This window comes from Onychostruthus taczanowskii, unplaced genomic scaffold (genome assembly GCF_017590055.1).
Source record: "Onychostruthus taczanowskii isolate IOZ18803 unplaced genomic scaffold, ASM1759005v1 scaffold13, whole genome shotgun sequence".
Taxonomy (NCBI): Eukaryota; Metazoa; Chordata; class Aves; order Passeriformes; family Passeridae; genus Onychostruthus; species Onychostruthus taczanowskii.
In genome coordinates, this window is record NW_024498462.1 from 8,323,167 (window position 1) to 8,393,609 (window position 70,443).

The 70,443-nt window shown below is 44.0% G+C and overlaps 3 protein-coding genes across 4 annotated transcripts in view; 1 reads left to right on the forward strand and 2 right to left on the reverse strand.

Annotated features, from left to right (window-relative positions):
* Nucleotides 1–12,722: 12,722 nt before the first annotated feature.
* Nucleotides 12,723–43,300, forward strand: STK26 (serine/threonine kinase 26). Its single transcript, XM_041396388.1, has 12 exons — nt 12,723–12,974; nt 13,080–13,201; nt 27,871–28,101; nt 34,135–34,191; nt 35,827–35,935; nt 36,027–36,184; nt 38,493–38,678; nt 39,316–39,464; nt 40,127–40,220; nt 40,704–40,766; nt 40,855–40,991; nt 41,375–43,300. Exons 2-12 carry the CDS (start codon nt 13,160–13,162, stop codon nt 41,397–41,399), a joined length of 1,251 nt encoding a protein of 416 aa, XP_041252322.1. The 5' UTR covers nt 12,723–12,974; nt 13,080–13,159; the 3' UTR covers nt 41,400–43,300.
* A 3,328-nt stretch (nt 43,301–46,628) lies between these two features.
* FRMD7 (FERM domain containing 7) lies at nt 46,629–57,559 on the reverse strand. 2 transcript variants are annotated; one of them, XM_041396607.1, is made up of 12 exons: nt 57,503–57,559; nt 53,429–53,533; nt 53,059–53,101; nt 51,740–51,773; nt 50,982–51,079; nt 50,744–50,858; nt 50,414–50,561; nt 49,240–49,335; nt 48,812–48,975; nt 48,518–48,586; nt 48,347–48,422; nt 46,629–48,223 (listed from the first exon to the last, which is right to left on the reverse strand). In XM_041396607.1, exons 1-12 carry the CDS (start codon nt 57,557–57,559, stop codon nt 47,189–47,191), a joined length of 2,040 nt encoding a protein of 679 aa, XP_041252541.1. In that variant the 3' UTR covers nt 46,629–47,188. The 2 variants fall into 2 exon arrangements, with proteins under 2 accessions (XP_041252541.1, XP_041252540.1); XM_041396606.1 differs by having other exon boundaries at nt 51,740–51,818.
* A 9,542-nt stretch (nt 57,560–67,101) lies between these two features.
* Nucleotides 67,102–70,443, reverse strand: part of RAP2C (RAP2C, member of RAS oncogene family) — a 9,822-nt gene continuing 6,480 nt past the window's right edge. Inside the window, exon 3 of the mRNA XM_041396423.1 lies at nt 67,102–69,582. The gene's annotated coding sequence lies outside the window, so the exon portion shown is untranslated. The remainder of the gene's footprint in view (nt 69,583–70,443) is intronic.

Here is a 70,443-nt window from a genome sequence, read left to right on the forward strand (position 1 = left end):
AGACCAGCAAATGCATGAAAGTCAGCTAATCTGCTGCTTTTATCACTCCTCCTCCGCCCCCAAATCCCCATCCACTTCAGGCATCAGAGGGAAGCTAATTGACTTGAGCTTCCTTTTTGTGCTCAAACACCTTGGCTGCCTTGGTTATTTTCTCTCATTTTTGTTTCATACAAACAGATCGGGTTCAAAGGCGGTGCTGGCACAGGTGTTATGTGATACATATCTACCAAATAACTGGGGAGAGGCCTTGCTTCACCAGGTGCTCTCTGCCTCTAAGTGATCTGGTCACAGTTTTCCTGCCTCTCCCCAGTCACTGGGTGAGAGTCACTGCTGGGAAAGGACATCAGTTGTTGCTCACCTTCCCTCTTTTACTTTATCCCCCAGAGCGGAGGAAAGTGGAGACTTTTGAGCAGCAAGGGCCAATGTAGAGTGGCCTTCCAGGGAATGGGACCTCAGCAGGGACATGGCACCATTCCTCAGAGTGGTTTTTGTAGTGAAAAGGGTAGGTGTTCATGGAGATGGCTTCCTGGATGGGGGCTGACCCAGAGGCTGAGGCTCCCATCTTCACCTTACCTGACCCAGTAAGTTTGACTCTGATCCTCACCCTCCTCCACCCTGCAGATTGCTGGATGGGCATGCTGCCAGGCTGTATTTTCCCTTACCACGCTGGAGACACAGTATAAACTTGGAGGCAGGTGGGAGGTGCTGAGCTCTTGCCTTGGCAGCAACTGGGACAACCCACCTCCTCATCCCTGCCATCTTACTGGTGTGAGAAAATAGGAGCAGGTTGAATAGAGCTCCTCACAAGGGCCTCCACTCTTAAACACCCAGGGAGTTTCAGGGATCCATGCAGGGAAGGAAGCTGTAGCCCTCCCCACTGGCATGTGCCAGGGGCATGCACTGAGTCAAGGACCAGCTGGGCATCACCTCTGTCCCTGGCAGGGAGATGTGTGTCCAGGTCTGCACCAGACAGCCATGGAGGCAGCTCTCAAAAACCAGTCCAGGGCAAAGGGTCACCTGTGTTGGACCCCAGAGAAACCACATGGGGTCTTTCTGTGCTGTGAGCTGCTCTTCAGGTCCCTCCTCTGGAAAACTTCCAGGCTGGGGGAGTAACTGGGACAAAACCAAAAGGCTGAGGAAGCTGTGCTGTAGGACACAGCAGGGTGTTTATCATGGTAATGTAAAGAAGGGTCTGCAGGCCATGCACATGAATATTTGTATGTGAGAGCATCATTGTTTCATTTTGATGTAGAACCACAGCAATGATATCCAGCTGGAATAAATTGCTCCAAAATTCAGGTACTTGCATGCCACAGGAGTACCAGCACAGGCAGGTGGAGAGAGACAAGTTGCTAAACCTGAGAGCAAAAGCATGTGGGTTAAATGAGTTCTATTTATACAGGCACCTCTGGAGCACAGCAAAGAACCTACAGAAACCACCTGCAGAAACCCCTGGGGAAATCCAGGGGAAGCACTGCAGCTGCAGGTGAGGTCCTGCACAGACCCTGCTGCAACGTGCCAGCACGGAATGGTCAGGGCTGTGCAGCCATGCTGGGAACAGGGAGGTGGGTGGGAAGCAGGATGCACTGCCAGGGCCTTACTGCTCACAAAAACGTGCTGTGCCAGATGGGGAGGCGCCAGGAGAGGCTTCAATCTACCCCAGCTATAATTAGCCAAGAGGTGAATGCAGCCATTCAAGCAAGGCTGCAGGAGCTCCGTGTAACCTGGATGTGATGAGGTCCTGGTGACACTGCCTGTGCCAGGAACAGAAGGGGTGGGAGGGATATGGGCACTGGGGCCACTGGGACTTGGCATGAGGGAGTCCAGAGCTCTGGCAAGTGCAAACCCTGCAGTTCCTGCAGGATAATGTCATGGTGGGCACCTCTGCCAGGGGCCACCTACTGCTGCTGGCTGTGTCCCTGCTCCCTCCACAGACACAGCCATACATCAGAGCAAAGCAGGTTCTCACTGCCTTTGCCCATCACATCAGGGAGAAGTGGAAGGAAAGCACTGCAGCTCAAAACATAGCCATGGTGGTTGTCCATCCCTGTGGCAGTATGACTTGCCAAGAGCAGGAAGTTCAACAACTGCTCATTGGGTTGGGACAAGCCAGCCAGCAGCCAGCAATACATCCCTCTGAGCAGCCATAAATCACCAAACTGCATCGCTGGAAGACATGCCAGAGAAGGTATGTAGGATAATAAACTAGTCAGGTGGGACCTACCTAATCCATAGGGGCATGAGGCCAAGTATCTGGTGGCTGGTCCTGTTTCTCAGGGCTTGGTGCTGCCTCTGAGCAGCTCATGCGCTCTGGGAACCAGCTGAAGCACAAACCTCTGCAGACTGGCACCACCTTGGGCCAGCCGGGTGTGTTACTTGCCCTTCTGACCTTACATTTGCAGATTTGCGACCCATCTTGCCTCAGGAGCTGGCAGAGGAGGAAGAGCACTTTGCAGGGTTTTCTCTCCTTGGTGGCTGGATGTGGGGCAGAGGGGACATTTGAGGCTGCTGGCTCACCCTGCCATGCAGCACCCCCTTGTCAGATGCACAGGGGCAGGCAGCACGGGCACACAGCAGTGGCAGAGCTGAGACACCACATGCACCCCATTCCACTCACAGGACCCTCTGGCCCAGGCTAGTACCTCCTGGCACTGCAACATTTTTCCTCTTATTTAGCCTGTTTGTGCAAAATCACTTCACTTTTTTGTTTGCTTTTGCTACACGTGCCTGTATGGCCTAGCCAAACAGTTCATCCTTTTGGCTTGTGCAAGCCCTTTCAGCAGCCTGGCTTATTCCTCTTATCTGTGAGTTGATGTTTAACCAAGCCAAGCATTATTTTGTTACAATCTTTCTACATTGGCACTGTTGCCCTTGAGCCTTCCTTCTCCTCCTGGTGTTTTTGAAAAGTCTGTCAGCATCCTCCTGAACTTTCCCTGCCATGAGCACAGGCATTTTATGGTGATGCTGTGCTTTGTGTCCATCCTGTTTGACTTGCACAAACTTCCAGATCACCTCTGGTCTTTTGTCCATGTTGCAGTATGGTTTGAAAGTGAAAAGTTCTGTTAGAGAACACTCCTGCACATTCTCTACTTTCTACATATGATCCATAAGTTGTCACTGAAGCTGTAGAAACACAAAGTATTGCTTTTCTTTGAGTGCAAAGAGGAGAGGACAGGTGCAGGAGTGAGGAAATGGAAAGGAAGAGATGCCCTGTTGTGCTGCACAGGGGCAATCAGACCAGCATAGTGCAAAACTACAGCATGCCAAATTTGCTCTCTCTGAATTGCAAAAAGAACAGCACTTTTTGCAAGAATACACAGCTTTGCTGCGGTTTTTTTCCTCCCTGGGGTTACAAAATCTGCTCCCGGGCCTCCAGGCAACAGTCTCTGCTGCAAAGGCAAAGCCTTGCTCTGGTGGGATGCTCTCACAGCAGGAGAGCTTTCAGAGTGCTGTAACCTTCCGAAGGAAGGGTGAGCCCACCTTTTCACAGCTTGGTTATGCATTTTATCCTGCCTCCTACAAATATAACTTTAGTCCATAAAATCGGCGTGTGAAATAAGGTTAGTCACAGGACTTCCTGGCAGCCGCTCATAAACAAGCTTTCCTCACTTCCCTCTTATGAAAGGTCATCTCTCCCCTGCTGCACTGAGTTCTTTGTTTCCCTCTTCTCCCATTTATCCCCTGACTCCCATTAGTATCTCAGTCAGTCCAGTAAACATTTTGCCCCGTGGCAGCCTCGTCAAACACAGCAGGAGCACCAGGCTCTGGAGCACACTCTTGGCACATCTCCTGGGGATGGATCCTTTTGCACTTTCTGGTAGGTTATTTCGCTCTCGTTCCTCATTCACACATTGAGCAAGGGGAACCAATGGCCCAAGTATTCAGCAGCTCGTTAGCAGTGACAGGTAATAGGGTCTGTGAAGCTTCCTCTTCCCTTCATCTCCTTCTCACTCATATCCTCCCCCTACTTTTACCTTTGTAGTGGCAGTTTCCTGGGCTGAGTCTGCTGTTCAGCGTCTGGTAGCACAGGGTGGTATTTAACTAGGTCTCACGATTATTTATATTTCTATGAAAAACACCCCCACTTTCCTGGGTGCAAAGGTGGCCAAGCACTAGCACACATGAAGGAGTCACCACTATTGAGTGTTTTATAGATGCAGCCTTCTAGCACACAGGTCACACTGTCACCATCATGGCATTTACAGTCTCACCAGTAGCCTTGCTGGCCTTGATCCACATGTTTACATCTGACTTCCTCATCAGCACAAGGGATAAGTGTGCGTAGCAGTTGGACCAGATAGAGGAGAGTTCCAAAAGCAGCCAGGGGAGATGTGTGCTCATGAGTCATCAGCTCTTTGGTTGCTCTTAGCTGGCAGAAAAGTGACTCTGTTGTGGAAATTTCCCTTCCTTGCTGCAGCCTCTGTCATTGAGCACACTGCACTTAGATCCACACATTCACCATGCTGGTGCCTTGATCTCACCCATTCACCCAGAGAAACCCTGGCCCTTGCCTGGAGTTTTATTTTACCTACCAGGCTCTGCCTGTACCAGTCTGACTGCAGGTCTGGGACTAAGAACTGTCACCTTATCGTCACCCCATTTGCCCCCTGGCTAGTCGCAGCTGTGATGGCACCTGGGTTGGTTTGCAGCATTGCTTGAGGGTTCATTTCCTGGAAACAAGAATTGTGAAGCCAGGAAAATTTTCACATCACCCTATTTACATATTCAAACAGAGATGAAAACCTAGCAGGATTTTCTGCTAGCCCTGTGTTTCCTTTTCCTCTGCCATTCTTTTACCCTATTTTGCTGTAAAACTGACAAAGCTCTCAAGCCCTCATCTCAGCCTCAGATTGCCCCCCTTCTCCTTACTGTCCTTGCTGAAATCTTGAGCTTCTCCTGATTTTTTTTTACCCAAAAGCCACCATCTGTGACATCTAGCAGTTCACACAAAGCTGCGTGCTTGCTGTTCGTGAGTGACATCCCAACTGGGACACAGATGTTGAGTCTCATTTCCCACAATCCGGTGGCTTTTGGACATTTTTCCAAGATACTTGTTCCATTCTCTCCTCGTGTTCAGACTCCCTTTTAACAACCAATTCAACTGAATATGTTTTTTATGCAAACAGCAATTTCCTTTTGAAGCTCTCAGTGAAGGCCATGTTTGTCACTTAGTGTTCTGAGGGGAATTTGGGTAAATTGGGCTGGAGACAAAAATACCTCTGTTCCCTCTCTGAGGAACGTATCAGATTCCTGCATTTCATGTGCATTTCTGCTCTAAGAAGCTCAGTAAAGTGGTATCACTGGACTGTCTCTTCACATCGATTCCTGGCTCAACCACACACAATTCACTCATTAAAAAGACCTCTTGCCATCATTACTAATTTTCAGCTGGAGGTTCAGGTGAGTCTCCATTACCCAAGCTGTGGTCTTTCCCCTGCTAAGACACCATCACTAAAAGCAAAGGAAATACATGACAAATGCAGCACTTGGATGCACTGGCTGTGACTGTCACTGCCTCATTTGGACTCAGCTCAATGTTGTGTCACATTGCTGTCTCTGCAGGGACATGGGAATGGAAAGCAAAAAAGAGAGGATTGCATTTAATGTCCCAGTTTCTCCAGGCAGAACTTGCGGGTAGAGGCAAAGGCAACGGGTCTCTGCTTATTCTGACCACTCCTCAAGGAACTGAATATAAACTGAGAACCAACAAACACATTTCTCCCTGAATGGTTTCCAGGGAAAAATGCTTTTCCACAGCCATATCCCACTGCTTTCTTATTCTGCCTACACTGGGGCAACTGGGAAGAAGCTGTGGGCTGGGGTGATGAGCCTCAGCCTCAGCCACATGGAAGGGACCGTGGTCCCATAGTTTCTTCCTAGCTGCCAGCATCACTGCAGGGGCAGTGGATTTCTGAGCTGTATTCCTCCAAGGGAACCATGAAGTTATTTCTAGCTTTGACCAAAGTTTTCTCCTCTGAGTGTCCCATCTGTGCTCCCCACTGTGCTGTGACCGCTCCATCAGCCTGTTTTCAGCAGGTACTGATGGCTGTGATGTGCCAGGAGCCCTTGGAGGGCTGCCCGTGCATTTTGTGAGCCCTGTTGCCACGGTACTGAACGCAGAGCAGATGTTTATTTCAATAGAGATGGCTTTGATTCCTTTTCAACTTTTCGCTGGAGCTGCCATCGTGTGTGAATACTTCTTCCCAGGAGCCAAGTGTGCTGTCAGGGCCCAACAGGCAGGCCTTGTGGCTGCAGCCAGTGAGGAGGGAACAAGGCTGAGAGGCAAGTGGCAGAGCAGCACAAAGCAAGCTGATGGCCCTGGCCTCTCAGGAAGGATGGCTGAAGCTCTGGGGACAGGGACTGAAGATGTGTGTGTGTCTGCATTCATGTGTTTGCGTGTGTTTCTGTGGCTCTGTTTTGGTGCTGGCAGCCTGGCAAGGCTGGGAAAGAGCAGTCTCCTTCTCACAGCTAGTGCTCCCTAGTACTTCATTCTCCTTTTTCCCCCCTCACAGTTGCCTCCATCAGATCATCGCTGCCTTGCTGCACACATGGACAAGCTTAGCTGGAGGCTGAGGTGAAGAGAACATCTTCTTGAGAACAACAGAAACCAGGCACCAAAAAATATTGAAGATGTGGTAGGAAAGGTAAGGAGATCCCTTCCTTTAGTACAGTAATTCCATGTGAGAATTATCAAGATGAGATAATTACTTCTTTCTGATTTTTTTCCCTTCTCCTTTACCCTTTCCTTTCCTTCCTTTTTTTTTTGTTGGTATATTTTAAAAAAATTACCTCTTTTTTTCCTCTTTCCTCTCTCTTTTTTAACCTATCTTGTTTGTCTTTCTCTCCACCCTTTTCTTTGTGCAGGCAGAGCAACATGCCCTTACAAATACCCTGCCCAGAGTTCTGCCCAGGGCTATAAGCCTCTTTGGAAGGGGTGCTTTGCTAGTGTAGGAATTCCACCAGAACCAGCTTCTTGCTGTTCCCTTATATAGAAATGTTTTTAATTCTATAAATACTGTATGCATTTTACTAAAAAAAAAATTAGGGAAAAAAAAGTTGGACTGGCTATGTAAAGATACTGTGCTGTTGGGGCTGGAGTTTTGTTTGCCCACTGGCAGGGCCTCTCACTTCCTTCACCCTTTCCACTGTTGTGAGCAAACTATTTTTGGTATTCCAAGAGCGCAAGCTTTGCTGAAATTCTGGTTTCCTGCTTTAGAGCAAGGAAGAGTTATTTAAAATTACAAAATATATTTGCAAACAAAGGGAAGAATATATGAGAACAATAATTTGAGAACAATGTTCTGTGATATTAAACTACTGAATTGGATACAATTACCTATAAATACATATATGTGTGTCTCCATGTGTGTATTTAGAGATGTGTGGATTATTTTAGAGATGGAAGTGTAAATAGAGTATATTTGTAATAAAGAGGTCAGAAACAAAACAGTAGCTCCATCTCACTTATCTTGCAATCTTGGAAGCACAGAAAATCATCTTCTTTAAGCCAAATATTGTACTGAAATAAAAGCTAACTGGCTTAAGGATCTTTTGTGTCGAGGGTGGAAATGTTGCCCTTGAACTTGTGAACAGTCCATTCAATTTATCATAATCCTTAGGAACATAGTGACTCACCATTCACCAGACTGGCACAATACACGTGCATTATCAGCTTAGTACCCTCATAAAGACAACTCACTGATTTTTTTTTTCCTGTTATGGAAAATTAAAGACTATGTCAGTGCAAAATTCCTGTGCTACAGACTCATCGAGTACCATGGGCACCGTGTCTACTGATCCTGTTAACAAGTAGCTCTGCCTACCATTGCAGGGCAGTTCCTCCCATCTCAGCCAGTACTTTGGCAAAATTTTAACCCTCCAGGCTGAAATTTCTGCATGGAACAGGTCAATCATGCAAGGACAAAGCCCATTCACCACAGTAGCTCATCTCTGACTGGAGCCAGTGGAAGGGGCTGGGGAAGTGGGTGAGAATGGAGTGAGCAGGGGCAGTGCTTGCACTCGTCTGATGGGATTTGCAGCTCACCTAATTCCTCAATCGGAGGTGCCAGTTTTATAAACAGTATTTCCTAGTGTTAGGGCTTTTTTTTTTCCTTCCATGAAACTGTCCAGTCACTTTTGGCCTGCAGCAAATAGTTCACCAGCTTATATAACTATACCCTGTGTGAAGAACTGCCTTCTTTTGTTTGTTTGGAACTTGGCATCTGCTTGTTTGATTTAATGATCTTCAGCCTTTACATTGAAGGAGATGTCCCTTCCTTCACCCACCTCTTCTATCCTAGGCATTTACCTCAGCATGATTATTTTCCTTAAAAGTACAGGAAGTGCCAATTAAAAAATAGTTCAGGCATTTCTAAGAGGAAGATTGCAAGAAGATGTATCATTTTACTCTGCTAAGAAATATCATTTTGTTCCCTTTGCTTCTGAGGATGTGGAGCATCATTCTTGTGTCAAGCATGTGCCATGGTTGTCTCCTGGAGAAAATGCATGGTTTTGCTATATTACATTAAAATCCCAAGTTTTTAATATTTAGTTGGCACTGGCAGATTTTGGCAGCCAAATTATCTAAATAATCCATTTGTGCTGGAGGAGCTCCATGCACCTGGTGTCCTACGGAACAACTGAGCTGCCTCCTCTGGGGGAACCAAGAGCTGCAGAGGCTACAGGGAAGGTGGGGTGCTGAGAATATCAGAGAATGAGGGGTGACAAGATGTATCCTGGGCATGGGAATGAAGGTGGTGAGCAGAAGTGAATGTACTATGATCCATGTTCTAGTCCAGCTGCCAGGGTCTATAATTTTAAATTATTTATTGGATACAGAGATGTCAAAGTTGGAATATGGGCTTGACAAGGATTACATTTGTCTCCCATGAGTTAGTGAGTATCAGCAGCTTCTAGTGCTGGAAATTCTGAAGGTCCTAAATAAGTTGCCTTGAAGACAATGTGATTTCCCTAATGCCCGTGAATCAGAGACTGATTTATGTCAAATAATTGAAAAATTATGTTCTTACAAAAATATTTTAATTCTTCCTTTGACATCCCTGATGTTCTCATTAATAAAACAAATATGTGGTTCTTTTTTCCCCCAATTCCAGTCAACTTTTAACTTCCACAACATCTTTGGCAAAGTGTTTCAGACTTAAAAACATGAAAGGCCTTTGAAGCTACTGGTTTGACATGCTGAATTCCACTTTGATGGGACAACCCTTTAGCTGTGCTGCTTGTTTTGAGAGAAAGGTGCCAGGCAGGAGAATTGTGGGTGCTTCTAAATGCATTGCATGGGATTGTTACCCCAAGCCCAGGTCAGTGCAACACCAGCCAGCTGAACTTTGCAAAGGCACTGAAGGGTTTGCAACACCCAGATCCATCCTGATACATAGAAACTGGGCATCATATTTTTAGACAGATGTGTGAGTTTGCATCAGCTCTGCCAGAACCAGATCAGACACTTGTTGCCTCCCTCCCCCCAGCACACCACTGTAAGAAGTCCTTGGAGTCTGTAAAATACAGTATTTTTCTGCTTAGCACTCTAATAAATTTAATTTTATTCATTTATGTTTGAAAGTTTAAGAAACATTTCTACCACTTTCTGTGGTAGGTCTAAAGCAACTAACACAGTGCAGGCACTCTCCAAAAGCTCTGTGGTTTTGATAGCTCCCTGCAGTCTTCTGATGTAAAAATAATTATATTTTCACACGAGCAACACAAAAAGAGTAGTTAAAAACATGAAACAGTTGAAGGTCTGACTTGGGTCACATCGCTACTGTGAGGCCCTGGGAGCTGTCCTAAGTGAATTATAGACACATTTTAAGTCTTGGAAAACAGCAGCACCAGGTATTTAAAGGGCAGGCTGGGAGGGAGCAGGGAAGGTCTTTCATAGAGCAATATCAGCAACTGACCACCTGTCTTAATGCATAAACTAGAATTTGCTAATTACAGAGGGGAATATTACAGCCCTTTTCTTAGATGTTATGGTGCCAGTCTACCTCACTTCACAGCCTGGCTCAATGATTCAGTCATTGCATGACCAGCTGATTACCTAAGATTCCCTGACAGGTTTTCCTCCCCGGCTTTGCTCACCGTGTCATTCCCGGGTTTTCTTACCTGCCTTTTCACAGGATGTTTTTCTGTGTGTTTTTGTCACTGTAGTTCCTTTGGTCAACCTTTAGCCATGCACGGGAGACAGCTACAGATATAATTGCTGGGGAGAATACTTTATCACCTGCTTCACAGTTGTCCTGCAAGAGCAGAAGTAGAACTCTCTTAAATATACCTGCTACAGTCCCTTTCATGTTATATTAAGCTGCATGCAAGTCAGAAATGCATAAAAGGCCAAAAGTCTCAGTATATGGTCCCAAAATAGAAAGAATGGATTTGAATTAGCATTCTCTGGTATAAAATAAACAGAGAGAAAATATGTATAACATCAAGACAAGGCTGAGATAAACAGTTAGCAGGAATCTGGAGAGAAAAGGTAATATATGGACAGAAAGAGAAAAGCAAAGCCTCAGAACCAGAAGAGGAGCAGCAGGTCTGCAATGCAGCAGCAGCATGAAATAAAAATCATCCTATTTCATTTGTGAGGATTTTTTCAGGGTTTATGTTCTAAAGATTATTAAAAGGTAGCAGGAGAAGTGATTTAAGAATATTTGAGCAGAATGAATCAGGCAGGATTCAGAAGTACCATGAGTGAATATTCATTCATTTATTTGCTGAACCACTGTACATAATTAAGAAATATTTTTGTCAGTAGAAATCCTAATTTCTTTCCAGAGGTTTATTGATGGAAAACATTTTTGAATTTAAGTATATGGTATCAACTTTCAGAAAATACTTACCTTAAACATTCCATGCATTAAAATGAACTCCAGGTAGGCTCATAAGTATCTTAGATGTATAACTATCACACAGAAGCCTTTTTAAGACATGCTACTTTTTTTAAAAAAGGTGCAGAAGAAAGTAAATATTTTAGTAACAGTAAAGGATTAACAAACTGGCAAGTTGGAAAAAAAAATATTCCACCATGATCCAGAAGCCCGTGTTTAACAAACATTACTGTTTGTTTTTTGGTTCTAACCACAGTGAATTAAGGATGGAAAGACTGCCTAACTTTGAAATTCTTGTCTTCAGCTTGTTTTACCTTAAACAGAGGTATTTTGTGTTCCTTGCCCAATGCAACATTCCTCTGAGTCCTAAGGGAAGGAGACCGACTGCTGTCACATCCTTTCTGAAGGGACCCACCCTCTCAGCAGGATAGCTCTGGTATGGCCAGCAATCCAACACCTCCAGCTTACCTTTCTTTTTCTTGCCTTTTAGACCTAGAAACCTATGAATTTGAGGGAAGCCCTCACATACCCATGACGATATTTGTGATGGATCCATGTGATTTCTATACTCTGGCTCAGAGGGCTGCTGGGGAAGAGCAGTGCCATAAAAGATGTCCGTTTGATCTTTGCTTTAGTAACTGGCAGAACTTACACGTATAGGAACATGAATCACACACACTAATGTGTGACTCATGCATGAATGGGAAAAAAGTCACTTCAAAACACTGTTATTTTCCCCTCTCCAGGCCCTGGTAGAATGTTGAGGCAGCCCACCTCACCAGGAAAGCAGGTGGTGGTGAAGGACAGGGGTATGTGTCCAGACAGCCCTGCAACAGCCGGTGCAGGGTGGGCAGAGCTGGCCCAGGGTGGGCAGAGCTGGCCAAGGAGGGGAGAACCCCCGTGGTGAGCCAAGAAAGAGCCAACCACCCTGAACTGGGAGCTGAACCTCCAAAGACCAACTGGACCTGCCCTCACCACCTCCGCCACAGCTGGCTGTCAGGAGCATCCCTGAGACAAGAAGACATCGCCACTTTTGTCGCAAAAGCAAGTAAACTCCATCAAACATTCCCTCGGTTATTTGTACCCTGTTGTACCCTGTGTCTCCAGGGTGCAGGAGCCAGGGGTACAGGGGTGATGGGGTGTTGGGGACAGTGGCGTCAAGGAGCAGCGCTGTGACTGTGCAGGAGGGACCCCATGGCAGCACCCGAGGGGTCAGCACTGCCGCTGGTGAGGGTGCACCTTGCGTGCTGTGTCCAGTTCTGGGCCCCTCAGCTCAGGAAGGACATGGAGGTGCTGGAACGAGTCCAGAGAAGGACAACAGAAGCACCTGGAGCACTGATGGGAGCCCTCGAGGGAGCTGGGGCTGTTTGCCCGGAGAAAAGGACGCTTAGGGAGGACCTTGCTGCTCTGTACAACTCCCCACAGGAGGCTGTAGCCAGGCGGGGGTCGGGCTCTTCTCCCGGGGAACCGCAACAGGACAAGGGGACAAGATCTTAGCTGTGCCAGGGGAGGTTTAGGTTGGGCATTAGAAAGAATTTCTTCACAGAAAGGGTGATTAGACATTGGAACAGGCAGTCCGGGGAGGTGGTGGAGTCACGGTCCCTGGAGGTGTTTAAGACTGAACGTGGCACTCGGTGCCATGGTCTGGCTGACCAAGTGGTGCTGGGCCATCGGTTGGACTCGATGACCTCAGAGATCTTTACCAACCTATATGTTGGTGACTCTGTGACAGCGCGGGCAGCCGCAGTCCCGACCCCGGGTCGCGCTGACGCTGAGGGGTCCCCGCGGCCCCTCCCCTCCCTCCGCCGTGCCCCGGTCCCGGCCCGCCCGGGGAGGCGGGCGCCGTGACGCCAGGGCCGTGCGGCGGCTCCGCCCCGCGAGGCCGGAGCCGAGACGGAAGCAGCCGCCGCACAGCAGCCGCCGCCTGCAGCCGGAGCCCGACATGGCGCTCTGAGCCAGCCCCGGCCGCGCCGAGAGCCGCCACCCCGGGGGGCCCCGAGCAGCCGCCCCCGCGCCGGGACCGGGGAGCGGGGCATGGGCAGGGCCGCTGCGGGGAGCCCGGCGGGCAGGGGACAGCGGCGCTAGCGACCCCCGCCCGCCCTTCGCGCAGCGCAGCCCCGCGGCCGCGAGGTGAGGAGCCGGCGGCGGGCGGGGGCCGGCGGGCAGGGCGGGGAGGGAAGGAGGGAGCGCGGCCCGCGCTGAAGCCGCCGCCTCCCCGCCGCTTTGTCCTTCCAGGCCCCGCCGCCGCCGCCCAGGAGAAAGAGGCCGAGATCGGGGAGCAGCGGGCGGCGCCCGCCCGGCCGCCGCAGCCCGCCATGGCCCACTCGCCCGTGGCGGTGCAAGTGCCCGGCATGCAGGTGAGCTCCGCACCGGGCCCAAAATGGAGGCGGCGGGCCCGGCCCCGGCTCCGGAAGCGGCGCTTGCGGCCCGCACCGGGCGGAGCCGCCGCCGGGGCGCGGGGGGCCGCGGGTGGGCGAAGCAGAGCGGGGCCGCGGGGAGGCCGCGTTCGGGCCGGGGGGAGGCCGGGCCGGCCGCCTCGCCGGGGGAGCGAGGGAGGGAAGCAGGGCTGCTCCGAGGTAACGGGAGGCTTCGGGGGCCGCGTACCTGCAGCCCGGCGGAGAAGGGATTCCTCTCCCTCCCTGCCTCCCTTTGTTCAGGGGTGGCCGCGCCGCATCCAGGAGCACGTAAGAGCCTCTAAAACTGATTAAAGGCGAAGTGAAGTTAATCGCAGGGTGTGTGGGTGCGCTGTAAATGACAAACCAGGCGCGCTGGCAGGCGGACATGCTGCAGGACTTCCCCACCACCCTGGCTCTGGGCCTGTAGTGCAGCTTCCCGGAGGACCTTGGGATTCATGGAAAGGTGGTATAGCCAGGTCTGGTGGGGACAGAGCACCGGGGAGCACAGTCTGGCAGAAACCTGCACCTCTCCTCGCCTGGGAATGAGGCCTAGTGTCGCTTTTGTATGTTTGTCTTACCTGCTTAGAAAACAAACATGTTGGTACGTTACTGACTTTCATAGGAAAGGTGGAATACCTCTGAATCTTCATTCTTACTCCACTGGACAACCTGATACAAATTTAGCCAGAGATCTTTATCAGTGTAAAGGAGTTGAGAATCCAGCTCGTTTCAGTGCTGATTTTTGTTTGTCAGACACTGGCAGCCCAGTCATTGTTTTGAGCATTCTCTTAACTTCTGGGATAGTCATACCTGTATAACATCAGAGTTTTTTTCACTTCAAATAATACAGAAACATTTATGATGCATCTCTGTGTATGTGAGAGATACAGTAGAGAGTTCAGGAGGCTTCAGAACAAAAACTTAATATAGCTCTTGGTCAGGTAATTTTATGACTTCTAGAAAGTGTAGAATTGATGTATAAACAGTAGTTATATATTTATGCCAGTTACAGTGCTATGGTTTAGTTTACCTTTCTCTTTTCTAATAATTTTTAGGCTTTCTGAAATCTGTTAAATTATGGTCATTCACTGACTTTCTGTTTCTATAAGAGGACACAAGGCACATCTTCTAAGCCTACTTTTTCCATTGTGTCAGAATAACTGTTGCATTAGAACATCCTGAAGAAATTTTGTGATAAAAGATTTAAAGGCTTTAGTCTGAGCTTCTTTAATTACAGCCTCTGGGCTTTCTAGTGTGTTTGTATTTGGGAAACTTCTGTTTCAACATTGTAGTTTGTCAATTTCCTATTTTTATATCTGCTTAATGTATTGCTGTCCTATTTTCTGTAACTGCCAACAGAAAGGGACCTTGAAATTAGTTAAGGTTCTGTTTTTTCATTGTTATACCAATAAACTTTATCCTAATAGCATCCTTATTCCCACTACTATTGTTATTAGTGTAACCCCAAGATATATATCAGTATATTAAAAACATTTTTTAAACTATTGGGTAAATCCAGATGCATAGAATTAAACCACAGTTTTTTCCTTGGTGGTGGTGTTTTTGTTTTTGTTTTGTGGTTTTTTTTTTGTTTGTTTTGGTTTTTTTTTTTTTTTTTTTTTGTTTTTTTGTTTTTTTTTTTTTTTTTTTTTTTTTTTTTTTTTTGTTTGTTTGTTTTTTGTTGGTTTTTTTTTAATGGAGATGATTACACAAGTCGTGAAACCCTCAGAATACAAAAAAAAAACAAATAGAATTTGATATGATGTTAATCTGCTCATCCTTCTTCTAGAAGAGTCATAATACAGAGTGTTTTAATTTAAAAAATAAACTGAAACCAACACAACAAGTGCATGGCAGCCTGAGGTAGAAGAGTTGTTTCCTTTGGGCTTTTTTAACCTCTCTGGACTATGCAGGCAGAATCATCTAAGTGATGGTAAAAGTGTGCCTGCTTCTGCTCAGTGCTAAAGTAAATGTGTGGTGATTGATTGAAGAAGGAATAAACAGGTTCCTCTGTGATGCAAGATGTAATAGTTATGTTAAAACTATCACTGTGGGAAAGTGTAATGTCAAACCTCTCATTTTGTAATCTCTGGAGGAAAGATTTTATTGACTATAACAGTTGGAAACTGAATTTGTCAGAGAATGTCACAAGCTTGAAGTTTTCAGCTTTATTGTCACCTTATGCTTTCCCTTACGTTTGATTATACAAAAAGTATCAAGAAAAATCCAGAAATAAACATGTTATGCAATTCACATACTCCAAAACCAAGGCTTAAGACAGTTTATCACCAAAGTATATCAGAAGCTTTTTTGACTCTTTTAAGATTTTTCATCTTATGAAGAGTCATAAAATCCACCCCTTTAAAAAAAAACCTCAAACATGGAAAACTACAGAAAATCACACAGAGTTATTTTGGTGAACTTGGAGTCTGACTTTAGTCCCCTGGCAGCAATGGCAGACCCAGAGGTGGTATTATCTGTTGCCCTTATGAGTAGTTACAGAGCCATTTGTTTGTGTAGTGGTTACATTCTCTTTAACCTGTCTTGTGTCCCTAACAAAACCAAATTTTATACCTAACAATTCTTGCCTCTGCAACAACTTCCTAAACACATTCAATTTCCTTGCTCCTTTGGAAAGGCTCCACTTGATGCAGTTGTGCAGTGTTAGCTTAGCCAGCTGCCTAACTTGTACTTGGATTCAGTAAGATCCAAGTACTCAGTGTGTGTATAACATGAGTGAAGCTGAACATGATGTGCCAAATCATGGCATTTTACACAGAATCCAAGGTGAGATGGGAAATGGAAGGGGTGGTGAGCACAGTTAAGGTGTCCTGGTTACAGGAAGCACAGTTTCCAGTGAGCTTGATTGTCAGGTTTGAGGTTTTATTCAGTAATGTCACAGTAACTTTGTTCCTTGGGATAAAAATATTCAAACTAGTTCTTAGTCTGGAATGCTTTGAGATCTCACAGTGAGAAACCTGTTCACCAGCACTGTCTTCCAGGAATCCAGTTGAACTCCTACAGAACATTTCTGGATACAAGCTTGCAGGACACACGTTGCCTGTGTCTTTGCCAGCCCAGGTGCTCAGAAGAGCTGGAGTGAAGAAGGTGTTGGAGCCCTTATTGTTAGTCCTGAGTGCTCTTGTATTGCCTGGCAGACAGAGTGCACACTTCAGAGGCTTGTTTGTTTCAAGTGATCGGAACATTTCAAGGATGTCGTTTGAGATTGATGTGTTTCTGATGAACTTATGTTCCTGGCAGCATCTCACACAATGCTCCAAAGCCCTTTACAAATAAAAGAGGTTGAAAACTGTTCACTTGCAAGTGAGTAACAATTAGGCTTTCTAAGGTGGACAGGCAGGCTACTTTTCAATATGTCAGCATTTAAATTTTCTGAAGTAGACTGTAAATTTGCTGGAGCATTACTCAAGTAATAAATGCCTTTTTTAGCTGGTGGAGTTGTAATGTATAAACTTACCCTTTTCCTATTCTAATTTGTCATGCAAAACTGTGTGAAATATTAATTTATTAACTGATGGAAATATTGATTATTCTCACTTATATTTTTTGTTAGTATGTGTGTCTTGGAACCTGGTTTGGGGCTTTATGTCCCGTTATCTCTGCTATCCTACTCATCTGAACACTTTCTGTTTCCTTTCTCATGGCTTTGTTGATATCTCCTGATGCTGTATGACACTAGTTTTGAGCACAGCCAGAAAGGTTGTTTAGAGCTGCTCTCCATCTGTTTTTGCTGGCATTCAGTCTATCTTGCAATAAAGAACCTAACTTCCTCTAAAAGTGTAGCAGCCAGGAGCATGTGACCTGTCAGGCAGTGTACTCTGATTCACAATTAAAGGATTGCTTGATTAAATGAAAGCTTGGATGTCAAGGTGAGCTTTGCTCTCTGTGCTGCTGGTTAACAGAGGGCGGCCTGAGCCTGGCAGCTGGAGAGTCCCTTCCTGCAGGCTGCTCAGGGGCAGATCACTTAATACCTAGCTGGGTGAGTAGAGAAAGATGAGAGGTAGTGTTTAATTTGGTAAGTGGTCTTTTTCATAGCCCTAGAAAAAACCCCACATTTTCTCTTAACTTAGTGCATGTCTAGAAATGTGTGGTACCTAAAGCTAGTCTGGGAGTGTGTCAGATTTCTAGTAAACCTTATGCACTGAACTTAAAAGAGTATGGCTTCTGTTAAGAGTAACCAGTCTGTTGTTGTAAAATACTTAAATGTTTAGAAAGTGCATGTTAGAGAAACTTAAACCTTTGAAGAAAGAGGAATTCAAGGTTCTTTTCATTTATTCCTCTCCTAGGAACTGAGCTGTATCCAGATGCTTCTACAGCAAATTTGAAAAGCCTTTAAACTTTTACTACTGAGAAACATGTCTTACTTAAGGAAAACTGGAAAGTCTAGCACTTGTTGGACCCCAGGAGACTTCCACAGTGCCTAGAAAACTGATGTCTTATGATTAAGTTGATGTGGTCTGTGGTGTTTTTTCCAGTTTCAGGTCCTTGATTGGTACTTTGAGCTGTGGTGCAGGTAGACAATATTTTAAGCCTTATGGAGAGCAAGGCTCTTTTCTGTTTGAAGCAGTTGTTTCTTTCCTGGTTGTGCAGAGCCTGCAAGCTCTATTGTATCTAATAGTAGATTCCTAAATCAGCTCAGGCTGTATTAGCTGAACTTGGTTTTTCCTTCTTTTGCCTCATGATAAGTTACTCTGGTGGCAAGAAAAGTGTGGCTGGCTCAGTCATCCTTGTAATGTCTTACTAGTGTCAAAGGAGGAGAGTAGACAGAGCTCTGAAAAGTGTTCAGTACATGGGAGCTGTGCAGGTAAAATCACCTGGAATTCAGCAGATGCTTTTGTCAGGGTTAAAAGAAAAAGTCCAGTCCTGTAGTAGCATTTTCTGTGCATATTTTACTGTTTTATAGACACATTGAGTGCTTTGACTTGGAATTCAGAGGCAAACCAGCTGAAGCTGCAGAGAGCACATAAACCAGCTCACCTCAATCTCTGTGCTGTTCTGTACCATCATACACTGTCAGTTTTGGGCAGAGAGTAGTATTCCCCCAAAGGTAAAAACATTACATCTGAAAATAGAGTTCTAACTTTTAAAAATATATAATTGTTATTTTCTTCTGATTTTAAGATTGAATATATTTGCAGTGGCTTTTTTTGTACTCCAGTGTCTCAGCTTTGCAAGTCCTTACAAAAGCTTTGTCTTGCTTTTCTCCTTTTTCTCCAAAAGGAGAATGTATAGCAAGCAATAGTTCAGTAATATATTGCAATTTTTTATTTAGATACATATTTTGAGGGGAGGAATGTTTCTTTCTGTACAGAAACTCGGTGGTACACCAGGAGGCATATATATGACTGAGTGTGCCTCTGCAGCAGCATTTGTCCTATGATACCTGTGAAATGTATTGGTGAAGATAGACAAAAGTAGTAGCCCCAGCTTTCAGTCATCTATAAAAGTGAAAGATTGAATTTTAAAACCAGTAGTAAAAGTACCACTTTTCTCTTTAGTGACTGTCTTCAGATTTAGAAGTTGTGAAATTTGGAAAATTATAAGATACTGTTGTTTTGCCTTTCATTTATTCGTAGGGACTGAATTTAATAATTGACAGAAGCGTTCAGAAATGTGTTTTGGGAAGATGAGATTGGAAATGAATGGTATAAAGTTGGTTTTGAAGTGCTTCTGTGATAAATATTTTTTGTCATGCTGTAATGTCTGTTTGTATGGTGTCTTCAAAGCAATAGTTGGTGAGGTATCTATTGCGTCAGGAGTCACTGTTCCAAGTCCTGCTATTTCTCTTTTACAATAATTGGAAAGAAAATTCCTTCCTAATACTGCCTCACCAGCATTTATTTAAAGAACTGTCATTTGTTCTTTAAACTTCTTGCAGTTCTTCTGGAACATGTCTGTTCTGCTGATTAGGTGAGGATCACTGAGCACACTCCTTAGCTCTGAAGGAAAAGTTTAAATCTCCTGGGAAGGATGCCCACCTGGTGATATTCACTGAAATCTCTGCCACAGGATTGCTAACCAAATAGACTTGGCAAAAAGAACTGAATCAGAGAAATTAATACAGGTACTGACAAGGTAGCAGTAGCTTGCTGGTCTCATTCTTCTTCATATTTTGTGCATGTGTTTTTGCAGAGATGGGATATATTGATTCGGTCCATAGCTCAAGAGAGAGCATGGCTCCAACTTAGTTCCTTCTTCATAGGGAAAACTTTGAAGCACTGCACAAAACTGCAGTTTTTGGAAGTGTGTATCCACGTTTGTGTTGCTGAAATCTGGATGGTCTTGATTGAGGCAGCATATCTGAAGAAGTTTTCTGACAGGGTCTGTTATGATTCTGCATAAATTCTCTGCATCAGTGAAGGAAAAAAATGAATGAGAAATGTGCAGAAATCTGCAGGTTTCACACTTGAGCCTTGGAAGGGAGAGTGAGAGCCCAGAGTGGCTTCACTGTTTACATGAGCCAGAATTCAAGAACCATGTGTTCAGTCCTGGAGAATGGAGGTTTTTTTCCTGTTTCCTCCTGCTCCCCAATCTTTTGCAGGCTTTCCTCTCAACAGGATACTGTTATATTTTCTGAATATCTGAATAATGTTGACTGGGGGAGGATCAGAGGGTGTCTGTGCTTTGCTGGATGTTGAGTTGTGTTTCAGTGGAGCCTTCTATGTTGAGAGCTGAATGCAGAATAATTAAAACGTTGTACAACTTGAAGCGACCATGAGTGTTGTAGCATGCCTAAATGTAAAACACTGAGTAAAAAGATTGAATTGATGTAGATCAGTTAAAACCATAGAGAATTATGAGGGGAGCAAAATGTTCTTGCTGTTGATCTCTCACCTAGGAAGGTGTCATCTGGCAGCTGGTCATAGCAAGAACATTTTCACATTCCTGCACAGCTTTATTCTAGCCTAGTTGGCAAGAAGAATCTGATTTTTTTTTTTTTTTTCTCTCCAGGGTGTTTCTTTTCCTCCCCTCCCCCTTCCCCTTGCCTTTTATGTAATGAGATGCTTTGCCATGGTATGAATGAGCTGCAAAGTAATTGAAAAAGGAGTTTCCTGAAACGGGCAGGTTAGTTCTGGCAGCAGAGGTTTCTTTCTTTACAGCTCATTTTGGAGTGGTATTTCTGGTTTTTCCTTGTAGAAAAACCTAGTTTCCTTGTGCTTTTTGTAGCTTCAGGTCCGGTATCATTGATATGATCAAGGGCCAGTGTTCAAGAAGAAAGTACAGCTTTCAATCTTGTGGTCCTCTAGCCTTAGGGGAGAGGACAGAAGCTGTAGGATTCTAGCAGATTGGTGTTTGCCTTCCTTTCTCCAAATGGTCCCTCCCCAAATGAGAGGAACAGTGATAGCCTCTAAGTATGGGGTCCCACTTGGGGTGCATTGCAGGCAGTCACTGTGCCTGGAGCCTTATCTGTGGTAACTCAGCTTGTGGCCTGCTCTTCTTTAACCCACCCACGCTGTGGTTTGGAGCCATCCTTTTTCAACTAGTGTGTTTGTGCCTCACTTTAATTTTGTTTGGCCTGAAAATAAGTAATGACTTCTTCAGTGGAGAGATTTAGCAAAAGTACTAATGTGTGTCATACTTGAGGTCTTTTTGCTACTTTTTAGTTTATGGATTGGCAAGTAAAAAACCTGTATTTTGTTGCTATTTGTGTTCTAGCTGGCTTGTAGTATAATTCTAATCTTATTTACAGGAGGAAGGTCTGTGTATCAAGTCCTTACACAGGAAATGCCAAAATGGCTTCTAGAGTGAGAAGGCTTGTCAAATTTATGTAACAGTTGCCACTTAGCTGTATTTAAATATTAGGAAAATGGTTGAAATGCTGTGGTGACATAGGTTATTGCTGGCAGAGTTCTGACACGTTTACTCCTTTAAATGGGTGTGGCAAAAATAAAAAAATTGTTTGTGTACTGATAAGCAGGCTGGTGCTGAAAGGAAAGGCACACTGCTAAAAGTAGGCTGCAGCCCATAAATGGTTATTTTTCCATATTGCTATTAGATGTGGCCTTTGAAACCTCTCTGCAGAGTACATTTTTCAAATCAGTTCTTTAAATGGAGAAGTTACAAGTGTTCTTAAGCAAGGAGAAATTGCAGTAGTCCTTTATGTTCTGGCTTCTGATTCAGGTTAGTTCGTTGAGGTGGGTTGGTTACTCATTCAGCAGTCACTTGTCCTGCACTGTTCAACAGAGAAAATGAAACTTGTGAAAGATCAGTTTGTTGAACTCTCACTAAATGCAGAACAGAGTTAGTTGATACACTGGGACACCAGAACTTGTTAATATCTTGAGCTGATTTCTGTCTCCATTTCAGGATGTCCATGCTTCTAGCTAGAAAACATTCAACCACTCACATCTTTTTGAAATCATAGTAAAGACTCAATCATGTAATTTGTGTGTCCCCCCCACCTTAATTTCTCTGATTTTTTTTTAATAGGCTGTGCTCCTCAGAGATGTTAACAGACTGGAGATTATGCGGCTGTATGCAGTGGTTTGAGGGCATTTAAAAAATATACTAGATGGTTAAAAGGTATTGATACATAGCATAGCAGCCAAGTGGGACTCTGAACTGTAGGATGTGTAGGATATCAGTTATGGAGAAACTCACGGTCATGGGAAATTTCTCTTTCTTTCCTTTCCTCTGTGCAGAGTGCTCTTTATAAATAATTGGTGTAAATTTTTTAAATTGCCTTGTGTGAAAGAGCTAATCTTTGCAACATATGGTATTAGTCTTTTTTTGTGCTTATTTATGCTTTTTCCTAAGCTGCTTTATGTTGTGTGAAAGAAAAGCTAAGAATAGAGGAAGTGAGTTCAGTGGTTTCCATTTCCAGCATAACGTACAGTTGACAGCTTGCATCTGCCACAGGTCAGAGGTGGTTTGAATATGAAGGTAGTTCTTTCCTTAAAAATCTGACAATAGGTGGATTTAAATGCTGATTCTAGAGTTTTGATAGTCATGGAAATTCTCAAGCAGCTTGCCTTATGGCTGACTTGATTAAAACAAAGCCACACGTTTTTGCTTGCTGTTTTTGCTTTTATATGAAGTTCCCTAGGTTCTCACTAAAAATAGCAATGAGTCTTGGCCTTGTCAGATAAGAGAGATGTTTCATAAAGAGTGTAACAGAGATCAGGTCCCATTTAAGGACAGCAAAACCCAGATCTAGTTTTTATTACCCACTGAGTAGAAAAACTCGTAGATAATGTAAAACTTTGATAAAATCAATTGTTTTGTTGTTAAAGTAATATTCTATGCATATGTATTACACAGTTCCAGTAAATATAATCAAATCCTGATATCTTAGTCTTGAACAGGACTACCAGGGCAACATCAGAGTTTATTTATATGCCAAAATAGCTGAAAAAAAGTGTGTATGGGTTCAAGATGAAGAAAAAGAGATGTCTACAGGTTCTTCCCTTGTCTTGAATGTCAGCAGGTTCATTTTTTCTTACTCTTTTTAAGTAATAATGGATCTGCACCTGTGCCTTCATTAACTTCAAACTATTTAAATTTTTATGTATACACACACACATACATGCCTATGGCACAGTTTCTGTGAGTTACTTCCTTATGCAAGTAAAATATGAAAATATATACAATTTATGTGAATAAATATTGTTGCATGTTTTAATATGCATGGTGTATAATTAGTGTGTCTATATGTGTGTATATATATAAATATATATATATACATATATATATAAAATATCTGAAACTACATGCAGATAGCGTATGACAAGAGATAAAGAAGACTTATCTGTTGATTAATACATTACTCTTAAGAAGTACTGTAGCCTATCAGGTTTGTCAATCTTACTCCCTCTTAATTTTATTTTTGGGGGGGTCTGAACAGAATAAAAATTTAAGAGGTACTTTATTATCTGAGAATTGGTAAATGCCTGAAAATGGAATTGCTTGAAATGACAGTCTTTTAAACACAGGTAATTCTGATGGCTTCCAAAGATACCAGGACCTATTAGCTGCTATAGTAGTGTGTGCTTGAAAAACATGAGTAAACACTCTATGGGCTTCTCTTACCAACGTTTTCTAAAATCCTTTGAACTAATTATTATGTCTTTATTTAATGCATATTTGGGTAATGTCGGTGTAAGTGTAGGTGTGCTACTCTGTAGCAGTGCTACAATTCCAAGGGAATGTCTATTCCAGATAAAGCCTGAGAGATGCTTGAAAGTCCTCATAGTGTAACAGCATTCATTCCTCAGTCAGGTTTTGGAAATACTGTTAATAAAAGAGGATATATGTTCTCACACTGACAGACTACTTAGAATAAATCTCACAGGACTGTGATCTGGACACAGCCTGTTTCTTCTAATTTGGTCTGTGTCATTAGGTTTCTGTATCATCTTGGAAGTTACATATTCAGTATGTTTTAAGTTTGCTTTAAAGAAAAAGTTCAGAATTTGAAGAACAGGTACATGACAGGGTCAGAGGTGAAAAGGTGAGTCAGCAAGTCAGTCTTGTAGCAGAATACAGCCAGGACGTTGCTTCAGAAACATGTGTTTGTTGGAATCAAAGGAAAGAGGTTATATAAGCCAGATTGGCAGAATGCTTGACACAACAACTGGCAAAAATTATGTTAAAAAAATGCTGGCAAAAATGATGCTATAGTGTTTTTTATTTAGGGCTTCTGAGCAGGTGGCCAGGCTGGATAACCTCCCGAGGTCCTTCTGGAGCCAGATTGTGTGACTTGGTGTGCGCATACAGATGTGTATAAACACATACAGTGATGGCACAAAGTTGAGTAAGAGAGGAGGAGAGATTTCCTGAAGGCCCCAGGCTGTGTGGCTGTGCTGGGCTGGTGGAATGGTGCACTTGGAAACATGCAGAGGGTGTAGAGAGGGCTTGTGTTGTCATGCTCTTGCTGGTGCTCTTAGTCACACTGGCAGGATGGAGCTGCCATGTGGATGTGCCTGTGCTTGTCCTACTTGTTGCTGCTTTTGTCTGGAACTGGGCTTAGGGAGGGAAAGAGCAATCCATTCTCTGCATGATTTGTCCACTTATAGGTATTATCTTTGGAGAGGTGATGATAGAGTCCATGTACTGTCTATTGTGTTGTTGCCATCTGCTGCCCAACAGACATGGCTTCCCATGGAAACCAATATTTATTTTAAAAAAGAATACTGGTTATTTGTGCATGCATCTTTCAAGGCTTTTTTCCATTTCAGTGAAAAATTTGTGAAACAACAAGGAATAACAATGGGTGTATTTGCTCAGGAGTGTTAATAGTGTTAAAAATCTTAATTTCTACCATATTAGAAGTTTAGCTGGCAGCTGTGTTGCAAAAATATGTTGGTATGTATTGAGGATGTGTACACACACATATACACTTCTATTTGTATAAAATATGTCTCCATTCTTTTCTGTACATTTGTTTATGGAGCAGTCTTTTAAAGTTTTGTTTTGTTTTCCTTAGTTACAGAAAAACATTCCTGTAGAACAGTAAGCTTAAAGACAAGGAAATTAAAGAAAGGTAAAGCAAATCTGTTTCAAAATGCAGTCTTTGTTCTCAGGCCATGTTTTAAGTTATGTAGTGTTACAAGTTTGAAGTCTTTCCAAAGGACATTATCTCAATATTAGCTGTAGCTGGTTGGAAGTATTTGTCCTTATCCTGGAGTGTCCTACAGTCCCTTGTCAGCCTTGGTGAGTAACAGAAGCTGTAAAGCTGACTTTGCTTGCTGTGAGAGGATTTTCTGAGAATAGAAAGATGTGACTGTTTCCTCAAGTAGTCCTGCACAGTTTGTTCTCCTCTGATGCCCCTCTGTTCCACCTCCTCCTCCCAGGGATATGTACATGGAGTTCTGCAGCCCTGGGAAGTCCAGCCATGACTGATCTTCCTGTACTCCAGCTCACACGTAATGGCATCAGGAGCTGTTGGAAGATAAAATAGCCTTTAAAGTTCTGATTCACCTGAAGTAGCTTGGGGGAGGGAATTTGTAGGCCTGGTTTGTTCTGTTTGTGGTGTTTAAGTAGGTGTATAGGATGGAGTGATGTGCTTTTCTGCTGAGGAGCCCAGAGGAGTTTTCTGCTTAAGGTTTCTCCCCCAGCAAAATCCAAGTGTTGCCCTGTGAGGTGATCAGACATTTATGAAGGGCTGTATTAGCTGAGCATGTCTGTTATTAAATTGTTTTTCTTTTATCTGACTGGAAGAGCTTAACAGGTTTAATTTCAAATCAACAATACCTATTAGAATGAATGACTCCTGAAATCCCAGATTCCAAATATGTCTTAAATTGAAGCTAGGTTTTGTGAAGATGAGTATTTAAGCATCAATAAAAAGTTGTGCCAGTCATCTCTCTTGTTTCTTGGAAGTGTGTGTCTTTATGTTTATTGTAAATTGAGAACTATCAGTTAATTATTCCTTATTGTAACTAATGCAGTTGAGAAATGATTCCAGGCTAGAAATGACACTTTGGCATCTCACAGGCATCTGCCAGGGAAAGGCTGGGTGGCAGTCACTGTTGCTTTTGCCACACCTGTCCCTCCAATAATTTTTTGGAGCACACCTGAAAATAGATTTTAAATTTAGATTTTTTTTTAAAAAAATGCTTTTAATTCTTAGCAATGAAGTGATGGCTGGAGCTGGTGCAGTAGTGTACAGTAATGTGTTTGTCTTCAGACAGTCTCAAGATTTACTGCTACTCTGTGACCATTTTAACCGAAACCTTTATGAGCACCTGAAGGCTTCAGTCATTTTCTTTCCCAGTATAACAAAATTAGTTCTTCTAAGTTTCAGACCAAATAGGTTCTTCCTTTTTTTTTTTTTCATTTGCTTTGATTGTGTAGTGTATTTTTTCATCTTTTAAGTCTTTCAATGTCTCTTATCAACAGAAGAAAATACATTTTTTTTTGTTTAACTATTTCTAGGAATTCCTTTTAATGGAGCTGTGTAGCAATGAGCTCATTATAGACAAAAGGGAAATTCCTCATTCCACAGCTGCTTAGGAGCATCCCTGTGTCTTGTCTGCTTGCAAAATCTAGACATCTTACCTCCACAAATCAGTATGAATCTGCTGTTCTAATTCATGTTCCCTGCTCTTGTGATAGCAGAAATAACAGCTTGGTATATATGAGCAGTGAACTGATTCAGCTGAAAAGAAACCTGAAAAATCATATGGTTAACTCTTAGCTAAATCTGTTTCCTGATTCATTTCACTATATTGTGGAATAAATTCTGGTTCTGGGCAAAGGGAAGAGGCAGCAGTAAGGGCCCAGATGTAAGAAAATGGGACTGTCCATTTTGGACTAGCTTAAAGTACTAATGCATTTTTTTTCCCAGTAAAGATTTTTCTCAGGAATTTGCAAGAACACCAATGTAAAGTTATTTTCTGAAGTTTCTTGGTTGTGTAGGGTAATCTGTGCTTTAGGTTAAACATCTGCTTTTGCCAGACCTGCCACTTCTTTTGCTGGTTCTGACTTTTGGAATGTTAGAGAGATGCAGAGCAAAGCATTTCTTCCATATTTTATTTCTTACTGAATTAGAGGGCCTTTTTCTGGCAGGGATGTTTCTTTATTGAACACTGATCTGTGCAGTCAGTTGTCTAGTTCTGGTAGCAGTAAGGTGTTTAATGCTGTTGCTCTGCAAAGCATGGGCTGTTCTGTTCTTTTGGTGTGTCTGTCTGACCTCTTGAAAACATTTCTCTGTAAACTTTTGTACTCTGATCTCAAGTTCTGTGATGTTAGACTGTGGAGTGTGTCATCCATGTCCTTCAAAAGCCAGTGCTCTGATGTTGGGATATGCAAGGTTCTCTAAGCAGTTACATGGCATGCTTTATCTTGAAAGGAAAATGAGAGTTTGCTTCCTTTTTGTTGCCCTCCTGACTACTTGTCTACTAAGAAGTCTACTTGACTAAGAAATTTAAAATATTTTTATAATAATCAATCTGGTGATTTTAAGAGTAGTTATTCAGCAGAGATTCCAAACCAGCAGTGTCCTCAGCAGTGCTCTGCTCCCCTCTCTGAGGCACGTGTGGTGATTCCAGCCAGTTCCAAGCAGTGCCACAGGTCCAGCACTCCATGACAGCTTCTCATTCCTTGCTGAACACCTCTCAGTCCCTTTGGCTCATCTTTCTGTCAGCCCTTTTAACTGCCCCAAAGACACCTGGTCGCGCCTGATCTCGGGCTCTGTCATGCCATCCTCTCCTGGGCACCCCTCACTGTGTTACGTGTCAGGGAGCTGTGCCTGCCCCAGGCTCTTGGCCAGGTGGGAAGCCCAGCCTTTTCTGCCTGGGTGATGTTGGTGGTGGTCCTGTGCCAGTAATTGCATTCCCCAGTGTCCTGAATTCCTGCACAGCCAGGATTAATGTCAAGAACAGCTCTATTCTTTAAAGGGTGGTTATGTGAGGAAGTGAAATGAGGTTTGTACCTGACTCCCTCCCTGGTAAGGCTCACTTACCTTTGACAGAATTGCATAATGTATGTTCTGTAAGTAATAGCTGAATTAGAAATTAGTGTGTAGGAAATAAATTTACCTGATGCAACCCTTGTGGTGATGGTAAATCAGGATGGCGTGCTTCTTGGGGAGTAATGAGGGCTAATAACTTGGAATTAAATTAGGCATACTCATGTGTCTTTTTTCCCTTTTTTTTTTCTTTTTCTAGAACCACAGAGCAGACCCAGAAGAACTCTTCACAAAATTGGAACGCATTGGGAAAGGCTCCTTTGGTGAGGTCTTCAAAGGAATTGATAATCGGACACAGCAAGTGGTTGCCATAAAAATCATAGACCTTGAGGAAGCAGAAGATGAAATAGAAGATATACAGCAAGAGATAACTGTTTTAAGTCAGTGTGATAGTCCTTATGTAACAAAATACTATGGATCATATTTAAAGGTAATGTATAATATTGCACAGTGATTTGCTGGAATGCTGCTAGGAAAATCATCTAAAATTAAGGAAGATTTATCATGCCAACTTGGCATTTTTAGTAGGTTTTTATTTTTCTTTGAACAGAGTTTTTCACTTCATTTTTCTCTTTTTGCTGCTTGCTCTTTGGGCCTGGAATTTGCACAAAATGGCTAAAGAATAAACAGAGTTGATAAAGGATTATTTTTGCCATTGCTTTTGGGCCTTGGTTTTCTCTTCTCCCTCCACAATCCCTAGCACAATTTTGTGGCCTTTCTGAGCAAAAGAAACACACCTTCATAGTTCCAGAAGCAAAAGCTGTTCCTGGTGTGGAAAGAAAGCATCATGTAAAATGTGTTGGCAGTTATGCAGCTTAGTAGGCCTGAGACAAAGTAACACTGACATCAGCAAGTTATGTAACCACTGTGTGAAGTGTTATCTAAGGCATAATTTAACAAACAAACAAAAAAGAAAACCTACAGAAAACCAAAATGTTGATGATGAACTTTTCACCTGAAATACTGCTGAAATGTTTTGCGCTGCTGACATATTTTAGGTGACTTTTAAAAAATCCCTGAAAACATTTAATGTAAGCTGAAGTTTTAGTGATAGTTCAAAGTATATTAAGTATCTGGGAGGACTTATTTGCTTGTATTTGAGTTCTTTGTTGGTTTTTGTTTGTTTGCTTCAGTTTGGAAGGTTTTTCTGGTTGGTTCTGTTTTTTGGTGCTTGGTCTCCCCCTCAGCATTTCTGCTTTCCTAAGGTACAGTGGGGTTTTGTACATTTTAGAGACAGATTTCTGATAAGTGTTCTCTGTCTCACACTTGTGCTGTATCTTTCAGTGATACGTAAAAGTATTTGCATAATTTTAGTAATATGCTTTGTAGATTTTGCTTTTTTCCATTTAAATTGGAAAAGTATTCCATTTTTATATTTTAATACTAAATGGGCAAGTTATTTTTCCAGTATTTCCAGTATGTTTAGTACACTCCAAATACTAACTTCTCATTTTGGCTAATGTAAGACACCTGTAGTGGCTTTGCTGTTTACTGTGAGTTCTTCACCCTGAGTAAACATACAAATTGCCATTGATAACCCATTTTTGCTTCTCTTTATTGGGCTCAATCAGTGGGATTTTTATTTTTTTTTGTGAACAAGTAATAAATATGTAAGTAGGATTTTTCTGCCATCACAGCATATTAGAACAAGCAGGTTCATCTAAAGATAATGTTAAGTTCAACTAGGAAGGTTCCCCTGGAGCAGTGCACAAATGGTGCTGCAGATCCAGACATGATCAGTCTTTTTTACTGTCCTTTATTTTCTGTGATGAGCTAAGTCCTGAATTCTATTCTCCTGCATATCCATCATTTCAGCTTTGTGCTGTAAAAGCCCAGTTGTTTGCCCTGAAGTACAAACAGGTCAAAATAAGTCTTGGAAAGTGTTTTTACATGTCAGTGTTTTTGCTTGGAAAAGTGTTTTTTGAAATCTCAGAACTGAACAGTGATTTCAGCAGCTATGAATGGAGGAATTAAACTTTGATTGGGTGGGGATTTATTTTGTTTGTTCTTTGTTTTCTCAGAGGTGGGGGGTGGAAAAAGCTTTATAAGGTACGGATTGGATAGGGAAAGAAAATAGTCTTATCATTATTTACAGCAATATAGGTGTGGAAAGTAAAGTCTAGGTGTTCTGTCAATGCTATACAGCTTTTAAATTGTGCTGAGGTTTTTTTTTTAATTTAAAAAAAACTTTTGGCAAATGTAGGAACATGTTAATGCAGCAGTGCTCTCCTCACCACTATGTGAGTTCTTTCCATTTCTGTTCTAAATGGATACATTCTGAAAGATTAATGCTGATCGCTTGTTTACTTTTCACACTTGGAAAGTTTTTGGAGAAGGAAGATTTCTGTGCATGGAGTTTGGGGTGGTGTTTGTGGAATTTTGGTTACTTTCTCATTCATTTAAGAAATTCCTCTTTAAAAACAAACAAACAACAAAAAAAAAGGTAAAAAATTTGTTCACAGGAGTTTTTTCCATCCCAGATTAGCATAATAGGCAATTCTGCTGCTTGCTGTTCCCCAAGTAAATGAATAAAAATGTCCACAAATAAATGAATACCTTTAATTCTGTAATTAAAAATAAATAAAGCAACTTTTAAAGTAGTATCTTCTGACTAAATTGTTCTTAGACTAGAGTAATCCCTGGTTGCTAGTTCAAGATATTTCAGCTAGAGACTCCTCAGGGGAAAGAGGGTATTGGCTTTGTTCAGTGTGCCAAGAATCTTTTATTCTGCCTTTTCATTTTAGTAGTAGCAGGTATTTTGATAGTTGTGTCTCTACTTTGTGTTTGTTTGCTTGTTTTACTTAATCTAGCTGTGAACTTTTTATTAGCTGTTTCTTTGAGAGTGGCTGTCAGCCTAATTGTTAAGCTGTGTAGTACTTCATTCAGGATTTAATTTTTCTATACACTGTAAGTATGTCTTTGAAACAATGAAATGGGTACAGTTGTATACCAAATTACTGTATAATTAAAAGTTAAAGAATACTGAGGTTAAATTCTGAAAAATAAGACATCTTATTTCTTACAAAGCCAAGTCCTAGGCTGCAGAGATCAGACACAGTTTGCCATGGATATAACTAGTGTGAAGTTCACATTCATAATGGTCCCAAATGTTTATTCCTGGATACTTCAATATATATATAAAGGTCACTGAAAAATTCCTAGAAATACTTTTTAAAGATAATGGTTAAAAAGAGCATAAGGTAAATAAAAGGTATTTCAAATTTGAAGATACTTTTTTTTTCTTTTGCATCTTTATTTACAGGCAAACAAAACAGTTGAACCAGTATGCTGTGTTTCAGATCATGCTTTATGAGCTAGAAATAGTTTACTGAAGTGTATTAATCATACATGTAGCTGTCTCTGAAGCTGTAGAAATACCATTAGAAATGTTTGTAGTTTTACACTGTTCAAAGAGTCTTAGTATTTTCCTGACTAAATACCAAGGCAAACCCTCAGTGCAAATGCATTTAGGTTGCCTACAGCACTTACTGGTACTTCTCTAGTTCAGTAATCTAGATCTGTCTTTAAATTTTATAGTTTCTACTTTGAAGAAATCACTGCTGAGACCATGTGTTGGCTTAAAGTTTATTATGTAAGCCACAATTTATCCAGTTGAACTGTAATGGAACATCTTCTGTTGTAGCCTACTCTTTTTTAATCAGTTTTAACTAAGCTTAGAGTAAGCAGATTGTTCTTGTCTTCATTTTGTAGTTTTTGAGTTTTCCCTCTGGCAAAGTAGTTGATAACTAAAAGTTATTACAGCTAAAACATGGAAGAAGAGATGTAATTGTGAGGGGGTTCTAATTGCAAACATTTCAGATGAGAGATTTTTTTCTTTTTACCATTTATAAAGTCTGTTCTGCACGTTCTGTTCTTGACAATTTCTTTGCACTTCAGGATGCAGAGGCAGCCTTGTAGCTGATGGAGATGGAGTCCCAGGGAGCCTGGGGCTTGCCAGCTGCATGCAGGCTCTCCCACATGCCCCTGCTGCTGAAAGGCAGAAAGGAAGAGTGTCTTTATTTCAATTACTTGACTTACTAACTTGAGACATTCTGCAGCCTAGCTGTTCATTAGCTACAGCTTGTATATCCCACCTGTAAATGTGATTTTAAAAGTATGGACAGTCCTTTAATAGTTTTCCTAGCAGTGCAATGTTACTTGTCTGTTACCAGGTTATTTTAGTCTTGACAAACCTTATCATTGATACAAGATGGCAAAGTCTGTTTCCTTAAGTTCTTGAGGTTCTTGTGATGAAGTTGATGCCAGTTATTGTGACACAGAAAGGTACAAAAGCCCCCTATCATGGTAATGTGGGATATCTTCAGGTTCAGTTGGGAGTTTTCCATTGAATTAACCTTAAAGCTTAGGTATTAGTAATTTTTTCCTAAGTTTTCCTTGGGTGTCTGGCAAGATCAATAGTGTTTTCTAAACATACTGGTAGGTGATGTGCAAGCATATGTACAGTCAGAGAATGCACCTTAATAAACACATTTGTGTACAATAATAAAATGTTTTACCTTTATATCATGACTTTCACTAATTTGGGTAGAATCATATAAGCTTCAGCTGTATTGCAACTTTTGTGGCTGTAAGATAATTTAAGTTCTGATGGAGGTATTTATAGATATTTGTAGCTATTTCATATTTGTAGAAGGTCAGGATCTAAATTTGTCTCCTCGTCCCCTATTGCACTTGGATTGCAGTTAACATCTCAATAAATAAACCACTGGGTGTGGAGGGTCCCCTCGATAAGTTAGGTTAGATGGCTGAAATGAGTGTTTTCCTCCAGCTTAATGGCTTGTCAAAATGCATTCCTCCCCTACCAGTTCAGGCAAGAAAAAGATTAAAAGTATTAAAAGTTACCGTAGTTCTGGCATGTTGTGGTTACACAAATTTGGAAAGTGCACTTGATGAAGTGCTTCAGCTGGAACTTCCAACAGTACCATAGAGATAAATCTCTTGATGACTGGAATTTCATGACTGTTTTCCTTATTTGTGCCATTTAGACCAAGGCTTTCAGTATCCAGCCTTGTAACTGTTACAGGCACCTGAGCTTGCTCTTTTCTTTTGCAATTGAAACAAACCTGAGGTTATTCTCAGCTTTTCAGATTCGAATATTGAGAAATCCTACAGTGACATCCAAGGACTTCCATCAGAATTGTGCAGCACTTTGTGCAGCCAAGCTTTGAGACAATCTAAAGATACTGGTTGTTCTGCCCTGTCTATTTATACTTGGCTGACAGAAAATAGCTAGGAAAAAGGTTGTTCATGCCTGGCTAGAAAATACCCACACCCGATTACAGTGGATAGTAGCAATTTCTTTGAGACATTGTTTGAGAAACAGTACTTACTCATTTTCACCCTGTACTGTTTTCAAGTAATAGTCAAATTCTCCAAACATGTCTGGTAACCACAATGTTTGCCTTGAACAGGAGTTCCCTGCAGGTCTTCTGAGCGGACAAAGTTGGGCTTTATAAAAACTGCTAAAATTAGCCAGCCCTTCCCTGCTGAGATCATAATATTGGAATAGATTCTCATAAATGGTGTGGTTTTTAAATTTAGTATAAATCTAATAGAGCACACTTTGTTAGGATGATTGGATGTGGTGCTTTCAGAAACTGCACCTTTATTTGCTTGCTGAGTTTTCTTTAGATTTCCATCCCTGGGCAGGCCATAGGTTGGGAAAGTATACAATGGAGAATGCAAGAGGCTTTAAAGAGTGCTCCTGCCCTAAGCTGGTGCTCTGAAATGAGAAACTAGCACTGGTAAATATTTGCTGGAAACTTATACAGTGTGTGTGGTACTTCACCAGCTGTGGTTCAGTTGAGTATTTTTAATAACTGGGTTTTATTTTAAATAAATATATTTATTCACAGAATTTTCTCAACTAGTACCACATAGATTCTATGTATTTGAGTTTTGTCTTTTGAGGGGACTCTGGCATGAAGTAGTCTGTAGATTTGCTAAGTGTTTCCAGCCACCTTTTACAGTAACAAGCCAAGGACAAAGGCAGTACCTAGAAATCAGTGTTAGAATAATTTGTCAGGTCTAGAGGTTGAGACATCTCCACAGATGAAGGGCAGAAACTCACATATTCTCAAGGTCCATTTCAAACAATTATTTGTATTTAATTAAAACTTAAACCACTGCCTAATCACTTTTTTCCCCTCTAAGTTCTGTTCCTTTAAGTGAAATCATTTTAGATATTATTTAGCAGAAATTGGTTAGTAGTGATGGTGTTTTTTCATTGCTTTTTTAAATACAGAAGTCAAACTTATTAATTAATATATTAGACTTCACAGGAGCAGTGTGATCATTCTGCAAGAAGTAATTGCATACTACTAGGTGATTAATGACTCTCTATTTGCCTTTTCCTAAGAGTGTGCTGGTAGTCTATTAAAATATATTTATAAATTTTTTATGGCAGCCTTGGACTTTTGACAACTCATACCTTCCTTTACAGGGCACAAAACTATGGATAATAATGGAATATTTGGGTGGAGGGTCAGCTTTGGATCTTGTAAGTATATGATTTTTTTTGCATTTTAAATATCAGTGAACTTTATTTCATTGTGGTTTTATATAATTTTATAAAAATAAGACCTGGAGGCAGCTGATGTTACATCACTGCTATGTGGTAATGGTCAAAAAAGTGTGAATTTGAATGGTAGTCCTGTCACACTGAATTTGTGTTAATTTTTCTGTATTGGTCTTTGTCTGTAAGCATTAGGAAGCATCCTTTTTTTTTCAGTTCTCAGGTTTTTTTTAGTTTGAGAAGTCCTTTTCTTGCTGTATGTTTGATGGAGGTTTGGGGTCCTCCGTCCATTGCTTCCCACCTCCTCCAAGCAGAATTCATTGCAGTCCAGTAAAAAACGTTTCCTTTAGGTTTGGGTCTCGAGAATGAATGTGGAACGTGTCCACAGACAGTTAATTCTAACTGGTTAAAAGATGTTGGGTTTTCCATGTTCAGGTATTTTCAGTTAAGCATGAAAGTGCCTTTTTACTTCAGATAGAGTGGCATTCATGAAGGGTGTAGCCTGGAGAGTGCACAAGCACAGCCCTGAGTGTGAATGTGGTTTCCCCATGGTTTCAGTGCAGCTCTGCCTCAGCTGCAATGCTACAGACCCACCCTTTCCTGTAAGATTATATAGCTCAGTCTTTGTGTGATTCTGAAGGGAAAATACCATGTCTTCACTGTTACAGAATGATAATAATTATGTTTTCGCTAACAGGGGTCCTGTCTGAGAGTTCAAGTATATGCTTGACTTCACAAATCTATTTAAACTTCTTTATCAAATTACATCACATCAGCTCATCAAAAGCATAGTAATTAGGTGTAGCTTGTGGTAGTTTATAGCTGTAGAACTTGGCCCTTTTGAGGAAGGGGCTGTGAGACACTCTAGCACTTTTGAGTAATTGATTGTATTCTGTGGAGTGTCAGAAACAGGGAAATAGCTATTGCTAGTGCCAATTTAAATCACTGAACGTGTAGAGGAATAAAATTTTAGAAGAATAAAATTTCAGTTTTGCCTCGCTTTGCCTTTCCGTAATTTCATGGTGTTCACTGTTTTGGTGCTGTGTTGTTGGTGTTTTTTTTGATTGTTCACTTTAATTTCTTTTGCTTTATTTGTATAGCTTTCTAATGTGCAAAGTTTACACCTAATTCATTAGCAGCTTTATAGTAGTATGTTATGTTCTTGATACAAAAGCAAACATGGAATCAAAAATACTGGGACAAGTGGGAACTGCATCATTAAATTTAAACCCCATAGTCAACAGATTAATCTATTTTGAAATCAATTGGTTTTCTTAATTTACTTAATCTAAATTGCAGAATTCAGTCTGCTAGTTTGCTGCTTGTAGGGAAATACAACTTTGTGGAAAGTTGGTTGTTGCTTTTCTTGTGCTTTGCATACTGAGGGGAGCACAGACTGTATGTTTGTGGAGTAAGAGCATTTTCAGTGTATTGGGTAGAGGAGATGTGAAGGTGATCATTCAAGTGGCACGTATTTAAATTAGAATACTGACATAGTGCATTAATTTTGTTAGTTCTATAATTTTGAAAAATATTTCAGGTTTAAGATTTAATTTAATCGAAGCAAGGCAAAAATTACATACAAGACTGAAATTATTTTAATGTGTCTCTTTTCTGAAGCTGCGTGCTGGCCCATTTGATGAGTTCCAGATTGCTACTATGCTAAAGGAAATCTTGAAAGGTCTTGACTACCTACACTCAGAGAAGAAAATTCACAGGGATATAAAAGGTGTGCAACATTTCAAATGTTACTTTGTTAAAGCCTTTAAAAACAATAAAACAGTATTCTAATTAGTTATTATGTTATTTCCCCTTGGCAGCTGCCAATGTCTTGTTGTCAGAACAAGGTGATGTTAAGCTTGCTGATTTTGGAGTTGCTGGGCAGCTAACAGACACACAAATTAAGAGAAATACCTTTGTTGGAACCCCATTTTGGATGGCCCCTGAAGTTATTCAGCAGTCAGCATATGATTCAAAAGTAAGTATGAGAGTAGAACTTTTTCTTTTGCTGTTTTGTGTCTGGTTATCCCACAGCATTTGCTTTGATTTTTTGCTTTTAGCTCTATCAGTATGGGGAGAAAAAAGTAAAATAGTGATGTCATGTCTCTTTCAGAGCAACTCTCTGAATGTGGGGTGATTGGTTGATTTGGTTTCAATTCAATGTTTTGCATTGAATTCAAAGAGTAATAAAGTACTCACAAAGTAAAATGCCACCAGAACACGGTAGTTCATTTAAAGCCAAGATGGTGGCCATAGTGTTAATTTCTTCTCATGTTTCTCAGATGGTATTTCTGAGGATCTGTGTAATGCTGAAATTTCTAGCACAGGTCTTGAGAAGGTAAAAAGTAACGTGGTGGCTGTGGCTTAGTGGCATTGTGGTACCTTGTGCCTTTCTGTGTCATGAGAGCTCTTGATGGATCCCTAATTGCAAAGGAGAGTTTCCCTATGTGAACTAGCAGTAGAAAAGCAGAGTTCTTTTGTGTTTTTCTGAGAGCTGAGAACTGGTGCTAGAAATGACAATAAGGAGAGAACAGTCCCCTCTTCTGTGTGTAAAACCACAAGATGTCCTAGAGTGTGTGGTTGGTGGTTGCTTATAATAGCATCTAGAGAATAAAAACCTTGGTATATGTAAAGTAATACTTTCTTACTTCTTTTTCTCAAATAGCAGACATAAAACTATACTTACATGATGTGCATATAGAGAAAAAACTGGTGGATATCTGGAGTGTCCTGAAAGCATTCACACTCCAGGAGACTTTCCCAGGATCAGTCAGGCTTGAAGGAATTTGTGTATTTGTCACAAGGGTTCTTGCTGATAAAAAAGTTGGAATTCTCCTGTTTAGGGTTTCAGTGATCCCATTGTAATGTATTCCCTAGGGCATTTTGGAAAAGCTCTCTATCCTACTTTAAAAATGTGTGTTGGCCAGTCAGATTGGGAATAATTCTTCTTCTGCTTGCCCTGTGTGTAGATCAGCTTTACCACCCCTTCATTTACATTTCCCCAGCAACCTAATCTTGTGCCTTCCATTTCTCCTCAGTGTGTTGCAAGAGCAATGCCTTCCCTCTTTTTTTCCATGCCAGTAGGCTGGTGGGAGAGCACAGAAGACACAAGCCTTTGGTAGGAGAGATGAAGGATTTGGATAGGATACATTTCAGTTTCTAGACTAATACTGATGACTATTTTGGTATCTGGACTGAATTTTAATCTGTCTTCTTCTCTCTCTACTCCAAAAAGCTAGAAAGTCATGCATTTCAGTAGTGCCAGAGATTTGTAAGCCCCATCTCTTCTTTAAAATAATTTTGCTCCAATACATTGTTGTTGGTTATGATATTACAGTAATAAACAATGAGTTAGTTTAATTCTTTGCTATAAAGTACAGCTATTTTGGGTCTTGTGAACAAAAAGGAATATTGGAGAGATGCAAATTGTAATCCTTGTTTACTCTATGGGCAGTTTTGGTTTATGATTCTGTGCCAAGTGTAGTTGACTACTACACTTGCCAAACACTTTTTTAATGAGAAACACCTTAAGTGATCTAACTAGCTATTGTAGCTCATCTGAAAAGATGCAAGTAATAATATATTTCACTTGGAAAAAGAAATCAAAGTCAGGAAAGAATTTTAGAACACTAGTATTTTATATATTATATCAAAATACCATACTCTGTTTTGATACAAAGGCAGAATTTGTTTATAATGATGCTTTTAGCCAAAATAAATAGTATTTCATTATTCTGCTGTGACTTACACTGTGAACTTGGTGTTTGAAGTCTAACTAGTTGTCAATAATTCTCCAGCTAAATTCATCAAGCAGTCTGTTAGGAAAGAAATTAAGTGATCCCCTGCTGGATTTGATTCAGCTTTCTGCTTTGTTCGTTTAGAGTGAACTGTCAAACAAGGTTGGATACCTAAACAAACTCTGATAGACATAGGAAATTTGTGCTAATTTGTCATTAACATATGGAAAAGATCAAAGGAAGATCAATATCTCTGAAGCTTGTCCAAAAGTGTGTAAATTTAGGTGTCCATTTAACTTGCTGGCAGTGTTAGAACACCAACTGCAACAAGAATTATGATCTATGATGTTTGTCATTAAAGACTGATTAAGTCAGCCAGGTCTTTGTGAGTCAGGTGTTCCTGAAGTGTTAGCAGGGAATGTTTGCATTATCTACTTAGGCCAACATTAATTTTTTATATAGATGCATTTATGTGAAGATGTCAGTTACTGAATACTTAGTCATGACAGCCCATAATTTTGTACTAACAGTCCCTTTTCCCCCTCTCAGGCTGACATTTGGTCACTGGGCATCACTGCAATTGAACTGGCCAAGGGGGAGCCTCCCAACTCGGATATGCATCCAATGAGAGTTCTGTTCCTCATTCCGAAAAACAATCCTCCCACTTTATTAGGAGACTTCAGTAAACCTTTTAAAGAATTCATTGATGCATGTCTGAATAAGGACCCAACATTTGTGAGTAGATAAATCTGTGTGCATGTGTCTGTAGATGTTTCAGTTTTGTTTTCTGCTCTCCTGTGCTTGTGAAGTATTTTGCTGGCATTGTGCATCTTCAGTGATTGAAGTAATTTTAGGGACTGTATTTTGCATTGTGAATTTTAGTGGTGCTTTTTATATCTCTGTCTCTATCCTAGTTTGTTTTGTTTAAAATACTCAAAAGGAGGACGGAGAATGCTGAAAGAAAATGCAGTGGCAGAGGCAGATTTCTAAAATGCACTCTAAACTAGGATAATGTCAGAAGAGAAGCTTTAACAGAGGAGAGAATCATCTGAAATCCTTTTCTTCAGCACAACTTCTGCTGTCTGAATTCAGCTTACAAGGAAATGTTGCGCTGGAGAGTTTTCATTAGTCATTTTCCTGGGTGTGACCTTCTAACGTAGAAGGATAAGCTGTATAGTCTATGGGTGACTTGATCATATTTTTAGCATGCTCATAAATGTGGATTACTGGCTTTGTGACTTCCTGTTTCACTAATTTCCTGATATTATACAAGTTAGCTCTAGAAGTCTGTTGTCTTACTAAGTCTTCCCTATTAGCATTTAAAATCATGAAATGTTAGCATAACATTAAATATTTAATGTGTTTCTTACAGCGTCCCACTGCAAAAGAACTTCTGAAGCACAAATTCATTATGAAAAATGCCAAGAAGACTTCCTATCTGACAGAACTGATTGATAGGTTTAAGAGATGGAAAGCAGAGGGACACAGTAGTGATGAAAGTGATTCTGATGGTTCAGATTCGTAAGTTTGTGTTACAGTCTTTTTTGGGTGTGTTTTATTTTTTGTTTCTGTAATGTTCTTAAAGTGGGTTTGCTGCAGCTTTTCTGTGGGGTAACTCCCTTTCTGTACACCTGTCTCTGGTCCTTTTTTTAAAATTATCTTCTTTCAAGAAAACCGCCTGTGTGGCCCTAAAGAGTAACACATAAGTCAGTCCAAGTGCTTGTTGCCTCTTTAAGTTTTCTTTCTTTAAATTCAATTTCAGTTCTGTTTCAGTACTATCTATTTGCTAGTCTGAGACTAGTGGTTGTACCAAAGCCACTGAGTCACAGTTAGAGATATTGCAGAGCAAAGTTGAGGTGCATGAAGAAGTTTGCATAGTGCCTGTGGAATAACATGCTTTCTGTAAGTGTCTTGTTTTTCTGGCTATCAGATAACTCTTAAATGGGATGCCATGGGAGAAGGTAAGCCTTGTAGGTAGATACCATCTTCTGTTTGCCTTTGATCACATTTCAATTTATTCAGCCTCTTTTCAAGTTCAGTTAATGTTTCAATACACGTTTTTCTTCTTATTTTGAGGAATACAGAACTAATCCTGACAGACTTGTTATGTATTTGGGTTACCTGTGCTTGCTTGGTGTTCTGTTGTGGCTAGTATTATGTACATCATGTCCTTTTTGTTTCAGGGAGTCCAGCAACAAAGAGAATAATTCTCACCCTGAGTGGAGCTTCACTACAGTTCGGAAGAAGCCGGATGCAAAGAAGCTCCAGAACGGGACGGTGCGTACAGACAGAGCAGTTCTTCTTCCTGACTGCTGCTTCTGAAGCCAGTTTAAGGGAGATAGTGATAAAACTTAGTAACTTCACTTTTCATAAGAACTGACTGGTTGTTTTGCAGTTCAGGAGATATTAGTGATATTTGCTATGCCATGTCAGCCTCAAATGCAAAATACACTGCAGATGTACTGTAGTATCCATTCATAGAGATGGGAATTTTAAAGCCTCTTACTAGTGAGGAAAAGCTGTTTTTCTGATGCTGAATGACATTGTTTGAGATGTGTCATCAGGCATCTATTTCACCATCCCATAACACTTGTTGATGTACTGTGTCTTTGTGGGTTTTGTAATGTATTTTAATCACTTTGTTAAATTTAACTCAACTTCCAAAATCACAGGTACTGTGTTAAGAGGCAGTGTGTATGTTGTATATATGTTGATGTATTTTGTAATATGCTGGTGTAATCCATATTTGTTAACTTCTAGGATCAGGATCTTGTTAAAACCCTGAGTTGTTTAACTATGATAATCACCCCTGTGTTTGCTGAGGTAAGTGTTGACTTAAAAACCTTCTTTGAAAGTATTAGCCAAGTCTCTGAACTTTTTTGAGTTTTAACTTTTTTGGTTTACTCCTCAGCTCAAGCAGCAGGACACAAATAATGCTAACAGAAAGAAAGCAATTGAGGAACTTGAGAAAAGCATCAATGTGGCAGAAGCAACATGTCCAGGGATCACAGATAAGATGGTGAAGAAACTTATGGAGAAATTTCAGAAGTAAGTAGTTTAGTGATAAGAGAGAGATCTGCTATGTTCAGTGCTTTACCTCTGTAATTACTGGTAACACTTCAGTTTGAGACTAAAACTAATACTAACAATTACTGTATCTGGTCTTGAAGTGCTGCAGCTTTACTGTAGTTGCTATATCTTGCTTCTTTAATTTAGCCTGCAGGTTGATCTTAAGTATATTTACAGGCAATAGGGGAGACAGAGAATCTTTTTCTTACCTCTTTTAGGAATGTTTTCTGGTGGGTTTTGTACTATAAGCCAGTGAGATGAAGGCATGTACTACTTTAGTGATGCAGAAATATTTATGTGCTGTTTGCCTAGCTGGAACAATATCATTAACAAATTTTTTAACTTGCATTTTTTTTCTGTAGATTTTCTGTTAATGACTCATCCTAAGAAACTTCACACAATTGACTGCTGTTTCGTATGGACCCAGTGAAACCCACCAAAACTACTTCAAGCTTGGCAGTGCTTAGCTCATGAGCTCCTTGTGCCTTTTGGATCTTTGCAACATATTGATGGTGATTGAGGATTTGAAAGAACCTACTCAACTATTTTGTGGCAGTGCACATGGTTTTATATTTTCAGGAAATTATTTTGTAAAGAACAACTTTTAATATTGTAGTTTCACCTGTTTAATCTGATAAATGTTGAGGTGCAGTTTTGCTTTTAGAAATAACCATTACTTTAGTTAATAGAATGTGCAAGTACAGTATGTTTTGATGCTATTTTGTTCCTGTACATGGGGTTGTACAGGTCTTTTATATTCATGAGTTAAACTTTTGTAAATCACTAATGAGCTTCAGAGAAAAATAGCTTTTTCACAAGCATATTCAAGACATGTAATGTAGTGGCAAGGGTATTGCTGTAGCACCTGCTTCAACCAGCATATAGTTATTGTGCCCTGAAAAACAAACCTGCAACAGTATCTATTTTAATTCTAAATTGGTACAGTATTTTAGGCAGCTCTATGATTAAATATATTTGAGAGCAATATGGCAATAGTTTGCAGGTGATATGTAGCAACAGGTCTATCCTGATGTACAGTCTGTGTATTACCTTTTAGAACAGGTTTTGAAGTAGTAACTCAATCTTACATCATCATGGTAGGAAAATTTAGAGCAATACAGTTGAGGGGGTGGGGCTTTCGGCAATAATGGACAAAACCAGAAGTCCAGTTTAACTTAATTTAATTTTTTTTCCTCTGAGTCTACATGCCTGGGTGGAAGGGAGCCAGAGAAGCCGAGCGTCGCATGTTACATACCTCACACGCAGGTATCGGTGTAACACCAGCGTTCTGTGTGGTGGTGTTGTTTCTCCTGTAAGATATTTATACACATTTTTGTTCTGAAATGCATTCAATACAGTACATCAACATCATTTGTTTATAATTTTCTGAAAGTGTATTTTAAATATGTATTTACCAGTTAATATGCAAATAACTGAGTTATAGATATTCTTTCACAAAAAGGTAGTACTGTGCAGTACGGAGTGATTTTTTTCATAAAAAGTAGGTAAGACTATAAAGTTGCTTTCAGTTATATATTTATGGTACTGCTAGATGGGTAATCTCTTCTGTTGTTTTGTTTTGATTTGGTTTTTTCCCTTTTTCAACCCAGTATGTATATTATGCTAAAGTTTTGAACTGGGATTGTTTTTCAGTACTTAGCTGTGGAACTGTTGGTGTAAATTTATTTTTGATAAAGGCTGGGTGTGTTTATTTTATGGTTCAGACCTGCACATTTTGTTTTTGCACAAAAGTCATTTTAAAGAATCTGAAATATATCTGCCAAATATTGAAAAAGTAATGGTGTGCAAGTAAATACTGCATTTTTCGTCAAATGTTGCCATTACATCGTTTTTATATAAAGGACACTTGTGAGAGATGGTGGTTAGATATGCCAAGGACAATTATTTTCAATGGTGCCTACACTGTAAAAAAAAATTACTTTTAACTCCTTGTTTTAATTTTAAAAAAAATGTTTCTGTTTAAAACTTTCATCTGCTATATAACTGAAATTCAATTAGAATTTATATCTGAGAAAAAAGTCTGGAAATAGTTTTTGAAAACAATAATGTTATGGATTAAATAAATATTTTTATAAATGTAAAAGCAGCAAAAGTTGTAAATACAGTTGATCTGAAGCTTTACAAAATAACTGCATCACAGAAACAAATTGTAGTGCTCCTCTAGCTTCTGTAGTTGTTAGTCTTGTAAATCTGTTTATAGATGAAGCTTATTTCAATGTTTTGGGGGGTTTAAAATGGTTTAAAAATAAATATTTAAGTTCTGTAAACTTTCATGAGCTTGTTCTGTTGTGCATCATTTTATTCTGAATTCCAGCAGCTGTGCAGAGGTGTGGACATGTCGGGCACAGACTCGTGTTGTGACAAAGGCGTTCCCTGCGTGGGAAAGCTCTGAGTGCCCCACGCTGTCCTTGGCCAGGGGACACCTCCCAGCTGCTGTGCCCCAGGGAATGGATGGAGCAGTCCCGGGTTCAGTTTGGCTCCTTTCCTGCAGAGGAGGCTCTGGGATGTGTGAGCTCAGACCTGGCTGGCAGCGCAGCGGTGTCACTGCTCCCACAGCTCTGCCTGCCTTTGGCCTCGCGTGGGGCAGTGGAGGGACACCGAGGCCTGTGCCACAGCTCCCTCGACTTTCACCTCAGCAACCTCAACACAAATCTTATTTTAAGGAGCTCCATATACATTTCTCAGAATTAAAAACGTTTTTACTTCTGTGTCACTTCTCTGAAGGTGTTCTTTTCCTGTGGCAGTCTGAGGGAAGCGCTGATGGGAATTCCTCCTGAGTTTTGTAAGTGGTGGATCCTACCCTGTTGACACAGGATCTTTATGCAGCTTTATGGACAGTTCTGGGTGGGTTGGGTTAGCCAATGACATGGGAAATTGGAACCTGACATATTTGAGATAATACTGTAATAAGTTGCTGAACTATGGTGCCTCTTCTTTTCCTGTGGAATGGGTGGGATGTATACCTACCTCGTGGGACAGTATGGGAAAAACTCCCCCACATGTGTACAAAACATACTCATTCTCTTGTACTACAGTCCATTCAAGAAGGTTTTTTTATTGTGCTGCATATGTCTGAAGTCTCTGCATAGTAAGACTATAATTAGCTCCTAAGAAGGGACATCTGTATTGCTGATTCCAGAAATGAGCTGTCTTTTTCCCACGTTTTAGTTATTGATGAACTGTGTAATTTAATCAGCAGTATTCTGTTGCTGGCAGATAGCTAACGGAAAGATAGATCCAAATATTCATGCAGGAACCATCTTCTTGATCTTTTGGTTTGCCAGGCTTCCTGCTGCAGGTTGAGAATTGTTGCTGAAGTAATCTTATCAAAGTAGTCTGAATTGCAGAATAGAGAAATGTATTTGTTCTTGGGTAGATGAGTCCTTGATCAGTGTAACCACTCTTTAAGCCCTTGGTCTCTGACCCCTCTATTAATTTCTGTGCAGTGTAGTGCCATCACACCTGCTCTTGCCTTGCAATTTTGACAGCTGAGTAGGAGAGTGTGTAGGTTTTAATGTGTTTGCACAAAGTCTAGTGATTGTTAAAAGTCTGATTTTTATCACGCTGTTTTATGACTTAAGACTGGAATAAAATTATTTTCCTCTTGGCAAAGTTTTAGTGGTGTGTATGTCGGCTTATTTCACAGCTTTATCTATTTTGTCTAAACCTTTATCTGCTTTATATAAACCAGATACTTCTATCTGAATGCACCGAGTAGCTTAATGTTTTCCCACTGTGATCTACAGTGCCTTCAATAATCCTTTGTGTAAGGACTATAACAGTTTACATTTTCCAGGTTCTGCTGTTTGTCTTTCACCACCAGCAAACCAGATCTTTCCACGTCCTCTCTCCATCCTTGTTTTCTTCCCTAGGGAAACAAAATCACTTAAACAGTTGTCCTTATCTCAGTGGTGATTAGGGCTGAGCAGGGAGCGAGGGGAAGGACTTAGGCAAGGGTTGTTTCAATTGTTCCTTGACAAGTAAGCCACTGCTTACTGGAGTTGTTCCTTAATTTTAGTCAGTCCCACTAAAGTGGTTTATGCAATGAATTTAGCTCAGAGATGTTGATTTGTGTCACTTGCTGACGAGCTGCTTTGTTCCTCTGCTATTGTGACCATGTGTAGGATGTGCTGAGGCACAGTGCCCACACTGTGCCCCAGTACTCCCTAGTCCATGGAAAAATCCAAAAATAGTTCCCAAGTCCTTGTTTCTCCCTCTCAATGCTGTTTTCCCAGCATAGTCTTCAAGACTATGGCAGTTCCTGAAGATTTTGGCAGGGTGTTTGTACAATGATTTCTCATGGTGGGACATGCTCAAGGTGTGTCTCCACATGCTTGAGGAGCTAACAGCGATTGTGGAAGTATCCCAGGGCTGTGTGTGCAGCCTGTGTTTGAAACACTGCTGCTTTTTTTAACCCTCTACAAACTGCCCTCAGACTGCCATTCTTAAATGCACTGAGTAGTGCTTCTTGCTCTTTCCAAGGTACAGAGCTTTGGGAAGGGGGAAGAAACAGCCCTCTAGCCAGAAAGATTATCCCTTTTTTCAGCAGAACATGTGCCAGAGCAGCATGAGGGATCACTGCAGCTCCCAGCTTCAGCACAGGGTAACTAGGAGCAGAAGCAAACCTTACAATGTACTCACTTGTTGGGCTAATGCATTTCTTTGGGCAACCAACCAAGAATGTGGCTGTTTTCAGCAGTGCTCAGGGATCTCCACAAGTCTCCCCAGTTGCTGGGACAGCAAGGGCACAGAGGAGGCCAGGCAGCAGAGCAGGAGAGGGAAACCAGCTCCTGGGGGCACGGAGGGAAGCTCCTGAGCTGGGAGGCACAGGGCGAGGTGTGCTGGGGGGTGCCTGCAGGACTGGGGGTGCAGATTTCACAGGGCAGAACAAGGAACTCAAAACTCCAGTGTGAACTACTGTTTTTTATTGTCCACCTTCTAAAACAAAGGACAGCAACATGCAGAGTGAGCAGGACCCATAAGCCCAGTTCTTCCTACATTTTAATCTATTTTTTTTTTGTCACAGCTTCCATGTTTCTGAAATCCTTCTAGCAGGCTGCAGTGGTTTCTCTGCCGTAGATTTTCTGGGCTGTCTCCCTGCTTAAAGTCATGTCCTACAAAGACTTACAGGGTTGTTCTTAAAGAAAATTATCAATATCCCCCCTAAAATTTTATGGAGATGTCATCATTCTCAAGACTTCCACGTAGATTTCATGTAGGTTTAGGGTAATAGTAAGTTTTTTAATAAAAATACTTCCAAGCAGCTGCTTGTTCCTTTCCTACCTGCTCCTGATACCTTTTTTTTTTCCCATGCTGCTTAACTGAGGATAGATTTGGGGAAGCAAAGGACCCCAAAGAAGCTCCTTACACATCTCTCTCAGATTTAAGCAGAGCACTGAGGTGCTGGGGCTGTCATGGTGCTGCCAGGAGGTGATGGCTGATGTGCCTAAGCAAAGCACAGTTAGAGAGCATGAACCCACTTCCACAGGGGGCTTCTAAAAGCTTGACAAGCACTACTGAGGTATTTCTGGAGAAGGATAATCCTCTAAACTGGCCAGGGAGAAGACAGCCACACACAGAGCCTTGTCTTTGCGTGCCAGGTTCTCCCTGCAGCACTGGAGGGAGGTGAGACAAGTGGAGGAGGTGGGCTCTGTGCTGGGGTTTTGTCCTGTCCACGTGGCATCAGCTCAAGGAGCAGCCTCCCATGAAGATCTTGCTCCTTTCCAAAAGGGCCTGAAACACCCTTCCCTCCAGTGCAGCTGGGAAAACAGCAGCTGAAACTATTCTCTGAGTCTCTTTTTCTTTTCTCCCTCGCCCTCATGAAGACTCCAGCAGCTGAGCTCCAAGCATCAGCTTGGGCAGGACATGGGGACTTAGCAGGACTTTAGGAGATCTCTGGCTGAACTGAGACCCCCCCCCCCCTCAAAGCGTGGTGGCAGAGGCAAACCAGCTTCCAAGTGTGGTGCAGGGGTTGAATACTTCTGAACACACCCCTGATGTCCATTAACACATCTCTATAGCTAAGAGCACTCGCACAACACGATCCCATCAATGTTTCATAAGCTGTAAGCAGACCTGCAAACGAAGAGTGTCACCATTCTCTGACCCTGGGTCAGCACCGGCCACCTCTGCTCCCTCTGGCCGGTGTCAGGCACCTAGGTGAAATACTTGGAGGCCCCTCTGGAAATCCTCTCTTCAGCAGCACTGGTGGCGAAGGACACCTCCTCGTCCTCCTCATCCAGCTGGAGGCTGCCCGAGGAGAGCCGCACGCGGGCCATGGGCGAGCGCAGCACGCGGCCGTACAGGGAGCAGTAGTCGGCGGCCAGCAGGTCCGAGTCGGAGTCGCTGGACTCGGTGCTGCTGCCCAGGTAGCGCTCGGTGGAGCGCCGCAGCCCCGGAGCCAGCCCTTGCTGGGCTGGGACGTGCCAAAAAACACCGCCTTTCCGGCTGCTGAGAGCAGGGCACGGCCCCAGGGGCCTGAACTCGGAGCCGTAGGGGAAGCGGATGGTTTTCATGTCCGACTGGCTCAGAGACCGCTTGGGAGGCTGCTCCTGAAGGCCGTAATCGAAGGAGCGAGCCAGTGACCTGCTCTCCCCCGCCATGCTCGTGCCCGTGGCCGTGCCTGCAGCCTCACCATGGAGCTGCCCAGCCTGGGTCCCGCTCGGGCTCTGCCGGGGGGGTTTTGCTGCCACGGGGCCGCTTGGACCGGCCGCTCCTGCTGTGTCCTCGGCAGGGGCCAGTGCAGGGCACGGGGGCTGCAGCGCCCTGTCCAGATAGAAGAGCACCGGGGGGGCCGGGGCCAGCACGGGCAGGGGACAGGGCACATCCGTGTACACCAGCTGCCGGGCGCTCACTTCCCGCATGTTGCCCACAGAGGTGCTTTTACTGTTCCCAGCGAACTGCTGGTGGGGCCGAAAGGACGTCAAGGGATTCCTGGCTCCGAAGAGGTCCATGGGCTCCCACGCCCGCTCCATCTCCAGCTCGGCGTAGAGCAGGGGGAAGGCAGACGAGCTTTTGGAGTGGGGCAGGAAGGTGGGGGATGCTTCGGGCTTGGAGCGCTCCAGCTCAGCGGCAAATGTCACCTCCATGGTGGAGCTGCGGCGCCGGCTGTCCAGGGTGGGCTCGGAGCCGTGCACACCGTTGGCGTGGTAGGAGCCCCGGCTGCCGTAGGCCAGGCGCAGCTCCTCCACCTGGGCAGGGCACAGAGCAGGTGGGAAGGGAGCACCAGAGCTAAGGGTCTGCCTTGGCCTCCAGCTGGGGCAGCAATGCCAAGACCCTGGCACAGAGCTGTTGCTGATGCCATGGGGACTCACCTGCTTTGATACATCCGTCAGGAGGTCCGGGGAGGAGCGGCACTGCCTCTCATCATAGCGGGATGTGTAGTGTTTCCTGCAGGACAAGAGCAAGGGTAGGTGTGTGGCCAAGAGGGTCCTTCCCCTGTCCCCAATCCCCTCAGGCATCGCCCCCCTCCATGCCCCCGGTACCTCTCAAAGGGCAGGCTCTTCATCTTAGCCTTCCTCCCGTGCTCCAGCAGCTGCCGCTGAGTCCTGCCACTGCAGCATGGAGGGAGAAACGTGAGCAGCACCACCAGCCCCAGCCCCGGGCAGGCCGTGTGCCCCGTGTGAGGGGATGCAGCAGGACCGAGGCAGGGGTCTCTCCAGGAGAAGTAGCTGTCATCACCCACTCAGATTCACACAGGGCTGGCATAAAAGGGACGCTCGGAGCCATCCCCAGGCCCTTCCCAGCCCCAGCAGTTTGGGTTTCCCCTGGGAATTTACCTGTAGCGGAAGCTGGAACCTTTGCTGCACAGAAGGGCTTTGGGCTTTGACTTGGGCTCCTCAGAGAGCCTGAAGAAGGCGTGGTACTCCACACACGTCTTCCAGAAGGCTTTGCAGGTGTCCCGGCTGGCCATGGTGAACTCCAGCGTGTCCTTGCACAGCTCCTGTGTGCCAGAGACAGGACAGCCGGGGTCAGGAGCACAGGACAAGCTCAGCCATTTGTCCTCCTGATCCCCCATATGGGCTGTCAGTGGCTCCAGGCAGTGCTCTGTCACCTTGCTGGGGACACAGGAGCAGCCCTCAAGAAGGAGCACCATCATGAGCAGCAGGAATGGATTTTACTCAAAACTGGGGACTTTGTGTGGCTGTCCTTTCATCCCCGGCTGTCTGCTCCCCAGCCCAGCAGCTGCCTGTGGTGTGGTACTTACAGAGATATTTGCATGGAGCTTGATGAGAAAATGTTTCCTCTTGAAGCTCAGTTTGCGAATTTTGGACCAGTTGAAGGTGTTGATCTTTGTATTGCCCTGCATGGACAAACACACAACAATTACAGCTGGATGGGGCAACCTGTAAATACAGAAATGTACTGGGCCAAGGCCTGAGCTCACAGGACACTGCAACAGACTCCAATGCAGCTCTTGGAGCTGCTGGGGTTTGGTGTTTGACTCTGCATCAGCTGGTTCTACAAGTAGAAATTAAGGTTCAGGGCTTAACTCTGCCTGCTGAAACGCTTTGCAAAAGTCCAAGATCCCCAGACAAACCTCGGAGAGGTTAAGGCAGGGAATCCTATCTGTGCCAGCTCAAATATCACGTGAGTTAAGGCAGAATCCATGCTCCAAAGAAATAAAATTCTCCCCTCCTTTGCTGGGAAGTGTAGCAGTGCTCAGCTTACCCCCACCCCTTTAGACCCGGTTTAAGCAGGCTGCAAGCACACATTATTACTCTGTTATCACTTTGCACAAGGTTAGATGCAGCCACATGGCAGAACCAGGAAAAATCATGTTACTCCACTCTGCGGCACCAGGACCCTCTCAGCTCTCTGCGAGAGCCCAGATTTTAATGGGCTCACAGATGCTCTAATCACGCGTGAGGGGTGTTTATGGCTCTGAATAAATAACCAGGTCTGGCAGCACTAATTACCAACAGCAGACCCACGGCTAGGTTTTATGTTTGGGTTTGTTGGTTTGTTTTCTTTGCTGTGACAAGATGTTCCCAGGTTGGAATCAGCCGGTGTGGGAGCGGAGCGCTGCCTCATGCTGGCTGGGAGGAAGTCTGTATTTACCGAGCAGCTCGGCCGTGATTACAGCGTTATGTAATTGCACACACACGGGGGGCTATTTTCGCTGGAAGATTACACGGTGAGCACATGTGACAGAGCCGTGGAGCCTGTGCTGCTCGCACGGCCACCACGCTCGTGGGACAAGGGCCAGCGGAGCTGGGGCTCGCTCAGTGGCACACAGGGACGGTGGGGCTGAACCCCACAGCATCCCCTTCACCCCCATGGCCTGTGGAACGCGTGCCCTCTTGTAGGATTTGGGAGAGTTTGGGGTGCTCAAAGGGGAGAAGGGTCACCTCCAGCTGGAGAGGCCACCCCGGGCTCACCCGCAGCACCAGCACGCCCATGTGTGTCACGGCCAGGTTGATCTGTGTCCCCTCGCCGTCGCTGGCGGGGTGCGGGCGGATCCCGTACATCTCCAGCTTCCTGGCCACGTCCAGCAGCTGAACGTCCGACTCGGCCGGCGTCTTCCCTCTGGGGACGCAAAACAAAAGCACAGGAAGAGACAGGCGTGAGAAGGGAGACGCTGAAATGGGCTGAAAAAAGCAGTTTTGTAGGTGCACCTGCTGGCATCACGCCCACCCCACCGCCAGCCCTGCCTGCTGGTGGGAGCATGGTGTCAGCAGAGGTGCATCGGGGCTTTGGGCAGCCCTTACCTGTGCCTCCGGTGGTAGTGCATGATCTTGTTGTCCAGGTACTCCTGGTTGGGCAGGTACCTGTGCGTGGCCAGGTGCTGCTGGTCTGTCTCCTCGTGGAAGTCGCCCAGCTCGGCTTTAGGGACACGGGGAGAGCATGGATTAGGCTGTGAGCGGTCAGGCAGAGGGGAGCCCTGGCTCTCAGCCAAAGCCCATCCCCAGGGAAGGCTCCGGCCCTGCAGGCACTGCTCGCCCTTACACTGCAGCAGGTGGGAGACGAGCAGCGCTGCGCTCTTGTTGCTGCAGGGCAGCCGCCCCTGAGCCAGGTCCTTCTTGATCTGGAGGGTGAAGAGGTACCTGTGGAGGGGGACAGGAGCATGCCCTGCGGGGAACTGGGTGCTGGGCTGAGCCCTGAGGGCCGTGCCTGCTCCCACATCTCATGGGATGCACATCTGCAGGGTCACGGGATGAGCGTGCAGCCCCTGCAGAAGGCTGCAGCTGGGCACCAGCAGGACCAGCACATCCCTGCATTGAAATTCTCATTAGTAGATTTCAAAATTAACATTCTTTTCTGTTTTGGAGGGCATTTGCCTCCCTTGGGGCCGACGTTCTGCAGAAGCACTGTCTTGGTTTTATTCTTAGTCCCTGTTTGCAATGCTTTCTCTAAAATTGTGGAAGCTAACAATGTCATTTTTAAAAATACAACTAAAGTTGTTCTCTCAGAACACTGCTTGAGGCAGGAGCTAGTCTGAGCAGTCAGACTCTGTGCCCAACTGCTAAAGTGTTTGGCAGTAAACAAATTGCAGCCTCATAAGACAGCTGATCCTTCAAGTGGATTGTGTTTAAAAACAGAGGATCAAGAAAAGATATTCTCTGGTTTTGTTCTGTAAAGCATAATACTTAGGATACTTAGGATAACAATTGCACACAGACAGGCTGGGGTGGATGAAGATAAAGAATTAACACACTGCAAAAACCCAGGACTGTGGTAAGAAAGCAATAAAACAAGCACTGTACCTGGTCAGTTCTTCTCTCAGGTGGCCGGGGTCCACTGGGAAAAATTTCACCATAAATTTGAAAAGAACCTCCTTAGGATCTTAAAACACAACATCTTCATAAGTTTTCTTTCACATGTCTATTGAGAACATTTACAACTCTCTTCACACATGCTGCCTCCTTACAGAGTAAATTACCTGGACCCTTACAAATCAGGGACTACAGCCTGCCCCCCCAAAACCAGCCTGCCCAGACCCCCAGTATTACCAATGGATGCAAATAGAGATTTGGATATCTAAAGAATACTAAAGAGAAAAATGCCCCAGCAATTCTTTAAATTGCAAAAATCCCTTTTGGAGGGGGTTTCCATGAGATGGTGCCAGGGAGCATGGCCAGAGCCTTGGTGTGAATGCCATCATTGGGGCTGTGTGTCAAACTCAGCCCTCCAAGCACTTGGGATGCAACAGATCCATTGGAGGCTGCTTGGGCAAAGGGTTTTTTTGTGGGATGAGTGAGAACAAGCAGCCAAGCCCAAGGCAAAATGTGTGGAGGGAGGGAGGCAATTATGTAAGCACTGACTGTCACAGAACACCCTGGGATGGCTCAGAGGGACAGGCCAGAAGGCACTGGGTAAAGGAAATAGGTGCCTGCAACAATTCCATTTGTGGTGCACCCAGAAAGGGAAGGCTGCTTATCAGGCTTTCCCCTTTCAGGGAAATTCATGCAAACCCTGCTCTGCAGCCAACCCCATGGCAAAGATTGGGGTCATGGCCCCAAGCTCTCAGTCACCTCCCAACCATCGTGTACTTGGGGAAAATACCGTGGGGAAGGAAAGAGGCTGCTGAAAGCAGCACTGAGTTAACCCTGGTCATGGCCAGGGAGAGGAGGCTGGGCCTGAATTCAGGTCAGCCTCTGCAGCATCTCTGGGGGCTGGGGAGGAGCTGCAGGGCAGAGGGGGGACCCTGCCCCACGCAGGTGCCTGGGCCACTGAGCTGCAAGGGGAAAAGGAGGGCACGCAGGAGCAGGGCCTGTCACCCTGCCAGCACGGCCACACAGGCACTCAGCCACCCCTGCTCCTCTGCCAAGCTGGCAGATTAGTAACAGCTCCAGCCTAAAATGGTGCAGATACCAGATTGCAAAGGCAGTGGTATTTCTGCAGGATTTTGTATGGACTGAGGTGTCCTTGCAAACAATCCTGCCCAGCCTCACCCTCTAAAATGAGCCTGGTTAAGTGCTGGAAGCCAGAGATCCTGTCCCCCAAAAACAACACTGCATGAATGTGTCTGTGCTAGACTGTCACTGGTAATGATTTATAAGAATTCTATTCTTGAAACACTTACTTTTCACTTGCTTTGTTATGGGTTTTAGTGGTTCCAACCAGACCTGAAATAAAGCAAAGAAGAGCTGGGTAAATAAAGAGCACGAGAGATGGGGAACAAAAGCAGCAGCAGCATGGTAGAATGCAACATGAACATGCTGGCCAGCTTGGCTGCTGTGACAAGTGTCCTGCTGGGCAGTGCCACACGGATGGCTGTGGATAGACCATGAGCTGTAGATAGGAGGGGAGCCACAAGCCCCAGTGATAAATCCCATTTTCAGGGTTTTTCTGCCATCATGGCAAAACTTTCCATTGAATTTTCCATTTGGAATTTCAGGGAGGTGCTAACCATCCCCAGCCATGCAGGCACTGGCAGTTCCAGCCGTGCTCACCTGGTTCCCAGCCTGGCTGTGAAACTCCAGCCCAAAGTACTCCTTCTCCACAAGGTTGAGGTGGCTGCAGGTGAGGTTGAAGAGCCCTTTCCCACAGGATTTTTGCTAGCAAACAAACACAGCACAGAAGCAGCAGGTTAGGCAATGCTGGCAGCAGCTGTGATGGGATTTCAGAGAGATGGGGAGAAGTCTCAGCTCCCTTCCTGCACCCCTTTCCTGACCATGCAGCAGCAGAATCTTACTCAATAAATGCTTCAGCATGTACAACAGGACAACTGCATGCTGTGCTCCCTGCTTTTGGAAATCAGATTCCTTCCCATCACTTCTCTCCTTTATTAAGGAACATAAACCAGAAAGGAGAGCAAGAGAAAATAAACCATGTTTTGACTCGCTGTTCACGGCTATCACTGTGTGGGCAGTTCTGTCCCTGGCAAACCAGTGAGAGATCCCCAGGACAAGCACCTGCCTGAACCAGGGACAGCCATGGCAAACGTGCTTAGTTAAGAGCCAACGGAGCAGCCCTCAAACCTGTGCAGTGAGTTGTGTGTCCCAACAGCTGGGGATGAGCTGCTATTATGGTTCATGGTAATTAACAGCAACAGGACCAGGGATCCTGTGCCGTGGGCTCTGAGTCATCCATGGGCTTTAGCAACAGGAATTAAGTGGTGCTACATGCTGATAAGGGAGGCCAGGCTGTAGTTATTCCCAGTAAACAGAAACACTTGGAGGGTGTTTTCTTGACTTGTTGCCATGCTGTGTGACCTGGCTGGAGAACAAACCAGGAGGCCCCCAACTCTGGAAAATGCTCCAGAAAGCACCAAAAATTAAAATGGCAGTGACCCACCCCAACAAAACCCTGATGAACCATGAACCTGCTTCATCAGCTTGTGAAAAGCAGACCAAAAAGAAGTAATGGTTATTGCAAAAGCAGGCTGGAGCAGAGAGGCCAGGTTAGACAGCTGCTAAATTATCACATGTTGGGTGATGGAGGGGAAGACAGGCTGCAGTTCCCTGTGGCAGTGGCTGTCCCCAGCAGGGATGGGAGGGACCTGGCTGCTGGTGGTGATGCACACTAATAACCACCTTTCAGGGCTTCTCCTGGGATGAAATTGCTGGCTCTGTGCTGAAAGGCTGCAGAAAAGTGATAGCATAATAACAGCATTCGCTCTGCAGCACTCCCAGTTCTCCTCAAAATTACTGGATCACAAGGGTAATTAAAAAAATTATAAATGTTTTTTTTCCAAGCTAAAATTTTCAGGCATGAAAGGCCTTGGCCTTTGTCAGGCAGCCAGGAAAGACAATTTCTTACTGGGTTATTACCTACCATATGTGTAGGGGAGTGACCTGCTCTGCTCCAAGGCCGGCACTGCCCAGGGCAGGCACCACGGGACAGGAGCAGCCCCAAACCCAGGAAAACCTGCTCACTGGGAGCCACAGCCCTGCTGCTGCAGGGGGTGCTTTAGAAGCAGAGCCTTTCTCTTGCAGAGTGTTGCTTGCAGGTGTCCTGTGCTGGATTTTGGGGTGCTGAGGGCAGTCCTTCCTCGAGCACTGGGGCGCAGTCGTGCTCAGCAGCATCAGCCCTGCACCGAGGGAGGGAAGGGGGCTCTGTGCTGGGGGGGCACAGTGCAAGGCAGAAACATGGCATGTGGGGCTGTTTGTCCCACGTCCCTGCCCTCAGGTGCCTCTGGGAATGCTGCAGGGCCAGGTGAGCACCCACAGGCAGAAACCCCAGAGCAGGAGGTGAAAAGGAGAGGCTGCACTTGCCCTGCACTGCTCAGTGAGAGCATCTGGGACTGCGAGCAGAATCAGAAAGCCAGAGGCACTTCCAGGGGCAGACAGCAACACGTGCAACACACGGGACACACACACCCCCCCCGTGTCCCCAGAGGGACTCTGGCAGCACCTGCAGCCCAAAGGCCAAGCCTGTTTCTGCAGCATTCCCACCGGACAGGTTGCTACACCCAGCTCCATGGGTTAGGGGTGAGCATCAGCTCATGGGATTTGGTGTGATTTTTTTACCACCACCTTGGGACATGCCTGCCCCATCAGCACAGGATGTCATGCATCAAAAGCCACCAGCCTCCCTGTGCCCTTGCTCCTCTGCCACCAAGGCCACACACCTCCTGGCAAGGAATTCCCGGCTTTACAAGGGACACATGACCGCAGGAGGCTCTGTGCTTCACTCGGCCTCAGCAGCTACCTTTTCTGGGTTTGTTTGGTTTGCCTGCAGCATCCCAGGCCCTGCCATGGGGTGCTCAGCAGGGAGGGCACAGTGGGGACATTCAGAGATGTGCCAAGCCCCTCTCTGCCCTGCCCCGAGGGCTCAGACCTGTTACCCCAGGAACCACTCCGGTGCTCAGCTGGAGGAAATCCTGGGAACTCAGTGGTCCCAAATGTCAGCAAGGATGCAGATGGAGGCAGAAACCTTCCTGGGTCAGCATCCAGCACCAGGAGAGGAACTGGTTCTCATGCAAAGCAGCCTGGAAAGGAGACCCTGCTGCACATGCCAGCAGCTGTGTCACCACGTGAGGCAGGTGGAGATGTTGACACTGAGTGTGAGGAGCAGGGGCAGTCAGACCTGTGTTCTCTCTCTTGTGTCTTTCCCTCCCATTACACTGAAGTACTTCTCATTCAAAAGAGCTTTCCAAAGTCAGGAGGGGTTTGGGAAGAGTTGCTTAAAAGATCTGCTCAAAACTTAGCCCAAAGCACTCCTTTTATACTGGAGAAGTCACTAATTCAGCTACTCATTTATCGTACCCACCCAGCAGCAGCAAATGCATGAAATGCCTAAAAGGGGTTTCCAATACCATTCCATGCTAAAAAAGGAAATGACCAGGAGTTCCTCTAATGGAAGCTATTTGCTGCAATAACATGTCGTGCAGAGCTATAGTGCTGCCTTTTGAGCAAATAAGAAAACAGAGGTGGAAAAAAATGCAGCAACATTGTAGCAGAAGAATCTTTTGAATTGGGTCTCACTATGACCTGATCTAATCAATGGGGGGAGGAGGGAAAGGCATTTTAAAATGACTAGTCTCATTTTTGAGCTGACTCCTGGACTAGGATAGATTAATTAAACTAAATCAAACAACTTCCATACTGTGTCAAGGCATGGAATTGCTTTATAATCCTCTTTTGTGCAAAATACTGTCACAAAGAAATGGAGCCGTGCATCTGAGAGAGCAGTTCTCAAGCTGTGCTATAAACCACAGAAGAGGACAGTATAAGAAAAGCAACAGAACTTGAAAAAAACCAAAACATTTTATATTAAACACCCTGCTCCCACAAGAGATGCAGGTAAGTACTAGAACAAATCTATTTGAATTAGCTAAGTTAGCTACTGTGATTATGAAACCCTAACCAACAGTAAATGTGCAATCACACTTGTAAAAAGATGCTTCTAACACACAGACATTACATACCTGCCTCCAGTTATCTGTACACATATGCATAAATCTAACACCATAGATATTCATACTTAATATTTTAATCCTAGTTCAGAGCTAGCATTTGTTAAATGTGAATTATTAATCACAATGTGTTGTGGATGTTGTCATGCAGAAAATAAGACAGAGTGAGTTTTTTTCCTCAGCTATTCACAAAACCACACAGTTTTCTTTTTCAGCTGAAAGCCCAGGAGAAGATGTGTGCAGATGTTTCTCAACAGGGATAACTTGGACAAATATGCTATTTTTATTCTGTTCCCAGACTTTACTTCCTTGCTGAATGTTTACACTGGCAGCCAGACAAATGAGAGAACTCGATACTTGTCAAGACCACCACTTCATATTAACTGATTTACTAAAGATCACATCAGGTAAGCAAAAGCTATTCCTCCTTTTTCATAAATAATGCCAATAACAGGGGAGCATAGGAGTATGTTGATACCAAAAAACACCTACCAATTAGTTCTAGAAAGCTTAATTTTGAATTTGAGACTGGTTTTCTTGTTTGTTTGCTGGGTTTTTTTAAAGCTGAAAACAAGAAGCTATCAGACACCATGCAATCCTTCAGAGCAGCAATGATTAAATAATTAACACAAAAAAAAAAATCAGTAAGAATATGATACCCACTTACATCAACTACAAAGATCTTCTGGGAGTCATCCAGGAACTGGACTTTCAGGTGCAGCATCCTCGGGCACGCAGCTGGTGTGCAGCAGGCACGGCAGTGCTAGCAGTGTGAGCCAGGAGCTGGGAAGGCAGCCCTGACTCCTCTTGCACACATAATTCCCTCTCAGCTGGATGGAGAAGGCTGCACTCACAGATGTGGAGCAGAGGCTGGAGCAAACGAGCTGACTGCCTGAAAATATTAAAAAAACCCCAACAAACCCATACGTCCCTTGGTTTAAATGACACCAGTGCAATAAAAGACTTTTTCTGCCTGTGAATTATGGGTGTATTAACAGGGGGGAGATAAATGCTCAGCTCTCACAGCTGGTGGTGAGCAATGCAAGGGCAAAGCAAGCCCACGCTTGGTACCTCGGGCCAGGGGGGAAGAGCTGAGCATCTCTGCTGCCAAAGTCACCCAGCAGTGAGTGCCACCCTTGCTCTGCTCTGGTCAGGGTGCACTGGCAGAGCAGCTGGCTGGCAGCTGTGCTGGCTCCATGGGGTGGGCACATCATGTCCTGTCCACTGAGGAATGTGTGGATGGGCTGATGTCCTTCACCAGAGACTGGAAAATGTTTCCAACTGGACTCGAAACCAGTTGTGAGTCCTATCTGGAGAGGAAAACCTGCTCCTAACTCCCAGCTCACACCGTGGTAGAGCAGCTTAGTGAAGTCTCCTTTGAGACAACTTGGTTTCCAGTTCAAATCTGAAAAGCCCATGTCCCCACTCATCAGCTCATCCTCGGAGTGGCAGAGCCAGCCCCCCACCCTCGGAGCCCTGGCTCAGCCCTGGCTGCTCTGTGCAGCCTTGCTCGGCGTGCTGGCTGCCTGGGGACACTTGTGCTGCCTCTCTGCCCCACGTGCTGCAGGGCCATGAGCAGCTCTCTGACCCCTCTGGCTCCTCTCCCCCATCAGAGGCTGCCTCACTGAGCTCTTGGGGGAAAGCAGCCTTTGGGCAGGAGCCCCCACTTTCCAACATAAATGCACTGAGCGGTGCCAAAGGCAGGCACTGGACTGGCTTAGGGGGTCATTATTACTGCTGGAAAAAGTCACAACCACACACCATCCTGTGGGACCAGAGAGATAGAAACATGGCTCAGCAAACCAAAAAAAACACGTTTAGTGCTGCAGAGATTTTGCTTGGTGCTCCCTTGCCTGTTTTTACTGCAACTTCCACTGTAAGCCACTCCAGACCATTTGCCATGGCCTCTCTTACACTTCCCCAATATTCCTGAGGATGTCAAAACGGAGGCCATCAGGGCAACATAATACCTTGTCATCTCTGGTGCAGAGAGAAAGACCATGAAGCTTTTTATCCACAGAAAAACATGTAAATTTTCTGCTAACCAAGACAAAAAGGAGCCTGAAAATCAAAGCCAACCTGCTTTTCCCCACGAAGCTGCCCCACAAATCAGCTGAGTCCATTGTGCTCCAGGAGGGGATGGCTGTGCCCCCTGTGCCAGCCCCACATGTAGGACCAAATTTGCAGCTCCGCACGTGGCCCTGGGGTCTGAGCTCTTTGTGTCACAGGAGAAGGGCAGCACCACGCACAAACCATCTGAGAGGCTGAGTGCACTTCCCTCTGCAGCTTAAAATGTTTGTGCTGTCAAACATTGGCAGGCACCGAGGAGAGAAGCAGCTCTCCTGTGAGTGGCTCTCACGTCACAGGCACAGCTCCACACTGGGAGCACAGCAGGGATGCTGGGCTGGCAGGAGGGATGCATGGGGGTGCCATAGAGGAGCCCCCAAAGCCCAGAAGAAGCCAAGTCTCCCTGCTACAGGCTCTCCTGGCATGCCAGGGCACTGACCCTGCACTCCACAGATGCTGTTGGAAGCTGGGTCCCGGCCAGTCGGGCTGTGGGCAGAAGAGAAGGGTTTATTTCACTGCCTTGCTATGAAGGAATAAGGCTGGTTTGGGTCAGACAGGACCTCTGGCACCCTAAAGCCATCCATGGACACAGCACGGAGCCAGCAGCAGCAAACAGGATCAAACTACATTAACAAGGACTTTTTGGGATAGGATGCTAAAGGACAGCAAGAAGAGATGTGGGACAAGCAAGGTTTGCTTGGGGCATGCAGATTGTTGCTGTCTGAGCAGATGAGAAACCTGTTTTATCCCCACCTATCTCCTTCTTCTGGAGGTGACTTGGGGCCCAGCCAGAGCAGCACACAAGGGGAGCACCAGGAGTAACTCTGGCTCATTTGAGCCAATGCCAAAACCCAGCTGGTATGTATGTCCTCCTTATCTGCAGGGGCAGGGGAAAGTGTGAAAATGGTGCAGGAAAGCACAGAACCCCTGAAGGGCAAGAACAGCCATAGCAGCAGGTGGGGAGGGGACCCCAAGCAGCAGCACCAGAGCACAGAGGGGCCTGAGCAGCAGCATGGTGGAGGGAGTTCTGCTTCAGGGCTCCTTGTTCACCCAGCTCAGCCCTAGATTTTAAATACTTTGGACCTTGCTACCACCATCCTGTGTTGCACTACTTCTCCCACGAAGGACTTTCTTCCACCTAGTGCATCTGTCAGATGGGAGAAGTAGTGCAACACATATTAGTCTGGATGCATTGGCTCAGGGTCTTCTTCAGTCTCTCAAATACCCTGCAGCTTGCTGGGATGGACTGAGCAGAGCAAGAAACAAGAAGTCTCCTTCCTCCCAAACCCTGCTGCCATTTTTTCCAAGGAGAAATGTTTGGGTGTTGCTCCTTTGTTCCCTGTCCGTGCTGGAGTGAGCGCAGAGACAGGGCAGAGAGCTGAGCACTGCAGCTACACCCTGCAGAGCCTCCTGGAAGGGTGAGCCATTGTCCCTGGGCAGAGAGCCAGCCAGTGCAGAGCTGCTGTCCTGGTTTGGGGCTGGGGATGGGCAAGGAAATGCCCCAGACCTCCCCACTGCCTCCGGAGAGAGGAGCAGGCTGTGAGAGAACAAACTCTGGCAGAGAAGGGACATAACCTGCTGCCCCTGCATCACTGTGCATTGCTGGTCCTTAGACTCTGCCACGTTTATCTTCAAATTTGGTTTGGAGGAACGGAAATTGAGATGTATAGATAAAGCCATTGAACAGAGATCTGCCAGGGGATTTTGAACACCACAGTCCAAGAGGCAAGAACCCACACCCAGCTCCTTGCTGAGCAGACAGAAATGCACACTTGAGGTGCCAGACAGGGCTCACCCAGGTGGACTTTGGTCAGCTGTGACCTTTCATACACTCACATTTCACCTCCCCTTCCTCAGCTGGAGCTGCAAGGAGAACATCCACGTTCCCTCCTCACCCAGCCATAACTCCATGAAGTGCAGGGCCAGGGAGCAACCCAGCTCTTGGCTGCATTACTGAGAGCAGGCTCTGGCACAGCCAAAATCCTTCTGAACAGCTCCAGGCTATCCCAGCTGGTTAATGAATCCAAGGCATGGCACCAGCACTGTAAACAGGGACATTTCTTTCCAGAATAGGGTACCCACCACATTCCTGCTGCCCTTCCAGGAGGGATGGCTTCACTCTCAGCTGGGGTCCCAGTTCATACACAGTTGCTTTACACTTTTTATAAAATATGCCCCCTAAAATGTATTAAAAAAAAAAAAGCCTGAAAAAATTGAGTTTTTGTTTAGCTTAAAAAGGGAAGAAAGGAACAACAATCACCTGACTGAGGCAGAGCCACTCCAGAACGGATCAGCTGTGTTCCCAAGCTAAAGAGAAAATTAAGAGTTTGCTAGAAATTGCAGGGAGGATCTGAGTTAGCTCCTAGGAAAGACCCTTAAATTGTGAGGCAGAAAAAACATTGGAGCAGGCTGGAAAAACCAGAGTTGATTTAGATACACCTGTAGGGGACAGTCCAGGTACATGGTCCTTCCTTTAAACCTCTAACAATGATCATTGTTTTACATTTTCTCCACATTACATCTTGGACATATCTCAATAGTTAGACCTGACTTGCCATGTCCTGCCCTTCTAAAAACTTCTGCCTCAAAACTGTTCTATTTACTGAATATAATAAACAATGATACATTTACATTTTCATCAAATTCAGCTAAATAACCTGACATCAAGTGTGCTAAAACTTATTACTTATAAGTAACCACTGGGAAAATGGAAATAATTGCATTTTTTATTTTGTGTTTAGGTGGGGTTCACCCATCACCTTCCAACTGCAGGATAAGACTTCCCTGAGCAGCATTTTGATACCAGAAGGTGACATTATGCAGCAGCATTCTGCCCCAGTCCCACCCAAGGCAAAATCAGTGCATAATCTCATGCTCAAGGAATCATAGAATTAAGGCAAATCTTATTCTTGTGATTATATTTTTATTCCAGCTTCAGCAGCTAAGTGGCTCTTTTTGCCTACCTGCAATAACAGCGTAGGAAATCCCAAATAACCTCGATTACGCACTAAAAGCTCCAAGCCCAACTGCAATTCCAGACACCTGAGACAAATTAACCTTAGGTGCAAGATATTCTCTGTAGTTCCCCAAGCCCTGAAACCTGAATTTATTTCCATTTCTGCTCTGTTTTCAGCCTGTGTTTGGCTGCCAGGGCCGGAGCAGCGCCCGGCTCAGCCGGACCATCCCGGGACAAGGCACTCGCTGCTTCCACGCTCCCTCTCGTGGTGTTGTGGTGCCCCACAAGAAGCACGGAGAGGACTCGGTGTGCAGGGATGCGCAGGTCACTCCAGCACTCACACTTTCCAGCGTGCACCCGTGGGCATTGCTGTCCTTTCCTCCTTTTTCAGCTTTTACATGTTATGTAAAAATTACCACCAGGAGTGCAGAAGGCAGCTTGCTGTGAGCAAATACAAATGACAGCACGAGCTGTACAAGAAACTAAATACTGCCCTGACTCTGGTGATATCCAGAGCACTTTGTCCCATTTTTGATATGCCAGTTGCACTGTGTTGTTGGCACAGCTATATAAAAAGCACTCTGTGATGTTTAATTCAAACAGGTCACTTCAAAGACATGAGAAAGCAATTTATGCAGCAAGAGAAAGCCTCTTAAATGTATTCAATCAAAGGAGCACTGATGCCTCCAAGGAGCTGGGCATTGCACAGCATTCCGTGATTTCCAGCTGGGGAGAGGAACCTCACCACACCTGTGCAGCAGAGCACAGCACTGGGCTGCTACCTTTATTTTTTTGCTGTCCTTTATTTTTTCATGTTGTGGCTGGGCCACTTGCTGAGCATCAGGAAGGATCCTACAGCCAGTGGCTTTGTCTGAGGAAGCTGCCAAATGGAGTCTGCAATGCCAGGTGAATGCTAGTGGGAAGGACAGAGCTCTGAGGAACTATACTGCTTATTTTCAGGACAGATGTGGTTTCCCTCTTGGCCCAAGACTCTGGTTGAGTAAGCCTTGATTACACCTAGACAAAGAAAGCACACGTTCTCCAGGTTCCTCCAGGCCAATGGGTCAGACCCATTCCACCTCATGGATCTTCACCCTGAGATTTATTAACACTTCCCTCTAACCACCCTCTTTTTTTTCCTTTGCTGAGTTTTATTAACACTTCCCTCCCTGGTAGCCCTCTAACCACCCTCTTTTTTTTCCTTTTATTCTTCCCCAAAAGACCCTTATCACACTTCAGTCCCACCAGGGCACACCAGATTCCAGGAATGCAGCTCACAGCAGAGGGAAGGGCGTGTCAAAGCCACTCTTCACAGCAGGCAGTGGAGGACAACAGAGCAGTATCCACCTGAAACTGGGAGCTTGGTATTTTGTAGTGATCAAAGGTGATCCCCACTTCATGGCTTCTCTTCCAGGGCCTTCTGGCAGGTGGTGGCAGCTACAAGACAGACATATTTCCAAAACCAGGAAACATTCCTACATTGTGACTGTCCCAGGGTCTCAGGGGTACCCTCACAAAACCTTTCCAGAGTATTAAAGTGGCCCCCAAGAGGGAGCCATTCAGATGATCCTGTGCCAACAACTACTTCAGAGACTGCTGAAAGGAAAGGAATGCAGCTGGACACCCAAGCACTTCTAACCACAGCCTGATAATGGGCAGGCCCTGCAGCTAAAATCTTTCTTCTAACCTATTAAAACATCTGCATTACTGAGATTAGACCCAGAGCATTTGGCAAGGCTCTGCTAATTCCTGGAACAACAAATGGAAAATAATGACAAGATCAGTAATGTGACTGTGGTCCCTGCAAGGGACTTCAGAGATCCCATGTGACAGCCCAACACTCAGAGGCAGGAGCTACACTCACCTCACACACCTTCCTCCAGCACTGGTTATCCAATACCACCTCAGAAAATCCCTCACAACCCCACAGAGCTGCAAACTGCTCCAGCACTTACGTGTGCTCTGCGAGCAGCTTTCTCTCTTTTCCCACATAGATCAGCTTTCTGAAAATTCAGTTAAATTCTTCTTGTTTTTCCACAGAAGCCAGGCTGTTAGAGATTACAAAGTCATTATTAATTTGAAGAAAAGGGATCTAAGATCTGTCCCAGCAGTAGGATGAATACCAAGCTGACGACTGCTCATCTTATCTTGCCAGTTCCCAAAAAGACAAGTAGCCATTCAGGAATGTCACAGACAGCAAGTTTCTCTTTTCTGGGCTGACCAAATAATTTAAAGACAATGTCAAGGCAGATCTTCTAAGTCAGCCTAGCGGCAGGAGAAATGAAACAATTTCTAGAAAAGCCAAAAATTTCCCAGAAAGCTGATTGTTTGCTTTACTGAGTTACAGTTACAAAACAATTAAACCTTTTAGTAGAAGCATGAGTCTTAAGACTGAACAAGTTACATTGTTGTCTCACAAATGTATGAAATACTAATCCTTTTTGTAAGTCTGAGAATTTTTCAACTTTATTATTTAAGTTCTAGTCCACTTATTTATTTACATGCAAGAAGTCCAATTTCAAAATTATGCTACAATGCTGGTGCATCTGATTCCAAGCAAGTCCAAGCACCTCCACATCCCTAACACACCCTTGCCCATATGCCCACAGGAGGGAAGTGCTACAATTATGATTTTTCTTCCCAGGCAAGAACAATTGAGGTCAATCAGTAACTGGCAGTGTTGCTGAGTCTGAAATCCCATGCAAGTCTAATCACTGGAAATATGCTTAGGAGGAAGTAAGGCACTGCTAAGAGAGCTGTCACAGCACACTGAGGCTGAACCAGCAGAACACCACGGCGCACAGACATGCCACAAACCAAAGAAGCAGCAAAACCTCTCCTGTGAGTGAATTTTACAGATTCCTACAACATGAGAGACTCTCTGATCAATTATTGCAGTTATTGCTCCAGAGCCTTTGGAGGGACTTGAAGAAAACGGTTTTGAAGGAGAGCACCAGTGGCAAGTAAGCTGATTCCATACTACATACATTGTTCCCCAGAGAACAGGTTCATCCCCTACAATCCTGCAATCAGCACGGTCAAGAGCTGCCCTCAGCAGCACCAGCACACCTCTGCCAGCAGGACATCACCCTGCACCGAGCTGACTGCAGCTCAGAGCCTCCTGCTCTGCTCCTCACAGCTGCATTGACCAGGCAGAGATAAAAGTGGCTATGTAAAACACCCAAAACCCACATTTTTCCCTTTCAGAGCAGAACACCGGGCCACGTCACCTCCTGGCAGAGCAGGCCCGCAGCCCCGGGAGCTGCTCGCGCTTCCTCCAGCGAGCCGTGACTCACCCGGCCCGGCACTGCCGGCCGCTGCCCCTGCAGCACAGATAACCCACACGGGGCAACACGTACTGCTCTGGAACCCCTATCTCATTTTAATTAAGACTAGACACTTCCACCTAGTTTCACACTGTAATTACAGCCCAGCCTCCCCAGGCAGATGCCAGCGTGCGGCTGCACACGAGGTGTGGCCGGCGGTTCACGCTCCACCCTGGCAGGGTCTCTGTGCTGGCTGTGGGTTTGTGTGGCTGTGGGGTTTGTGTGGCTCTGGGGTTTGTGTGGCTCTGGGGTGTGCCCTGGGCAGTGGCACAGTTACGTGTCACCCGTGCTGGCTGGGGGAGCAGGGTGGGGACAGGCCTCTCGCCTGTGCTGCAGCTGGCTCAGGCTCTCTGGTGGCTCTTGGGGGGACATCCCTGTCCTCTGGCTGCACGGGGAAAGCTACAGGACACTGCAGGCACCTGTAGAGCAAGACCTGGTAGACCAAAGGAAAAGCTGCCATAAAACACTACATAAACAGCCCCAAAATCAGGCAGAGCAACATGACACTACCACACCTATTTAACAAAGGATGCTACACAAGCCTGTGCAGCAGCAACTGAGTTCACTCTCAGCACCAAAGACTTTTGAAAGATAATAGCTTAAATAACAATATTATTCCTTCCTTAAAATCCCCAACCCAGCCTGTATTACACTGTCACCTGGAAACAAACTAGTGGTGTAAGTCACAGGGGCTTAACTCACATCACTCCCCAGCCTACAAGTAGAAATAGGAAGCAGCTTCCTTAGCTACACTGAGTGCCACAAGGAACTGGGAGTATTGCTGCTGCATTCTGACTTCTTTTAAACCACATGAGAAGTCAGACTCACACAGCAATGAATCCAGTAGTAACACCTCAAAGCAGACAGATCCTGAAGTGTCAGCTCCCACCCTCAGCAACACTAATGAGGGCAGGCTTCACCACCATCTCTCAGCTAGGTTAGGGAAGCAGATATTTCACCCAAAATCACTTAGAAGCACACCCTGCTCTTCTCTCTCCTTTTCCTCTCGAGATGGAAACTACTTCTCTATTGCAGCAAAGGAAGTGTGAGCAGGAAGAAGAAACATCACAGAAATCTACCTACAAGATAAGGCTAATGCTGTTTCAGCTGGAGGAGGGGTGGTGAGCAGGCTACGTGGTTTTGCCTGCTGACACACTGCTGAGGACTGAAGGGACCAAGGTATCAACTTTTTCTCAACTTGAAATCACATTTTCCATTAAGGCACAGCTTTAGTTACAAACACAGTGCTAAAGGTCAGTGCCAAGACTGCATGTTCTGAGGAAGATGCACTTTTTGTTACAGGGCCCAGATGACAATCACTGACTTGGCCAATTCAGGGCTTTTACTGAGCATTTAAGATAATTGCTATCAAATAGCTTTGGGCATTTTGGTTTTCTGGAAAAATCTTGTGGCAGAGCTCCAGGAGCACTCACTCTGCCAGGGTGGTACAGAGATGTCAGCTCTGGCTGGAGGGCAGCTACAGACACTGCAAGGTGATGTCAGGACTTGTGGCCATCTTCACACATCTTTATGTGTTTCCTGCATGGAAACAAGAACGTTAAAGACTCACACAAGACAAACACAGATTTCTTTTGAACAAAGCTCCATCACACTGGCCTGTGAGGGGGCTGCTCTGAACTGGCCCCCAGCTCAGGGAGTGCCTGCCTTGCACAGGAAGATGATGCACAGCTCTTGCTCCCCTTGTCTCTCCTCTGAGCACTGTCAGCTCTGCACCCAGCTGGGGCACAGCTGCACACCCTGTTCCCCCACACCAGGACTCCCCCAAGACAATTCAGATGTGGTGACTGCATTTAGAATAAAACCAGAACCTCAAAAACAACCCACAAAACAAAAAGCAGCAGCAGCTTGTCAGTGCAGCCACTCCAGAAGAAAGTGAACACAGACTACTCACCCTGGTTTGGTAATACAGGTATCTATTTTATTAAAAAAGTTACAAACAGGTGGACTGTAGGGTTGTCTTACAAAATGACAAGAATGAATTCTACTGGAAAAAACTTTTTACAAAGCATTATAGGTAATTGTTCCATTTTTGCACTTGTTATTCCAGATTTCACCTATCACTGATAAAGATACAGTACATTAGATACAAGATGTTAGGTTACATTTTTATTTGTAGAGCCCTACTGCAGTGATTTGAACAACTCCTAAACAGATGCCATAGTAAAGACAATACATATTGCATTTATTATTAGCCTCTTACTCTAATAAGCAACTTCACATGCAAACTATTGAGGAAGCCTAAATAAACTTTTGGTCCCTTTTTCCCCCCAAAGTGTGCTGAAGAAACCATCTCTCATTTTCCCAGTCCTGTCACTCTAAGCTAGTTCAAGTTTAAGGTTTTTTTTCATTTGTTTGTTTTTTTGTGGTTTTTTTTTCTTTTTTTTTTTTTTTTTTTTGCTGAGGTCAATGAAAATGAACACTGCTTTGAAAACTACCCATAGGAATGAACCACTGATCAATACCAACCAACTTTTTCCTTCTTAGACAAAGGAAAACTAGGATCTTTATGAATTACTTTCATATCCTATTACTTCCTTACAACCTACAAAAAAGATCAACAACCATCACTTTAAAAAAATCTAGTTTGAATACAAGGTTTGGTTTAATTCTGATATTAAAGTGCAAACCTAAGTATTAGCCTCAGCCTGTTTATAAAGTTTGTACAAACAGGAAAAAAAAATTTCAAGTAACCCCACAGAAAAAGAATCAGGTGTTTTAATAACCAGGCAGAAATCCTGTCCTCTTCTTTTCAGGATTCAAATTCAACACTGAATGTAGACACAGAATCTTTATTTCTGCTAATATTGTAAAGTCAGCCTGCATTATTACCAATAAAACACATTAATATTGAGATACTGTACCGGTGATCTTTTATTGTTTTAAATGCCATCATCCACAATACAATTTGTGAGTTTTCAACTGCTTAACCTCATATATCCATCACTGCTTTTACTGGAGCTTTTCTCATAGATATTTAGCTATTACAGGGAAAGAATGTACATTTCTAGAAGCATGTTCAAATGACTAAAGCTGGGCTCCTAAAAACCTAGAACTTTGGTGCAGTAGGTGAGCTGCAGTTATTAAATTTCTGCAAAAAAAAATTACACATTTTAAACCACCGCTAGAAAAAGCTCTCATGTATGCAACACGTTAATAGAGGTGAACAAAAAGATTTTGTCTGTTCTTTGTACATTTTCATTCTGCTCTTTATACCTGTGTTATTGTTAAAATTTTCAAGTATTCAGAGAAAATGTTGATCAGGTAAACAATAAGGAAGGCAATGGCTGTTTAAAGCACGCTTGCAGTTAGTATCACTGAAACCTGGTGCTTTTCCCCTTGTTACACCAACTTGTCTCTAATATTAAACTTGTTTATTGGGGAAAAAAAACCAAACTAAAAAGCAATTTGTGACAGTGCAAGAAAAAATTTAACAAATATTGCTTTAAAATATTATTCAGAAAGACAAATATTAGAAACTATAAAATGTAAAGTGATCGTATTTGCATTAGATTTACATATGCAGAGGTCTACTAGATGTCTCTTACTGTGCCAGGCAAAGCTGAGCTGACAGAGTAGGCATAGAGCCCATTTGAAGGATACATTATCCCTTTTCAAAGGCATAGAGAAGCAATTTGTAAACAAACAAGTTTAGAAACTCAGTAGAAGGAGAAGTGTGCTGCTGTTTTTCAATGCTACAATTGTCATGTTCAATTAAGAAACCCCAGATTGAGAGCAACATCAGCTGGAGACTTTCTATGCCATTCCAAGTATTCCCTACTGTCAAATCAGACCAGTTACAAACACATTGTCACAGCTGCATTTGCCACGAAAAGGGATATTACATCCATCCAGAGTGCCTTCAGTATCTTTCCATGACACTGTCACACGTAAACAAAAAGTCTCAAAGAATGACCAACTACACTGTAGGAGAAAACCTTGCAAATAGAAATAAGCACTGATGCGAGGTAATATACAGAAGTAACCATTTGTTTAAGGCTCAACTTATTCTCCATTAAAACTCTCTTCTTTTAAAAGGCATTGAGTAGGTAATACTGAGTTTAAGTATTTAATAAATACAAATTCAGAATTGATTAAAGAAATCAATTAAAATATTAAAAATGAACTCTTGCATATTAGCCATTATATGAACTTAGAAAGCTATAAAAGGACTGATAGATAAAGAACAGATTTTAAAACTTATGGTAAACATGCTAAGCATTCTGATTAAGGTGTGTGGATCCTGGAGGCCACCAACCTTATGCACTTAGATGTATGGCAATGTGCTGTAATAGAGACAGGTTTACCAAGGCTCAGCTCTGCAACCTGGGCTGAAAGTTCTCCAAAGCAGCATCTGTGCAAGTTTCCTCTGAGTTTTATCTGCAATTAAAAAAAAAAAAACAAAAACAAAACAAAACAAAACAAAAAACAAAAACCTCATGAAAGCCAAATTCAATACATATCCAAAGTGAAAACAGCTCCTCCCCTGCCTGGAAGGGCCAGTTCCATCCTGAGCTCCAAAGCACTGTTTTCCACAGCAGCATCCCCAAATGCTCCACTAACTCTGGTAATATAAGAGGCAAGCAGGTAACAACCTATTGCTGTTCACTTTGTAACAGCTGCTGCTGTGGGATAGGAAATTGCATCTAAAGATCTGAAAAATCCAGGAAATTTAAGTTCTCTTGTACAGATGCACCAAGGCAGGAGCCAGTGTATGTGTAACACCCAGTAACATACACAATGGCTTTTAGCACAAGTTCTGGGAACAGAAAGGTGAGCCAGCTAACTCAGTTTGACACCTGTGTTCTCAGCAATCAGACCCTCTAAGTGACTCCAAAAAAAGCCCCTTAGCATTCAGACAGCCTCAGCAGGGAGAGCTGTACACCACATCAATCAAGCACACCAACATATTACCAAGGTGACCAAACCATCTTTGCATTTCAGATAACTCACTTGTAGCTCCCACAATTTATCTGCAGAGATATCCTAAAAGTCTTAGGCAAAGCTCAAAGTCTGTAGAAACCTGTCATGTGTATGTGCATGTACTTCACTCTAGCTTGATCCATGACTTCCCAGGGATTCTGAGGAGCCTTCTCAATTCTTGAATTTCTCCAAATGAGTCAGGACCTTATGTTTCCTACTGCACCATTTCTTTTCAGCAGCTGATTTGCTCACAGCTAAGAGTGTGTCACCACAGAGTGCAAGGACATGGCCAGGGTTCCCCTTCTTGCCTAACAACTG

Coding starts and splice junctions, on each gene's coding strand:
- FRMD7 (XM_041396606.1), bottom strand. CDS start 57,559: ATGCTGCACCTGAAAGTCCAGTTCCTGGATGACTCCCAGAAGATCTTT. Junction 51,819..53,058: donor CATAACAAAGCAAGTGAAAA/GTAAGTGTTTCA, acceptor TTGTGTTTTAAG/ATCCTAAGGAGGTTCTTTTC. Junction 48,224..48,346: donor TGACGGATGTATCAAAGCAG/GTGAGTCCCCAT, acceptor TGCCCTGCCCAG/GTGGAGGAGCTGCGCCTGGC.
- STK26 (XM_041396388.1), top strand. CDS start 13,160: ATGGCCCACTCGCCCGTGGCGGTGCAAGTGCCCGGCATGCAG. Junction 28,102..34,134: donor ACTATGGATCATATTTAAAG/GTAATGTATAAT, acceptor CTTCCTTTACAG/GGCACAAAACTATGGATAAT. Junction 38,679..39,315: donor TGAATAAGGACCCAACATTT/GTGAGTAGATAA, acceptor TGTTTCTTACAG/CGTCCCACTGCAAAAGAACT.